This window comes from Anthonomus grandis, chromosome 20, assembly GCF_022605725.1.
Source record: "Anthonomus grandis grandis chromosome 20, icAntGran1.3, whole genome shotgun sequence".
NCBI lineage: Eukaryota > Metazoa > Arthropoda > Insecta > Coleoptera > Curculionidae > Anthonomus > Anthonomus grandis.
The window spans coordinates 7,007,232-7,076,529 of NC_065565.1; the positions used below are offsets into that span (position 1 = coordinate 7,007,232).

At 34.7% G+C, this 69,298-nt stretch overlaps 3 protein-coding genes across 7 annotated transcripts; all 3 read left to right on the forward strand.

Moving 5' to 3' along the window:
- Window positions 1–1,091: 1,091 nt before the first annotated feature.
- On the forward strand, window positions 1,092–59,143 carry LOC126747859 (uncharacterized). 3 transcript variants are annotated; one of them, XM_050456763.1, is made up of 18 exons: window positions 1,092–1,243; window positions 22,220–22,291; window positions 22,669–22,840; window positions 22,894–23,166; window positions 26,882–27,147; window positions 32,802–32,948; window positions 33,008–33,214; window positions 33,274–33,421; window positions 38,120–38,250; window positions 49,171–49,422; window positions 49,760–50,012; window positions 50,064–50,270; window positions 54,076–54,214; window positions 54,269–54,403; window positions 54,458–54,605; window positions 57,923–58,124; window positions 58,180–58,434; window positions 58,490–59,143. In XM_050456763.1, exons 3-18 carry the CDS (start codon window positions 22,762–22,764, stop codon window positions 58,705–58,707), a joined length of 3,060 nt encoding a protein of 1,019 aa, XP_050312720.1. In that variant the 5' UTR covers window positions 1,092–1,243; window positions 22,220–22,291; window positions 22,669–22,761; the 3' UTR covers window positions 58,708–59,143. The 3 variants fall into 3 exon arrangements, with proteins under 3 accessions (XP_050312720.1, XP_050312722.1, XP_050312721.1); XM_050456765.1 differs by having other exon boundaries at window positions 54,458–54,536; XM_050456764.1 differs by having other exon boundaries at window positions 26,882–27,144; window positions 32,799–32,948.
- Window positions 16,691–20,449, forward strand: LOC126747870 (uncharacterized). 2 transcript variants are annotated; one of them, XM_050456788.1, is made up of 3 exons: window positions 16,691–16,868; window positions 19,899–20,168; window positions 20,220–20,449. In XM_050456788.1, the coding sequence occupies exons 1-3, from the start codon at window positions 16,727–16,729 to the stop codon at window positions 20,384–20,386; spliced, it is 579 nt and encodes a 192-aa protein (XP_050312745.1). In that variant the 5' UTR covers window positions 16,691–16,726; the 3' UTR covers window positions 20,387–20,449. The 2 variants fall into 2 exon arrangements, with proteins under 2 accessions (XP_050312745.1, XP_050312743.1); XM_050456786.1 differs by having other exon boundaries at window positions 19,899–20,449.
- LOC126747861 (cilia- and flagella-associated protein 157) lies at window positions 38,329–45,588 on the forward strand. 2 transcript variants are annotated; one of them, XM_050456768.1, is made up of 3 exons: window positions 38,329–38,791; window positions 38,847–39,703; window positions 45,052–45,588. In XM_050456768.1, the coding sequence occupies exons 1-3, from the start codon at window positions 38,380–38,382 to the stop codon at window positions 45,550–45,552; spliced, it is 1,770 nt and encodes a 589-aa protein (XP_050312725.1). In that variant the 5' UTR covers window positions 38,329–38,379; the 3' UTR covers window positions 45,553–45,588. The 2 variants fall into 2 exon arrangements, with proteins under 2 accessions (XP_050312725.1, XP_050312724.1); XM_050456767.1 differs by lacking the exon at window positions 45,052–45,588 and having other exon boundaries at window positions 38,847–40,243.
- Window positions 59,144–69,298: the final 10,155 nt, after the last annotated feature.

The window sequence follows — 69,298 nt, forward strand, 5'->3', positions numbered from 1 at the left end:
TATCAAAAAATAGAACAAATTATAAAGAATGACATTTAACCGTAAATCTCAAAATAAAGAAGTTATAGAAGATTTTTGAAAAATTGAAAAATTTTGGGTGAAAATTTGAAAAAAAAATTTTTTTGAAAAAATTTAATTTTTTTTTTTTATAAATCGATAAAGCACTTAAAACTCTTTAAAAAAGTCTTACAAAACTTTTTTAAAAAATGTACTAAAAAAAAGTTATAAGCAATTCTCCCAAAAAAATCTGGCTCAAAAAATCCAAAGGGGTACCCATGGGAAAATGTTCATAATTTTGGTTTTTATTTTTTTTCTGGAAAACTATTGGTTGGAGAAGAAAATTGTTTTAACAAAAGTTGTTTGGAATTTTAATGCGCATTAGATGCAGTCAAAAAATAATTTTTAGGTTAAACAGTTTTCCAGAAAATTGAGGAAAACCTCTTAACAGTTTTTACGAATTTTCTCAAAAACTATTGGGAATATTAAAAATTTTCTTTCAGCATCAAAATTCTATTAAAAATTAGAACAAATCATGTAGAACTACATTTAGTCGTAAATTGCACAATAAGGGAGCTATAGAGGATTTTTGAAAAAATTGGGAAAAAACTACTCAACTGCCTGGAATAAATAAAATAATCATTATTTTCTCCCAGGCAGTTAATAGTCGGTACCATTAGAGAAAAAAATATAAGAAAACCAGTCAGTTAATCCTGACGATGCTCACACCTTGAAGGGAAACTAGTACCTCCCCCCCCCCCTCCCAAAAACTTAGAATGTCCTAAACTCTATTAAAAAATAGTTATACCTGGCATAGCCTAAGCTCCCTGGATACTTATTATCCAGTTGGATTCTCTAGAAATAAATCAAAGTATGTTTTTGGACTTGACATAAGCGTATGACAATGTCTCTTACTTAGAACGTCCCAAAACACTATTAAAAAATAGTCGTTACTTACACATTCATTAAATAGAAAAATTAAATGAGGGGTTGAAAGGGACGCCGCCACTGACTAGGGGTGCACGACTAGACGGACGCGGACGCTCCTCAACGTCCAGAGAGAGAGGGTGAGCGTCGCCCCCAGTGTACGTCGAACCCCCTAAAAGTGACGGTGGTGGCGTCGTTTCTTGGGCTGCTCAAATTCGGAAGCTCCGACAAACGTGTGAATTCGGAAACTTTAACTGAATCGGGTGAAACTTTGTGTGGTTTTGACCATAAAGGGAGGATATTTTTGCCTGAAACCTTGGTGAGTAGTTTATGTTTGAATGGGGATGATTTTGGACGTGTGTCAAGTGAAGTTGGGTGCGTTTTTATTGGCATTAAAAAAGGGCTTTCTTATGGTGAAGATCGGTTGGAAAATAAGGCCCAATTTTGCGAAAACTATTGGGTATATGAAATTTTTTGTAGAAATATTTTTTGTTTTAAATTAAAAATGCTTTTCTCTAATGTAAATTTCATGAAAATCGGTGCAAAAATAAGGAAATTATGGTAAATTTTGTTTTTTTCCTATACATTTTTGCATTTTTGTTCCACTAATTAAAAACCTTTTTATATCTCAAAATCTAGTCAATCATTTTTTGAGAATTTTTGATGTTTCTTATAGAGAACCCTTGAGCGTAAGCACCTGTCTTAGTTTTAAGAGTTTCGTGATAAAAGTTTCCTCAGGAAATCAGGTGAAACTTTGAAGTCACAAAAAGAGTCGACTTTTACAAAATGTATTTTACTCAAGAAATATTGAGCTAATGAAAATTTTTGTAAATACATTTCTTATTTTGAATTAAAAATGCTTTTCTACAAGGTTTATTTGGTAAAGATCGGTTGGAAAATAAGGGAGTTACAGGCAATTTTCAATATACAAAAAAATAAATTATCTAAAAACTGTTGGGTTTATAAAAATTTTTGTAGACACATTTTTTATTTTAAATTAAAAATGCTTTTCTCTAATGTAAATTTCATGAAAATCGGTGAAAAAATAAGGAAATTATGGCATATTTTCATTTTTATATAAATTAATTTGACAAAAAAAAATGTTAAGCAAAAACTATTGGGTTTATGAAAATTTCTATAGAAAGATTTTTTGTTTGGAATTAAAATTGCTTTCTTCTAAGGTACATTTTATAAAAATCGGTAAGAAAATAGGGAAACTATGGCAAATTTTGTTTTTGAACTAAAAAATCTTGCAAAATAATTTTCCACCAATTAAAAACCTTTTTATATCTCAAAATCTAGTCAATAATTTTTTGAAAAGTTTTGATGTTTTTTATAGAGGACCCTTGAGCGCAAGCACCTGTCTTAGTTTTAAGGGTTTCGTGATAAAAGTTTCCTCAGGAAATCAGGTGAAACTTTAAAGTCTCCAAATAAGTCGGTTTTAACAAAATGTATTTTTACTCAGAAAATATTGAGTTAACAAAAATTTCTGTTTATACATTTTTTATTTAGAATTAAAAATCCTTTAATATAAAGCTTATTGCATAAAAATCGGTCGAAAAATAAGGAAATTATGGCAAATTTTCTTTTTTTATCAACGAATTTTCCAAGCGTCTATAAAAACTTTTTATTAATTCATTTTTTCTTCGGAGAATTTTTTTTCAAATAATCCCATTTTCCATAACGAAAACTCCGGTATAGGTAACTTATTTAAATCCATACATTCGTGCCAGGAAACTTCAGAAACAGGAACGCCAACAAGACGGAAAGTCACTTTAACGTTCCTTTTTGGCTTACATTCCAACTTTTAATGTATTGAATATAAATTTAGTTTAAGCCATATAGAGCCAGGAATTACTAAAATATTTCCGTCTCATCATTCAAGCATTCGAGAGAAAAGGAGAGAGGCAAAAAATGGTGTTTTTAAGTATCACAAAAGCAGTTTTTTTAATTAACTTTAAAAGCGAGCGTGCATATACGCGAGATAAGTGGGGATATATTGAGGTTCAAATATGCCAGTTTTTCCACTTAAAATGGGGAAAAATGTCCATCCAGATAAATACACATAAAAAAAAAATGACGTAATTTGAATCGATCATAAAATTGAAAAACTGACGCTTTAATTTGCTCGTTTCACGTTTCCATTACCGTTGTGCCATTTCGCGTGTTTTTAAACGGGAACATTTTACTTTCCAAAAAAAGGTTCATTACGGCACGCTTGTTTTCTGTTTTTATTAAACACACTTTATTAGGAGGGTCAACAAACCAAATAAATTACCCGCCACTGGTGTTTATTCTTTATCGCCCCATCCCCCATACAAAGGACTCTCTCTCACCCCCGTTTCTATACCGGTGAAGTTAACCCCAATAAATCCTTGGATGTTATACTTTATTATGTATTTAAAATACATTTTCTGCACTGTATTTGAAGGATTTTATTGCTATGTTTTATTATAAATAAAATAGGAAAAGAGCTAATTAATCGATAAGACTTGACTGGAAAATATATGGATTTCCTTATGTTATTATATTTTCCCAGTTTTTTGCTTCAAATGCCTGCCAAATTTGATAAGGTAAAAAATCAACTTTTTGGTTTTCTACCTCGTTTCTTACTGTCCTGTAATTGCCTTAAAAGTGCTTCCTAAGGCAAGCAATTGATTTGATTAAAAAATCCCTAATTAAACCCACCCTCAAGCAACCCCTAATTTTTTTTATTACTGAATAAATCCTTAAGCCAGCAGGCAATAAAGTAATAAGAGTCTGTCCTAATAATCTTCAAATTAATGAACGATAACGCGTTTGTGGTCGACGTTTCGATTTTTTAGGGTCATCTCAATCGACACTCTCAAGAAATTTGTTTTTTAAAGATGAATTTTTTTTTTATGGAAAACCCGTATATATAAAAATGAAAATTTGTCATAATTTTCTTATTTTCCAACCGATTTTTATGCAGCAAACTTTATATGAAAGGAGTTTTAATTCTAAATAAAAAATGTATCTACAAAAATGTTCATTAACTCAATATTTTTTGAGTAAAAATACATTTTGTTAAAACCGACTTATTTGGAGACTTCAAAGTTTCACCTGATTTCCTGAGGAAACTTTTATCACGAAACTCTTAAAACTAAGACAGGTGCTTGCGCTCAAGGGTCCTCTATAAGAAACATAAAAATTTTCAAAAAATTATTGACTAGATTTCGAGATATACCAAGGTTTATATTAAGTGGAAATTTTTTTGCAGTATTTTTTAGTTGAAATACAAAATTTGCCATAGTTTCCCTATTTTCTAACCGATTTTTATAAAATATACCTTAGAAGAAAGCATTTTTAATTTCAAACAAAAAATCATTCTATAGAAATTTTCATAAACCCAATAGTTTTTGCTTAACATTTTTTTTTGTCAAATTAATTTATATAAAAATGAAAATATGCCATAATTTCCTTAGTTTTTAACCGATTTTTATGCAATAAGCTTTATATGAAAGGATTATTAATTCTAAATAAAAATGTATCTTTAAAAATGTTCATTAACTCAATATTTTTTGAGTAAATTTACTTTCTGTTAAAATCGCCTTATTTGGAGACTTCAAAGTTTCACCCGATTTCCTGAGGAAACTTTTATCACGAAACTTTTAAAACTAAGACAGGTGCTTGCGCTCAAGGGTCCTCTATAAAAAACATAAAAATTTTCAAAAAATTATTGACCAGATTTTGAGATATAAGAAGGTTTTTATTTAGTGGAAAATAAATTTGCAAACATTTTTTCATATTAGGGGTGTAAGGGTAGTTTTGTTAAAAAATGGTTTTTCTTTTTTACAAAAAAAAAACATTTTTAAAAAACGATACCCTTGCCCCCCCACCCACCGCACACAGTTTACCAGTAAGAAATTCTTCTGAAAAATCACTGTTTTTTGTCCGTAATCTTTAATTAATTAACAGTGTTATTGTATTTAATATTTATATATAAAATGATTATTAAATTTAAATAATATATATTGGATCATAGTTCTTGATCTTCTGAGTCATTTTGTTTAAATTATATATATAAACATTTAATACAAAAACACTGTTATTAGATTGAATATTATAAACGAAAAACAGTGATTTTTTGGAGAATTTCTTACTGGTATACTGTGTGGGGTGGGTGGGGGGTTTACGGGTGGTGTTAATAAAAAACGAGAATTTCTAGGAAATAATTGTCTTAGAGAGAAATAATTTTAATGACAAATTGTAGACGATAAAAAATCTACAATTTTTGTAGCTACACTTTTTTACGTAACCTCAAAGTTTTCGAGTTAGACTCGAAAAACCCTGTTTCTTGTTTTCCATTTTATTTATGTTAAATATATCATTAGTATACTATATATAATAAATAAATTTGTTATAATTTTATATATAAATATTTAGTACAAAAACTGTGTTAATAAATTAAGAATTATAGACGAAAAAGGTGATTTTTTAAAAGAATTTCTTACTGGTAAACTGTGTGGGGTGGGTGGGGGGTGTAAAGGTAATTTTGTTAAAAAATTATTTTTATTTTATACAAAAATACCGTTTTTACAAAAGACTACCCTTAGCCCCCCACCCACCCCACACAGTTTTCCAGTAAGAAATTCTTCTGCAAAATCACTGTATATCAAAAGATTCAATCAAATAGGTCAGTCCAGAATGTTGAATAACTTCTCATGCAAAAACTCCACTTCTGTTGGGTGAATTTTAAAGGGATTTCTTTCAGCCCTTACACCCATATAGGGCTTCAATCTGTGTAAGTTTCAGGATAATCGGTCCAGTCAGTTTTTCCGGAACCGCTTCTACATACAGCTCAGTGTGCCTCGGATAGAAAGTTATTAAAAGAAAGTGGATGCCTTTCGATGTAGCTCACCCTGTAGATTACCAATTTTTATGAGTTATATCTCATTTTAAAGACAAATGAACAGCCTTTCGAACAGTATAACTCAGTTGTTTGTAGTGTGTTTTTTATGCCACAAAAAAATTACAAACTTGTACATTCAGTACAAAAAAAAAATTATTGTAGATCGGATACTATAGATGAAAAGCAGTGACTTTTTAGAAGAATTTCTTACTGAGTACATGTTTGGGGTGGGTGGGGGGTGTAAGGGTAGTTTTGTTAAAAAATGGTTTTTGTTTTTTACAAAAAAAACATTTTTAAAAAACGATACCTTTACCCCCCCACCCGCCCCACACAGTTTACCAGTAAGAAATTCTTCTGAAAAATTACTGTTTTTTTTTCATATCATCCAATCAAAAAACGTTGTTTTTTTACTAAATAATTAAATTTAAAATTTAAATAAACGAAATAATCCAAAAGATCAAAGACTACGACTCAATACATATTATTTAAATTTAATAATAATTTTATATATAAATATTTAATACAAAAACAGTGTTAATTAATTAAGGATTACGAATGAAAAACAGTGATTTTTCAGAAGAATTTTTAACTGGTAAACTGTGTGGGGTGGGTGGGGGGCTTAAGGGTATTTTTGTTAAAAAACGATTTTTGTTTTTTACAAAAAAAACCATGTTAAAAAACAATACCCTTGCATCCATGCAAAAATGCAAAAATGTGAATAAGAAGATTTACCATAATTTCCCTATTTTTTCACCGATTTTCATAAAATTTACATTAGAAACAAGCATTTTTAATTTCAAAAAAAAATATAGTTACAAAAATTTTCATTAGCTCAATATTTTTTGAGTAAATTTACATTTGGTTAAAACCGACTTATTTGGAGACTTCAAAGTTTCACCCGATTTCCTGAGGAAACTTTTATCACGAAACTCTTAAAACTAAGACGGGTGCTTGCGCTCAAGGGTCCTCTATAAGAAACATCAAAAATTTTCAAAAAATGATTGACTAGATTTTGAGATATACCAAGGTTTATATTAGGTGGAAAATTATTTTGCAAAATTTTTTAGTTCAAACATAAAATTTGCCATAGTTTCCCTATTTTTTTACCGATTTTTAAAATTTATACCTTAAAAGAAAGGATTTTTAATTGCAAACAAAAAATCATTCTATAGAAAATTTTATAAACCCAATAGTTTTTGCCTAAATTTTTTTTTTTAATATTTGTTCCTATAAAAAAAAATAAATTTTTTTTACATACGTTTTAATAAATTTACATTTCTACCTCAAACGCCTGGAATAAATTAAACATTTGATAAGTTTGTATTTTTTCCAGGCACCTGGAACCTGGATCAAACAGGATTTCCCTTTAAAAAAAATCGTATATTTTACAAACTTCTACCCCAAAAAAAAATAATTAAACCCCTCGAATTCTTGGGAAATTTTAAACAAGAACGATTTCTTTTCCAGGCATTTTGACCTGAAACCAGTGGAGCGACATCTTTTTAGTGTATAACTACGAAGGAAATATACATTTTATGGAGATTTTCAGGCACTTGACTCCAATTTATTGACGAAATCAATAGATTAATTCGCAGGGTTCAAACAATGTCAATCAGAGCTTCCAAAGGCGCAAACCGATTTTAATTTTAAGCCTAAATTTTCTTTATTTAGCATTTTGCCCTGCGACAATCTCTGGTGACTTACCCAAGGCCTTTGACCGCTTAAGAGTCACTTAAAACCACTATGAAACCCCTCTGTTATAATTTAACACAATAATTAGGTAAAAGTATACAGGTTTGGCAAAAAATGATAAATTTTAAGGCACTGAGTAACAAATAAACGAGATTTTTCCACTCAGCGGCCAGTACTAAGCAAGGAATCCGCATCGTTCTCTTTTAAAGCTTGTATGATCTTGAGTAATTGACCATACGTGTATATGGTGCAAATCAATTAAATTTGTAATTAACGGGAGAATGGGTTTTTAAGCAACTATCCCAAATTATATTTCGGTGTGCGATTTAATTTAAATTTCGCGCCGCTTTGTACGTACCTTAACAACGTCATAATATAAGAACAAAATTATATTTGGCTTCCGTAGGTCGACGTTTTGTCCCTAATTTGTTACGCCTTCAGGGTGCGATACAAGCGAGTTTTCCGGCTTACCCTAAACTTAATTACGCCCTTGTTCGCTTACACAATTACGAACTAATGCAAGTTCGGTATAATAGGTAAACGAGCACAAACTTGTAATATAGAATTGATTGGTCATTAAGCGGCAAATAACTAGGGGTTTATATTATTCGTATTTTAACTCTGTTTAAGGTTATTTTGCTTACTATTGATCGAATTCTGTCGGGAAAGTGGAAAATGGAGGGAGTCACGCAAAGGTGGCCTTTTAAATATTCATATGCAGGTTCTTTAACCTTAAAACCTGTTTTTATTGTTATTTTTATTTACCCCTATACGACACTTTTATCGCAATTCTAAGTACAAAAAAGTCATTTATTTTAACTGCACACACCTGAAATGGAAAATAAATTGAATTTGAATTTATCGATGCTGTTTGGAAAATAAAGTACTTTATACGCAATAAATAGGAAATGTACGTACTACTGGCAACTGCGTCTTATTAAATGGGCAAAATTAGACTTAATTATATATTGGGTTGCTTATTAAAAAAAAAAACACTATTTCCATCCTTTTTTAACTTGTAATTGCCCCTTTCAAGGTGATCCATTGATTGCCGCACCTAAGGCCTGGGTTGGTCGGACCTGTATACATCCGACCAATTAACTCATAATAATAATAAATGAAAAAAACTGTCTGACCATGGTGCAGTCAAAGGCCTTTAATAAGTCACCAAAGGTCGGTGCCTCAGTGCAGGTTGATGAACGTTTATGAGTTTTTTTGCCATGTTATCGAGGCCTAAATGATGCTAAAAAAAAGGATAATTTCCATAGTTTTTCCAGGTTAAAAATTCCCTAGTTTTTCCTTTTTTCCGGGCATTTAAGGTGGGAATTTAAACAAGAAAATGATGACTTTTTTGAGCCTCTTGACATTCCGTACGTTATTTGGGCACTTGCTGTTCTCGGCACATTGAGTTATTGACTACGGATGCTTTTATATATTATACTGTTGGAAGTTCTAATTGTTTGTTTCTTACAGGCACTCCTGGATTAAGAATTTCATTATCTTGACTTCTAGTCAACGGATTATAGCGATTTTTTCAAAAAGGACTAGAAAAGACTTCAGACTAGTCCACAAATTAAAAATTTCTAAGCTTGGAGTATTAGAACCCGAGATATTCACTTTCCAATAAAAGACAAATTATTTTCCTCCTTACAGGCACTCCTGGACTAAGAATTCCATTATTTTGACTTCTAGTGCACGGATTTTAGTGATTTTTTCAAAAGTGACTAGAAAAGACTTTAGGCTAGTCCACAAATTAATAATTTTGAAATTTAGACTACCAGAACTCGAGATATTCACTTGCCAATGAGAGACAAATTATTTTCTTCCTTACAGGCACTCCTGGACTAAGAATTCCATTATCTGGGCTTCTAGTCAACGGATTTTAGTGATTTTTTCAAAAAAGACTAAAAGAGACTTCAGACTAGTCCACAAATCAATAATTTCTAAATTTAAACTACCAGAACTCGAGATATTCACTTGCCAATGAGAGACAAATTATTTTGTTCAATACAGGCACTCCTGGAGTAAGAATTTCATTATCTTGACTTCTAGTAGACGGATTTTAGTGATTTTTTCAAAAAAGACTAAAAAAGACTTCAGACAAGTCTATAAATCAAGAATTTTTAAATTTGGACTACCAGAACTCGAGATATTCACTTGCCAATGAGAGACAAATTATTTTTTTCCTTACAGGCACTCCTGGACTAAGAATTCTATTATCTGGACTTCTAGTCAACGGATTTTAGTGATTTTTTCAAAAAAGACTAAAAGAGACTTCAGACTAGTTCACAAATCAATAATTTCTAAATTTAGACTACCAGAACTCGAGATATTCACTTGCCAATGAGAGACAAATTATTTTGTTCAATACAGGCACTCCTGGAGTAAGAATTTCATTATCTTGACTTCTAGTAGACGGATTTTAGCGATTTTTTCAAGAGAGACTAAAAAAGACTTTAGACTAGTCCACAAATTAATAAATTCTAAATTTGGACTACTTGAACTCGAGATATTCACTTGCCAATAAGAGACAAATTATTTTCCTCCTTACAGGCACCCCTAGACTAAGAATTCCATTATCTTGACTTCTAGTTAACGGATTTTAGCGATTTTTTCAAAAGAAACTACAAAAGACTTCAGACTAGTCAACAAATTAATAACTTCCAAAATTGGACTAACAGAACCGGAGATATTCAATTGCCAATAAGAGACAAATTATTTTGTTCCTTACGGGCACTCTTGGACTAACAATTCCATTATCTTGACTTCTAGTTAACGGATTTTAGAGATTTTTTTAAAAGGGACTATAAAAGCTTTAGACTAGTCAAAAAATCAATAATTGCCAAAATTGGACTAATAGAACCGGAGATATTCGCTTGCCAATAAGAGACAAATTATTTTCTTCCTTACAGGCACTCCTGGACTAAGAATTCCATTATATTGATTTCTAGTGCATGGATTTTAGTAATTTTTTCAAAAAGGACTACAAAGGACTTCAGACTAGTCAACAAATTAATAACTTCCAAAATTGGACTAACAGAACCGGAGATATTCAATTGCCAATAAGAGACAAATTATTTTGTTCCTTACGGGCACTCTTGGACTAACAATTCCATTATCTTGACTTCTAGTCAACGGATTTTAGTGATTTTTTCAAAAAAGACTAAAAAAGACTTCAGACTAGTCCACAAATCAATCATTTTTAAATTTGGACTACCAGAACTCGAGATATTCACTTGCCAATAAGAGACAAATTATTTTCTTCCTTATAGGCACTCCTGGACTAAGATTTCCATTATCTTAACTTCTAGTCAACGGATTTTAGCCATTTTTTCAAAAGGGACTATAAAAGACTTCAGACTAGTGAACAAATCAATAATTTCTAAAATTCGACTAACAGAACCGGAGAAATTCACTTGCCAATGAGAGACAAATTATTTTCTTCCTTACAGGCACTCCTGGACTAAGAATTCCATTATTTTGACTTCTAGTAAACGGATTTTAGTGATTTTTCCAAAAAAGACTAAAAAAGACTTCAGACTAGTCTACAAATTAATAATTTCCAAATTTGGACTAATAGAACTGGAGAAATTCACTTGCCAATAAGAGACAAATTATTTTTTTCTTTACAGGCACTCTTGGACTAAGAATTCCATTATCTTGACTTCTAGTGCATCGATTTTAGTAATTTTTTGTAAAAGGACTAAAAAGACTTCAGACTAGTCTACAAATTAATATTTCATAAGATTTCATAAATTTGACTTAATAAAACCGGAGATATTTACTTGCCAATAAGAGACAAATTATTTTCTTCCTTACAGGCACTCCTGGACTAAGCATTCAAATATCTTGACTTTTAGTGAACGGATTTTAGCGATTTTTTAAAAAAGACTATAAAAAGCTTCAGACTAGTCAACAAATCAATAATTTGCAAAATTGGACTAATAGAACCGGAGTTATTCACTTGCCAATAAGAGACAAATTATTTTCTTCCTTATAGGCACTCCTAGACTATGAATTTCATTATCTTGACTTCTAGTCAACGGATTTTAGCGATTTTTTAAAAAAGACTATAAAAGACTTCAGACTAGTCCACAAATCAACAATTCCCAAAATTGGACTAATAGAACCGGATATTTTTACTTGCCAATGAGAGACAAATTATTTTCTTCCTTACAGGCACTCCTGGACTAAGAATTCCATTATCTTGACTTCTAGTGCATCGATTTTAGTCATTTTTTCAAGAAAGACTAAAAAAGGCTTCAGACTAGTCAACAAATCAACAATTGCCAAAATTGGACCACTACAACTCGAAATATTCACTTGCCAATAACAGACAAATCTTTTGCTACTCACAGGCACTCCTGTAATAAGCGTTTTATTATTTTTACTTAAAAATGTACGTGTACCTTCGAGAATCTAAACTGGCATTCCGTACATTGTTTGGGTCCTGCACATTAATTTATTGCATCAGTAAATTAGTAAATAAAAAAATCAACTGGATTCCAAGGCCCTGGAAAAGCAGGATATTTATTAATTAATTTTTTAGGCATTTAGAGTTCCAATTAAATTTTCCCTCATTAGTCTAATTTGGAAATTTTATCATGGTCAAATTTATATTCTAAATTTAATTCGTTAACTGTTTTCTAATTAATTAGTCCCTAATTAATTAATTTTCCCTTCGGGTCTCTTCACCATCAGTGGGTAACCTTCTTTACTCTCTTACTCACTCACATAATAAGGAGGTTCTACAGTAGAGACTCTTTTGTCCTTTATTTTCTCAACCTTTAATACTAATTTGTATTTAAATAAATGGACAATTAAAATATTCATCATACCCGCTAAAACGTGGATCAAACATAAAAATGGAAATGACATTTCGATTAAATCGGCTTATTGTTGGAAATAATAACGTGCCACGTTATATCCCGGCTGTACGGCGTATGAATATTAAATTTCGATTTAAAATGAAATAGTAATTAAATTTCATGGAATTTAGGTAGGGAGTGTATGTATTCGTTATTTCATAGTGTTCCCGAAGGACGACATACAGGAAGAATTTTGTTTATTATGAAATATGTATTAGTACGTCACGTCCAATTAAGTTATGCCATAACTAAAAAATAGGGAGCTAAGTATAATGACTTGCATAGCGTTTTTGTTTTTTGTTTTTAGTCTAATTGCTTTCAACGATTTTTTCATTAGTTGCCCCTAATGGTCCCGCGGACACGCCCTAGAATGAAATTATTGCGGTGAAGTTGATTACCTGTTTGTCCTTGTTCTTCACATCGGTTTTATGCCATGGCCTTGTTTAGCCTGAAAAAAAATGGAAAATTTTTATGAGATTTTTAATACATGTGTCTTACTTGGTTAATTTGATCATGTAGTTTATAGTCTACGTCATCTTTTTAGCTAAGTTTACATCTGGAGCCACCCCTCAGTAAAATCACTGTTTTTCGTATATAACCTTTAATTTATTAAAATTGTTTTTGTATTAAATATTTATATATAAAATTATTGTCAAATTTAAATAATAAATATTGGGTCATATTCAATGTTCTTCTGGGTTATTTTGTTTATTTAAATTTTTTATATAAATATTTAACACAAAAACAATGTTAATAAATTAAAGATTATCAACGAAAAAGAGTGATTTTTCAAAAGAATTTCTTACTGGTAAAGTGTGTGGGGTGGGTGGGGGGTGTAAGGGTGATGTTTTTGAAAAATGTTTTTTTTTATAGAAAATAAAAACCGTTTTTTAACAAAACTACCCTTAGCCCCCCACCCACCCCACAGAGTTTACCAGTAAGGAATTCTTCCGCAAAATCACTGATTTTCCTCCATAACCCTTAATTTATTAGTGCGGTTTTTGTACGAAATATTTATATATTAATTAATATAAAATTTAAATAATATATACTAAATCATAGTTTTTGTTCTTCTGAGTTATCTCGTTTATTTAAATTTTACATATAAATATTTAATACAGAAACATTATTAATTAATTAAGGATTATGGACGAAAAAGGGTGATTTTTCAAAAGAATTTCTCACTGGTAAACTGTATGGGGTGGGTGGGGGGCTAAAGATGTTATTGTTAAAAAAAGGGGTTTGTTTGTTGACACTGTTTTTGCACTTGAGTTATTTTAAATGACTGCTTCCTTAATTCGATAAATTAATTTTTTTTAACAAACAATTCAAAAAAACGCCATTCAAGAAGATTAATTTGATAAAAAGTATACAAAACTTTCCATGCAGTGTACAGAAATGAAGAGTTATATAGAATAATACAAATTATTGTTAATTTTCTGTATAAAACCTGAATTATTTAAGAATTTATATATAAATATTAAATACAAAACAGTATTGATAAATTAAGAATTATGGACGAAAAAAGGTGATTTTTTAAAATAATTTCGTACTGGAAAACTATGTGGGGTGGGTGGGGGGTGTAAGGGTAGTGTTTATGAAAAACGGTTTTTTTTGTAAAAGACAAAACCCATTTTTTAAAAAAATACCCTTAGCCCCCCACCCACCCCACACAAGTTACCAGTAAGAAATTCTTCTGCAAAATCACTGTTTTTCTTCCATAATTCTTAATTTATTAACATTGTTTTTTTATTAAATATTTATATACAAATTCTTAAATAATTGAAATTACATACAAAAAATTAACAATAATTTATATTATTCTATATAATCATTCATTTCTGTACGTTACATAGAAAGTTTTGTATACTTTATATCAAATTTAATCTTCTTGAATTGAATTTACTTAAATAGGTTAATAAAAAAAAATAATTTGTCGAATTAAAGAAGCAGTAATTTAGGTTATTTTTTTAAAATAACTGAAGCAAACAAACCCTGTTTTTAATAATACTACCCTTAGCCCCCCACCCACCCCACACATTTTACCATTAAAAAATTTTTCTGCAAAATCACTGTTTTCGTCTATAATTCTTAATTTATTAACACTGTTTGTGTATGAAATATTTATATATAAAATTTAAATAAACGAAATAACCCAGAAGAACATAGACTATGATCCAATTTATAATATTTAAATTTATTAATAATTTTATATATAAATATTTAATACAAAACTAGTGTTAATAAATTCAGGATTATGAATGAAAAAGGGTGATTTTTTAAAAGAATTTCTTACTGGTAAATTGTTGGGGGTGGGTGGGGGGCTAAAGGTAGTTTTGTTAAAAAATTGTTTTTATATTAAAAAAAAAAACAGTTTTTCGAAAACCCTACCCTTACACCCTCCGCCCACCCCACACAGTTTACCAGTAAGAAATTTTTTTTAAAAATCACCATTTTTCGTCTATAATCTTTAATTAATTAACATTGTTTCTGTATTAAATATTTATATATAATTTCTTAAATAATTCAGGTTATATACAGAAAATTAACAATAATTTATACTATTCTATATAATTCTTTGTTTATATATAAATATTTCATAAAAAAACGGTGTTAATAAATTAAGGATTACAAAAGAAAAACAGTAATTTTGCAAAAGAATTTCTTACTGGTTAAGTGTGTGGGGTGGGTGGGGGGGGTAAGGGTAGTTTTGATAAAAAATGGTTTTGGTCTTTAACATAAATCCCGTTTTTTAAAAACACTACCCTTACACCCCCCAACCCACCCCACATAGTTTTCCAGTAAGAAATTCTTTTAAAAAATCACACTTTTACGTCCATAATCCTTAATTTATTAAAATTGTTTTTGTAATAAATATTTACATATAAATTCTTACCTAATTCAGATTACATACAGACAATTAAAAATTATTTATATTATTCTATATAATTCTTTATTTCTGTACACTGCATGGAAAGTTTTGTATACTTTTTATCAAATTAAACTTCTTGAAGGGTGTTATTTTGAATTTACTTTAATAATTAATTAAAAAAAAATTTATTTGTCGAATTAAGAAAGCAGTAAATTAAGTTATTTTTTTAAAATAACTCATGCAAAAAAACCTTTTTTTTAACGATAATACCCTTAGCCCCCCACCCACCCCACACAGTTTTTCAGTAAGTAATTCTTCTGAAAAATCACTATTTTTCTTCCATAATGCATAATTTATTAGCACTGTTTTTGTATTAAATATTTATATATAAAATTATTATCAAAATTAAATATTATATATTGGGTGATAGTCTATGTTCTTCTAAATTATTTCGTTTATTTAAATTTTATATATAAATATTTCATACAAAAACAGGGTTAATAAATTATGCATTGTGATAGAAAAATAGTGATTTTTTCAGGAGATTTTTTTATTGGTAAATTGTGTGGGGTGGGTGGGGGGCTAAGGGTATTATTGTTAAAAAAAAGAGTTGCTTGAGTTGTTTTTAAAAAATAACTTAAATTACTGCTTCCTTAATTCAACAAATTAATGTTTTTTTAATAAACTATTTGAATAAATTCAATTCAAGAAGATTTATTTGATAAAAAGTATACAAAACTTTCCACGTAACGTATATAAACAAATAATTATATATAATAATATAAATTATTGTTAATGTTCTGTATGTAACTTGAAAAAGTGAATTATTTCATAAATTAATTTTTTTCCTCTAAGGCAATTATTTACTGCAAAAAAAAAACGTTTTTTATTAATATCACCCTTGCCCCCCCACCCACCCCATATATTTATCCAGTAAGAAATTGCTCTGGAAAATCACTGTTTTTCAAAATAGCACGTATGAACAATTTTCTGTATAATATCCAACCTAATAACACGATTTGATTATTGACATTATTAATTGCATCACGAGTGAATATCAAGAATTAAGGTGGAGGTGGTTTATTAGATTAGTTCGTTCGTATTTTTTCATAAAATCATTTTTCATTAATCATCTTTTACAACCATCAAGTGACTTTGAAGTCGTATAACTTCTAAAGTTCCGCCTAAATAATTCTACACTATTTACAATAGTTCGAGAGCACATTTCGGTAAAACCCTCACGTACTTTAGGTCAGGTTCGTATGTTTTTATCGACTTTACGTGACCTTGTCCTTGTCATTGAATATTAACAGTAAACACAAATAACCAGAGATTCGCAAACCGAGATACGACATTTCCAAAGGAAACTGATTAACGAAAATCTGCACGTCACGTGTGACCCTCAATTAGTCTAATAAAAAGTCATAAAATCCCACATATTTACTATAGAATAGCGAAGAATCTTCTTGGGTGATTAACGTGTTGGGCGCCACAATTATGCACTTAACAAAAGTCGTTTTATTATTAATTGGATCGGTTCCGATTGCGCTATCGCTTCCACCCTTACACTCGACCGTTCAATATCAAACTCGTCAAAATTCCAATAAATTGGAATTGGAGGAGACGAGCAGAGAAGAAGGTAATTTTTTTTTTATATATTAATTAATTTAATTGGAAAAGTGTGAGCCAGAAAATCCGTGAAAACTTTGATTGTATGATAGCTGGAAGGTTGAAATTTCATAGGAATATTGCTAGTACATGTGGGCACCCCTTGCCCTTGGTACTTCTCCGATTTCCCTTAAAGTCTTATAGTTATGAGGTGCCGGAAAAAAAAACGACTAATGAAGGATCTGCTTACGATATCTCTGGAAAGGAGTGAGCAATCAAGGTGAAGTTCACAGGAATAGTTGGTTCTGAGGCTCGGAAGGTCTGATAGAGTTTTGGGTACCATCCGAGTGCAAAAAGTACCCTTTTCTACCCCTTGAAGTGATTTTTCCAGCCCAGGGGTGAGTAATTAGGCAAACGTTCCTGACGAGCCTAATTTGCTTAATAGCGCACCCTAAAGCCGGATTGCCCTATTAATTTTATAATTGCTTTACTTTAATAAGGTGTGCGTTTAAGGCGTCATTTGCTCATTTAGAGCATTATTCAGGTCAGTTCACACAAAAATTCCCGTAAGGTAAAGAGTTTTGGCGAATAGTGAGTGACGTTATGCCTCATATATTGGAAAGTTTTTGAGATATTTTAAAATAGTTTTTAGCGTTCGCTAGACCGATGTTCCACCTTTAATTTAAGGTATAAAACGTTTTTGTAGGTGAAGAATTAGTGGAGTTATCCGAAGTTATCGAGACACACTTCTGTCTGATGTCTCTTAACTGATAGGGGCAGACATTTTGCCTCATAAGTCCAAAAGTTTATGAGATATTTTAAAATGGTTTTCAGCATTCGCTAGCCCAATGTTTCACCTTTAATCTGAGATATAAAACGTTTTTGTAAGTTAAGAATTCTTGAAGTTATCCGAAGTCATCGAGACACACCTCTGTCTGATGTCTCTTAACTGATAGGGGCAGACATTTTGCCTCATAAGTCCAAAAGTTTATGAGATATTTTAAAATGGTTTTCAGCATTCGCTAGCCCAATGTTCCACCTTTAATCTGAGATATAAAACGTTTTTGTAGGTTAAGAATTCTTGAAGTTATCCGAAGTCATCGAGACACACCTCTGTCTGATGTCTCTTAACTGATAGGGGCAGACATTTTGCCTCATAAGTCCAAAAGTTTTTGGGATATTTTAAAATGGTTTTCAGCATTCGCTAGATCGATGTTCCACCTTTAATCTGAGATATAAAATGTTTTTGTAGGTTAGGAATTCTTGAAGTAATCCGAAGTCATCTAGACACACCTCTATCTAACGTCTCTTAACTGATAGGGGCAAACATTTTGCCTCATAAGTCCGGAAATTTTTAAGATATTTTAAATTGGTTTTCAGCGTTCGCTAGTCCAGTATTATACCTTTAATCTGACATATAAAATGTTTTTGTAGGTTAGGAATTTTTGAAGTTATCCGAAGTCATCGAGACACACTTTCATCTAACGTCGCTTAACTGATAGGGGCACATATTTTGCCTCATAACTTCGGAAATTTTTAAGATATTTTAAACTGGTTTTCAGCATTCGCTTGTTCAGTACTATACCTTTAATCCAAGATATAAAACGTTTCTGTAAGTTAAGAATTCTTGAAGTTATCCGAAGTCATCGAGACACACCTCTGTGTGATGTCTCTTAACTGATAGGGGCAGACATTTTGCCTCATAAGTCCGAAAGTTTTAAAGATATTTTAAATTGGTTTTCAGCATTCGCTAGCCCCGTATTATACCTTTAATTTAACATATAAAATGTTTTTGTAGGTTAAGAATTCTTGAAGTTATCCGAAGTCATCGAGACACACTTCCATCTAACCTCTCTTAACTGATAGGGGCAAACATTTTGCCTCATAAGTCCGAAAATTTTTGAGATATTTTAAAATGGTTTTCAGCATTCGCTAGCCCAATTTTCTACCTTTAATCTGAGATATAAAACGTTTTTCTAGGTTAAGAATTCTTGAAGTTATCCGAAGTCATCCAGACACACTTTCATCTAACGTCGCTTAACTGATAGGGGCACATATTTTGCCTCATAAGTCCGAAAGTTTTTGAGATATTTAAAAGTGGTTTTCAGCATTCGCTAGCACAATATTCCACCTTTAATTTAAGGTATAAAACGTTTTTGTAAGTTAAGAATTCTTGAAGTTATCCGAAGTTATCGAGACACACCTCTATCTGATGTCTCTTAACTGATAAGGGCAAACATTTTGCCTCATAAGTCCAAAAGTTTTTAAGATAATTTAAAATGGTTTTTAGTATTCGCTAACCCAATATTTTTCCTTTATTTTAACACAAAAATCGTCTTTGTAGGTTAAAAATTCTTGAAGTTATCCGAAGTCATCGAGACACACTTTCATCTAACGTCGCTTAACTGATAGGGGCAAACATTTTGCCTCATAAGTCCAAAACTTTTTAAGATAATTTAAAATGGTTTTCAGCATTCGCTAACTCAATGTTTTTCCTTTATTTTAGCACATAAAGCGTCTTTGTAGGTTAAAAATTCTTGAAGTTATCCGAAGTCATCGAGACACACTTTTATCTAACGTCGCTTAACTGATAGGGGCACATATTTTGCCTCATAAGTCCAAAAGTTTTTGAGATATTTTAAATTGGTTTTCAGCATTCGCTAGTCCAGTATTATACCTTTAATCTGACATATAAAATGTTTTTGTAGGTTAAGAATTCTTGAAGTTATCCGAAGTCATCGAGACACACTTCCATCTAACCTCTCTTAACTGATAGGGGCAAAGATTTTGCCTCATAAGTCCGAAAGTTTTTGAGATATTTTAAATTGGTTTTCAGCATTCGCCAGTCCAGTATTATACCTTTAATCTGACATACAAAATGTTTTTGTAGGTTAAGAATTCTTGAAGTTATCCGAAGTCATCGAGACACACCTCTGTCTGATGTCTCTTAACTGATAGGGGCACCTATTTTGCCTCATAACTCCGAAAGTTTTTGGGATATTTTAAAACGATTTTCAGCATTCGCTAGCCCAATGTATACATAACAAACTTCCTCACTTAGTTACAGAAAAATCCCTTCACTCACCGACACCCGGCGAGTTATTGGAACTCACCACCGAAAAAGACTCGGAACAGATCAACTTCGCTCGGTTCGTACATGCCAAACAAGCAGATAAATTGAGGTTAGAGTGCGGTGGTACCACAACCGAGTACGAAAACAGCGGTACCACAACAGAAGTACCCGCAGAAAACTTTGAAGATCCTTCTGCACTCATTGGAAATATCGAAAACTTCGACACCTCCATAGAAGCGGACGACTTAAACGAGCAAGGTAATGAGTACTCAAACGCGCTCCTGAGTGACTTCGACTCATCGTTTCCAGGGTTTTACTACGTCATTCATCCCAGTGGACTTTTCCAGAAGGTCGTGTTCAAAACGATCGGTGAGTTATCGGAGGATGTTCGGCCAATAGTTGAGTCGTTTCGCACATACGATCCGCAGACTTTTGTCCTTCAGAGGGTCACCCTGAAGTTACCCGCTTATGTTTGATCGGTTTAGGGTTAAGTTATTTATTGTTTGTAATGTGTAAGTAATAAAAATTGTCTAAGCCTTGAGGAACCTTTGTTATCCGACTTCAAAGTCACTTGATAGTCCTAAAGGATGATTCGCTTTAATGGATCTACTGCCACTTAAAGTCAAATAACTTGAAAGCTGCTTGGGGGAAATTCATGAAACTAGGAGCGTTGGATTAGGAAAACTATGCTCTTAAAATATTGTTAAGAGTGTAAAACGATTCAGGTAAAACTTTCTAAGTTATCCGACTTCAAAGTCAGTTGATAGTTCTAAAGAGCAATTGTCCCTAATGGACTTACTACCACTAAAAGTCAAATAACTTGGAAACTACTTAAGGTAAATTTATGAAACTAGGAGCGTTGGATTAAGAAAACTATGCTCTTGAGATATTGTTTAAGGTGTAAAACGATCCAGGTGAAACTTTCGAAGTTATCCGATTTCAAAGTCAGTCGACAGTCCTGAGGAACGATTGTCCTCAAGGGACCTACTGCCACTAAAAATCAAATAACTTGAAAACTACTTAAGGTAAATTCATGAAACTAAGAGCGTTGGATTAAAAAAACTATGCTCTTAAAATATTGTTAAAAGTGTAAAACGATCCAGGTAAAACTTTCGAAGTTATCGGATTTCAAAGTCAGTCGACAGTCCTAAGGAACGATTGTCCTCAAGGCACCTACTGCCACTAAAAGTCAAATAACTTGAAAACTACTTGAGGTAAATTAATAAAATTAAGAGCGTTGGATTAAGAAAACTATGCTCTTAAAATATTGTTAAGAGTGTAAAACGATCCAGGTAAAACTTTCGAAGTTATCGGATTTCAAAGTCAGTCGACAGTCCTGAGGAACGATTGTCCTTAAGGGACCTACTGCCACTAAAAGTCAAATAACTTGAAAACTACTTGAGGTAAATTAATGAAACTAGGAGCGTTGGATTAAGAAAACTACGCTCTTGAAATATTATTAAGATTGTAAAACGATCCAGGTGAAACTTTCGAAGTTATCGGATTTCAAAGTCAGTCGACAGTCCTGAGAAACAATTGTCCTTAAGGGACCTACTGCCACTAAAAGTCAAATAACTTGAAAACTATTTGAGGTAAATTAATGAAACTAGGAGCGTTGGATTAAGAAAACTATGCTCTTAAAATATTGTTAAGAGTGTAAAACGATCCAGGTAAAACTTTCGAAGTTATCGGATTTCAAAGTCAGTCGACAGTCCTGAGGAACGATTGTCCTTAAGGGACCTGCTGCCACTAAAAGTCAAATAACTTAAAAACTACTTGAGGTAAATTAATGAAACTAAGAGCGTTGGATTAAGAAAACTATGCTCTTGACATATTGTTAAAGGTAAAAAAAGATTCAAGTGAAACTTTGGAAGTTACGCGGTCCCAAAGTCACTCGAAGGTCCATAACGGACCCACCGCCACTAAAAGTCAAATATCTCGAAAACCGCTCGAGCTAAAACTACGAAACCAACAGCCTCGCGTTAGGAAAACTAAGGCGCACTTGACGCCGTAGTTTGCCATACGTGTATACAATTACACTTTCTAATCTCGAACAAACGATCCTACGGGAGCGAAGTCGAAATAACGAAATTTCCCGGACCCGCTTCGTCGGTGTCGTAATAGGAGCGTCGAGGGTAAATTGCTGATTTTATGGTTTCCCTTTAACCCTCCCCCCCCCCCCCTCTCCGGACATGGAGGTGAGAGACCTTTGTTGCCTTATATTATAACCCTCTTCCCCCTCCCAATCCATTGGCGTGCAAAGGAAAATAATTGTGTAACAAACTCTCACCTCATTATTTCTCTTACAGGTTAACCTGAGAGAGAAGCAACAAAGGGATGCATCCCCTTAAGGCAACCTAATCCCTGACCCTGCTTACGCGGTAAGTAAGTCGCTCTATCCTTTATGCACTGATGTAAAGCAACAAAGACCCACTAGTATACACCGCTGGCAAAGCGAGGCCTTGCGTGCGGGTCGAACGAACTTTGTCCTACGTGTATACGGTTCCAAGAGGTAATTCGATCCCCATAAGCTTGTGAAACGGATACGTAGGTTAAGGGTCAACGTTTGCCCTTTTGAAGCCTTAAAAGGGCCATTAGGGTTCATTTTATCGGGAAAAATGCATGAGGCCGGAAGTGTGCTTGGAAGCGATAAGGGAGGTTCGGGGGGGGCGTTTCGTGTCGCGCAACATCGCAAGTGACGTCAGCCCTAACTAACGCCCCTCTTTTATGGCGCGAATTTTGAATAATTAACTTTCAGGCTCTTCGGAAATGACCTTGAGGCGCCACGGGAGCACGGGAATCCCGATACAACGGTATCGAAGATGTCGCGGGAACTAATAATTGGGAAAACATGCGGACGACAGTCGCCCTACTGAGATTCCCGATATTTTTGTTGCTGTTTCAACTGCAACATGCCCGATCCAACACGGGTGAGCCGACGTTAATTTTTTCACTCCTCAGACTTGAATCGGGGCGTTTCCAGGTGGACGGATCCCAGGTATGGAGGCGATAATGCCTCGGACGCACGTCGCCTTAAGCGGAGACCTCCAGATCAACATCGTGTCCGAATCGTTCCTCCCGCTGGTCGTCCAGCTGTCCAGATTGGAAGGAACGGTCGTGCAGCCGCTCACCGCGTTCCCGGTTTATCCAGAGGCGAGTGCGTTGCGTAGGAACCTCACTCTGGTCCAGCTGGAGTGCGGCTACTTCTCCAAAGGAGGACAGTACTACGTGCAAATTAGGAAGCAACCCATCGTAGGTGAGTATGTGCATAGAGTCAAGTAGAAGGCCTCACTCAAATCTCAGAAGACGTCAATCGGGTGACTTCGCTTGACTAAGGTCTTGGGGAAGCCACGCCGCTATAAAGTTCAATAAAAGCCTCCCTAAGACGTTATTTTGAAAAAAAAACTAGGGGTGTCTACTCGTTCCGGTTACAATACAGACTGATGTGGCACAAGAGTTCTCTAGATCCCATATAGTGCGTTCATTGGAAATTGGGAGGGTCTAGAGGTCAGGAAATTGGGCAAGGTAAGAGCTACAATTAAGCTTCAGCAGGTAAGCAGGGTTGCAATTACCAGCTGCTTACCTGAGGGCTACCCGAGCAAATTCTCTGTCTGAATCAAGTGAAACCATTGAACACCGGCTGCCTTGACTGATGATATTACTTGAAAACTACTTGAGGTAAATTAATGAAACTAGCAGCGTTGTATTAGGAAAACTGTATTCTTCAAATATTGCTTAAGGTAAAAAAAGATTCAAGTAAAACTTTCGAAGTTATCGGACTTCAAAGTCAGTTAACACTCCTAAGGAACGATTGTCCTTAGGGGACCTACTGCCACTAAAAGTCAAATAACTTGAAAACTCCTTGAGGTAAATTAATGAAACTAGGAGCGTTGGATTAGGAAAACCGTACTCTTGAAATATTGTTTAAGGTAAAAAAAGATTCAAGTAAAACTTTCGAAGTTATCGGACTTCAAAGTCAGTTGATGCTCCTAAGGAACGATTGTCCTTGAGGGACCTACTGCCACTAAAAGTCCAATACCTTGAAAACTACTTGAGGTAAATTTATGAAACTAGAAGCGTTAGATTAAGAAAACTGTACTCTTAAAATGTTATTAAGAGTGTAAAAAGATCCAGATAATACTTTCGAAGTTATCAGATCTCAAAGTCAGTTGACAGTCCTAAGGAACGATCGTCCTTAGGGAACCCACTGCCACTAAAAGTCCAATAACTTGAAAACTACTTGAGGTAAATTAATGAAACTAGGAGCGTTGGATTAAGAAGACTATACTCTTAAAATATTGTTTAAGGTAAAAAAAGATTCAAGTGAAACTTTCGAAGTTATCGGACTTCAAAGTCAGTTGATAGTCCTAAGGAACGATTGTTCTTAAGGGAACTACTGCCACTAAAAGTCCAATAACTTGAAAACTACTTGAAGTAAATTAATGAAACTAGGAGCGTTGGATTAGGAAAACTATGCTCTTAAAATATTGCTTAAGGTAAAAAAAGATTCAAGTAAAACTTTTGAAGTTATCGGACTTCAAAGTCAGTTAACACTTTTAAAGAACGATTGTCCTTAAGGGACCTACTGCCACTAAAAGTCCAATAACTTGAAAACTACTTGAGCTAAATTAATGAAACTAGGAGCGTTGGATTAGGAAAACTGCACTCTTGGAATATTGTTTAAGGTAAAAAAAGATTCAAGTAAAACTTTCGAAGTTATCCGATCTCAAAATCAGTTGACACTCCTGAGGAACGATTGTCCTTGAGGGACCTACTGCCACTAAAAGTCCAATACCTTGAAAACTACTTGAGGTAAATTTATGAAACTAGAAGCGTTAGATTAAGAAAACTGTACTCTTAAAACGTTATTAAGAGTATAAAAAGATCCAGATAAAACTTTCGAAGTTATCAGATCTCAAAGTCAGTTGACAGTCCTAAGGAACGATCGTCCTTAGGGGACCCACTGCCACTAAAAGTCCAATAACTTGAAAACTACTTGAGGTAAATTAATGAAACTAGGAGCGTTGGATTAAGAAGACTATACTCTTAAAATATTGTTTAAGGTAAAAAAAGATTCAAGTGAAACTTTCGAAGTTATCGGACTTCAAAGTCAGTTGATAGTCCTAAGGAACGATTGTTCTTAAAGGACCCACTACCACTAAAAGTCAAATAACTTGAAAACTACTTGAGGTAAATTAATGAAACTAGGAGCGTTGGATTAAGAAAACTATACTCTTAAAATATTTTTTAAGGTAAAAAAAGATCCAGGTGAAACTTTCAAAGTTATCAGATCTCAAAGTCAGTTGACAGTCCTAAGGAACGATCGTCCTTAGGGGACCCACTGCCACTAAAAGTCCAATAACTTGAAAACTACTTGAGGTAAATTAATGAAACTAAGAGCGTTGGATTAAGAAAACTATACTCTTAAAATATTGTTTAATGTAAAAAAAGATTTAAGTAAAACTTTCGAAGTTATCAGATCTCAAAGTCAGTTGACACTCCTAAAGAACGACTGTCCTTAAGGGACCTACTGCCACTAAAAGTCCAATAACTTGAAAACTACTTGAGGAAAATTAATGAAACTATGAGCGTTGGATTAAGAAGACTATACTCTTAAAATATTGTTTAAGGTAAAAAAAGATTCAAGTGAAACTTTCGAAGTTATCGGACTTCAAAGTCAGTTAACACTCTTAAGGAACGATTGTTCTTAAGGGACCTACTGCTACTAAAAGTCAAATAACTTGAAAACTACTTGAGGTAAATTAATGAAACTAGGAGCGTTGGATTAAGAAAACTATACTCTTGAAATATTGCTTAAGGTAAAAAAAGATTCAAGTAAAACTTTCGAAGTTATCAGATCTCAAAATCAGTTGACACTCCTAAAGAACGATTGTCCTTAAGGGACCTACTGCCACTAAAAGTCCAATAACTTGAAAACTACTTGAGATAAATTAATGAAACTAGGAGCGTTGGATTAAGAAAACTATTCTCTTAAAATATTGTTTTAAGTAAAAAAAGATTCAAGTCAAACTTTCGAAGTTATCAGATCTCAAAGTCAGTTGACAGTCCTAAGGAACGATTATCCTTAAGGGACCTACTGCCACTAAAAGTCCAATAACTTGAAAACTACTTGAGATAAATTAATGAAACTAGGAGCGTTGGATTAAGAAAACTATTCTCTTAAAATATTGTTTTAAGTAAAAAAAGATTCAAGTCAAACTTTCGAAGTTATCAGATCTCAAAGTCAGTTAACAGTCCTAAGGAACGATTGTCCTTAGGGAAGCTACTGCTACTAAAAGTCCAATAACTTGAAAAATACTTGAGATAAATTTATGAAACTAGAAGCGTTGGATTAAGAAAACTATACTCTTAAAATGTTATTAAAGTGTAAAAAGATCCAGGTGAAACTTTCGAAGTTATCGGATCTCAAAGTCAGTTAACAGTCCTAAGGAACGATTGTCATTGAGGGACCTACTGCCACTAAAAGTCCAATAACTTAAAAACTACTTAAGGTAAATTAATGAAACTAGGAGCGTTGGATTAAGAAAACTATACTCTTAAAATATTGTTTAAGGTAAAAAACATCCAGGTGAAACTTTCGAAGTTATCAGATCTCAAAGTCAGTTAACAGTCCTAAGGAACGATCGTCCTTAAGGGACCTACTGCCACTAAAAGTCAAATAACTTGAAAACTACTTGAGGTAAATTTATGAAACTAGCAGCGTTGTATTAGGAAAACGACCCTCTTAAAATATTGCTCAAAGTAAAAAAAGATTCAAGTAAAACTTTTGAAGTTATCAGATCTCAAAGTCAGTTAGCACTCCTAAGGAACGATCGTCCTTAAGGGACCCACTGCCACTAAAAGTCAAATTACTTGAAAACTACTTGAGGTAAACTTATCTTATGTCTGAATCAATTAAAACCATTGAACACCGACCGCCTTGACTCATATAAAACTCAATTCCTCCTCAGGAGTAAACGCGAGCGACTCAGAAACCCTCACGAGAGTGATCGACGTGCGATGGCCCACGCCTCAACTCACCGTCACTCCGGAGAACGTCAAGACTTACCCAGAGGGTCCTGTCACAACGATCCTGACCTTCCCGGAGGTGAAATGTCCTCCCAAGGACGCACTGCTTTCGGAGTTCAGCTTGCAATTGTTCTACTGCGGTCACTCACTCTTGAATTGCGACGAGGGACTTTCAGGAGAAGAGCAGAACCGCTCTAGTTATCAGGTGAGTGAGGCTAGTGAGGGATTTCAGATCTAGCCGGGAGGTTTGGGGAGTGAGGAGACTTGGGTTTGGGGATCTCGAGGGTGCTGAGCGAGAGAGAGAGTGATGGCAGAAGGTTTGATCGATTGTTCAGTAGCGTCTTTTAGCTTGGAAATCACTTTTTTTTTAGGTGTTTGGAGAACGTTTGTGAGGAACCTAGTGGAGCGATTTTTTTGAAACTTATGCATGTTGATGTACTGTATAGGGGTAAGGTCTGAAAGAATTTTTTTTTAATTGAGTGAATAGAAGTGGAGCTTTCGCACGATAATGTTTTGAAAAATAGTGATTTTGCAAAAGAATTTTTTACTGGTAAACAGTGTGGGGTGGGTGGGGGGCTAAGGGTAGTCTTTTATAAAAACGGTTTTTTTGTATAAAATAATAACCGTTTTTTAAAAACACTACCCGTACACCCCCCACCCACCCCACACAATTTACCAGTAAGAAATTTTTTTACAAAATCGCTATTTTTCAACATAGTATCGTGCAAAAACTCCACTTCTATTAAGCTGATTTAAAAAAAAAATTTTTCAGACCTCACCCCTATACAAGAGATCAACTTCCAGAAGTTTGAAAAAAATCGCTCTACTAGGTTCCTCACAAACGTTCTCCAAATACCTAAAAAAACCCTTTAATTTAAAAATTCATTTGCCACATCACTCTGTATTGCAACTATACATGTCACACTCCAATATCGCTTTACGAGACAGAGATAGACCAATATTGGAAGACTCGTTGACGTTCTTACTTGGCTAACAAATGACGTCACTGTCTTATCGCTACATAAGACTTAATATTGGAAGCATGGTTTATATGTTCTTGAATATTGGCAAGTGAATTTTCAAATTAAAGGGTTTTTTAGGTACTTGGAGAACGTTTGCGAGAAACGTATTGGAGCGATTTATTTGAAACTTATGGAGAGTGATGTCTTGAATAGGAGTGAGGTCTGAAAGAATTTTTTTTTTATTCCGTTCAATGGAAGTGGAGTTTTCGCACAATACTATTTTGAAAAATAGTAATTTCGCGAAAAAAATTCTTACTGGTAAACTGTGTGGGGTGGGTGGGGGGTGTACGGGTAGTGTTTTTAAAAAACGGCTTTTATTTTATACAAAAAAACCGTTTTATAAAAAAATACCCTTACACCCCCCACCCACCCCACAGACTTTACCAGTAAGAAATTCTTCTAAAAAATCACTGTTTTTCATCAGTAATATCCGATCTACTATATTTTTATTTTTTGTACTAAATGCACAAGTTTGATATTTTTTTATGGAATAAAAAAACGCGCTACAAATAACTGAGTTATACCGTTGGAAAGGTCGTTCTTTTGTCTTTAAAACGAGATATCACTCATAAAAATCGATAATCTACAGGGTGAGCTACATCTAAAAGCATCCACCCTCTTTTAATAACGTTCTATTTAAGGCACCTAGAGCTGTATGTAGAAGCGGTTCCGGAAAAACTGACTGGACCGATTTTTCTGAAACTTGCACAAATTAAAGCCCCATATGGCCGTAAGGGCTCAAAGAAATCCCTTTTAAATTGATCCAACAGAATTGGAGTTTTTGCATAATAAGTCTTTCAACATTTTGGCGGACCTATTTGATTGGATATTTTAAAAAACAGTGATTTTGCAGAAGAATTTCTTACTGGTAAACTGTGTGGGGTGGGTGGGGGGCTAAGGGTAGTCTTTTATAAAAACGGTTTTTTTGTATGAAATAAAAACCTTTTTTTAAACACACTACCCGTACACCCCCCACCCACCCAACACAGTTTACCCGTAAGAAATTCTTTTGCAAAATCACTATTTTTCAAAATAGTAACGTGCGAAAACTCCACTTTAATTGAGTCAATTAAAAAAAAAATTCTTTCAGACCTTACCCCTATACAGGACGTTAACTTCCATAAGTTTCAAAAAAATTGCTCACTGTTTTATCGTTCCATAACAGTTAATATTGGAAGCATGGTTTATATGTTCTTGAATATTGGCAAGTGAATTTTCAAATTAAAGGGGTTTTTAGCTATTTGGAGAACGTTTGCCAAGAACCTAGTGGAGCGATTTTTTTGAAACTTATGGAAGTTGATGTCTTGTATAGGGGTTAGGTCTGAAAGAATTTTTTTTTAAATTGACTTAATGAAAGTGGAGTTTTTGCACGTTACTATTTAGAAAAATAGTGATTTTGCAAAAGAATTTCTTACTGGTAAACAGTGTGGGGTGGGTGGGGGGCTAAGGGTAGTCTTTTATAAAAACGGTTTTTTTGTATGAAATAAAAACCGTTTTTTAAAAACACTGCCCGTACACCCCCCGCCCACCCCACACAGTTTACCAGTAAGATTTTTTTTTGCAAAATCACTATTTTTCAACATAGTATCGTGCAAAAACTCCACTTCCATTAAGCGGATTTAAAAAAAAAATTCTTTCAGACCTCACTCCTATACAAGACATCAATCTCCATAAGTTTCAGAAAAATCGCTTTAGTAGGTTCCTCGCAAACGATCTCCCAATACCTAAAAAACAATTTAATTTGAAAATTCACTTTCCACATCACTCTGTATTGCAACTATAGTCGGATTACCGAACAGATGGAGTAAATGGCCCACCCATCGATGCAACCCCGGCAGACTTAGACGAGGAGAATTATGTCTACTTATTTTAATTTTTTTTACCGTACAGCGTTGCTTTGTCAGTGAACAGTTTTTATTCATATAGTTAATTGTGTTACGCCACTGTTCCGTTTGATCGTCAACTATCGTAGAGAGACATTGACATTTCGTAGCTTACTACCGCTTGGTACTCCAAGGGAGAAGAGATCGTCGTCACGTCAACAATCTCCCCACGTGTCTCTCTATGTGCAAGAGTGAAAGAAAAAATTATGTTGCGTTTTTCACGCTGTTCGGCTCAACGGAGCCGTCGCCATTTGGAGGGGTTTCAACTGTTCGATACTCTCTGTTACAGTCCACTATAGCATAACCTTAACCATCACATTAAAGTTGTAAAATTGAATTTTTTGTGTTTTAGTCCACCCGAAATCATGCCTAAAAGGGATAGGTAATCGTGCCAGGTCAAACATTTAGGGTGTAATTGGCCAGGAGCGCTACCTGAGCGCTGGAAGATTTGCCTTTAATAATAGTAAGGACCAATAAAAATTGTCATACCGGAGCAACAATCGAGCGCTCAGGGAGCGCTTTTTTCTGATGAACCCGGCCATTAAGTAGCTTTTATCTTTTTTTAAATATGTGCTTTAAAATGAGAGAAGGAATAACAAGTTAGGGGCTGCGCTGGTAGGCCTGTGAGATTTAAATTTATAGATTGAATATAAGTGTATATTTGTTCAACCAAAACGATCCAAAGCCGCTCGACTAGTAAAATTAAATAAAACCCCAAGTCATGAACGCTATCGAGGCTCTAGGTCACAGCTCACGTGACAACTCCATCTGTTCGGTAGCCCAAGTATATACACGCAACTGGTACATTTTGATTCAATCACATATCACAACGTACATTTCATCATCAACACTAAGTGTTTAATGAAAATGTACCAGTGCATGTATAGTCGCAATACAGAGTGATTTGGCAAGTGAATTTTCAAATTAAAGGGTTTTTTAGGTTTTGGAGATCGCTTGCGAGGAACCTAGTGAAGTGATTTTCTTGAAACTTATGGAAGTTAATGTCCTGTATATGGGTAAGGTCTGAAAGAATTTTTTTTTTAATTTGACTCAATAAAAGTAAAGTTTTCGCACGATCCTATTCTGAAAACTAGTGATTTGAAAAAAAATTTCTTACGGGTAAGCTGTGTGGGGTGGGTGGGGGGTGTATGGGTAGTGTTTTTGAAAAACGGTTTTTATTTCGTACAAAAAAACCGTTTTTATAAAAGACTACCCTTAGCCCCCCACCCACCCCACACTGTTTACCAGTAAGAAATTCTTCTGCAAAATCAGTGTATTTCAAAATATCCAATCAAATAGGTCCGCCAAAATGTTGAAAGACTTATTATGCTAAAACTCCACTTCCGTTGGATGAATTTCAAAGGGATTTCTTTCAGCCCTTACGCCCATATAAGGCTTTAATTTGTATAAGTTTTGGAAAAATCGGTGCAGTCAATTTTTCGGGAAGCGCTTCTACATCTAGATGGAACGTTATTAAAAGAGGGTGGATGCTTTTAGATGTAGCTCACTATGTAGATTATCGATTTTTATGAGTGATATCTCGTTTTAAAGACAAAAGAACGGCCTTTCCAATGGTGTAACTCAGTTGTTTGTAGTACGTTTTTTTATTCCATAAAAAAATATCAAACTTGTGCATTTAGTACAAAAATTGAATTTTCAAATTAAAGGGTTTTTTAGGCATTTGGAAAGCGTTTGCGAGGAACCTAGTAAAGCGATTTTTTTGAAACTTATGAAGAGTGATGTCTTATATAGGAGTGAGGTCTGAAAGGATTTTCTTTTTATTCCGTTCAATGGAAGTGGAGTTTTCGCACTATACTATTTTGGAAAATACTGATTTTGCAAAAAAATTTGTTACTGGTGAAGTGTGTGGGGTGGGTGGCGGGATGTACGGGTATTATTATTAAAAAGCAGTTTTTATTTTATACAAAAAAAGCGTTTTTCAAAAAAACTACCCTTACACCCCCCACCCACCCCACACACTTTACCAGTAAGAAATTCCTTCGCAAAATCACTATTTTTCAGAATAGTATCGTGCAAAAACTCCACTTTCATTAGGCCGATTTAAAAAAAAAATCTTTCAGACCTCACCCGTATACAGGACATCAACTTCCATAAGTTTCAAGTAAATCGCTCCATCACGTTTCTCGCAAACGTTCTCCAAATACCTAAAAAACCTTTTAATTTGAAAATTCACTTGCCAATATTCAAGAACATATAAACCATGCTTCCAATATTAAGTCTTATGTAGCGATAAGACAGTGACGTCATTTGTTAGCCAAGTAAGAACGTCAACGAGTCATGATCTGTCTCTGTCTCTCTCTCTCTCGTAAAGCGATATTGGGATGTGACATGTATAGTTGCAATACAGAGTGATGTGGCAAGCGAATTTTCAAATTAAAAGGTTTTTTAGGTATTTGGAGATCGTTTGCAAGGAACCTAATAGAGCGATTGTTTTGAAACTTATAGAGAGTGATCTCTTATATAGGAGTGAGGTCTGAAAGAATTTTTTTTTTAATTAGCCTAATGGAAGTGGAGGTTTTGCACGATACTATTTACAAAAATACTGATTTTGCAAAAAAATTTGTTACTGGTAAAGTGTGTGGGGTGGGTGGGGGGTGTACGGGTAGTATTATTTAAAAACAGTTTTATTTTATACAAAAAAAGCGTTTTTCAAAAAAACTACACTTACACCCCCCACCCACCCCACACACCTTACCAGTAAGAAACTCTTATGCAAAATCACTATTCTTCACAATATTATTGCAAAAACTCCACTTCTTCTATTGCGACGACTTAAAAAAAAAAATTCTCTCAGATCTCACCCCTATCTGTGAATTTTGAGCAAGAGAGATCGATAGCATAAGGTTCGATCGACTATTAGAGCTCTTCAGTAGCCTCTTCCTTTAGCTCGGAAATCACCCTTGCCCTTGCCATTAACCTTCTTTCTCTCTCAGGCACTTTACTACGAGCAAGTGAGAGGCCTGCCCGGTCGTAAGGTGGTCGAGTTCAGGTGCGAGCTCTTCGGCCTGTCCGGACACTACGCCATATTCTTACGACCCAGCACTGCTGACCCCTTGATGCCCCGCGGGTCCGCTTACGTGAAGGTAAGAAGTTCGTTCGACTGCTGCACGTCATCTTCCGCTAATTTTTCCATTTATTGAAGGTCGATTGGAGTGATCAGTTCGTGTTCAACGTGCACGCGCGCTCGATTTTCCCCTGTGACACCCACAGCGGGGGTGTGACTGTGCTGTTCCAATATCCCTCGTGTATCCTAGCGACGGGGGATAGGGTCAGACTGTTCGCTAGGTTGAGGGCGAACGTTGCTTCTCTAGCACCGCCCACTACCTTGGAGTATGTGGCCGAACAAAAGGTGAGAGTCCCTCGACCCCTTGGGAGTGAGAGGGATGAAAGGTTTACGGTTTGTTGCAGGTGGAACGTGGACATCACAGTTTGCACTTCGGTTGCGACTTGTTTTCCGAACGCTACGTGGAGTACTGTTTCGTCTACGTCAGCCAGAGCATCTCTGGGGCGGTGGCTGACGTGCGGGAGGACTGCGTGCCCACTCTACCAGTGTCAGGTAAGTGTGACAAGTACTGCAAAGCAAGTGCTCACTGTTCTTTATATATATTGATCGGGAGACTGAGTATTCCAATAAGAGTGAAAGTCAATTCAAGCCATTTTCCACGTTATTTCCATGCAGTTTGTCACTGGCCCTCAGTCAATTCGTCCAGTAGGTCCAATATTCAGCAACACATCAATCATGCTTCCATTATTAACTCTTATGGAGCGATACGAGGGTGACGTCATTCGACGAGTTTTAGTGGTGGTCATGGATTCTTAATAGCTGTCTCTCTCTCTCTCTCGTAAAGCGATATGGGGGTGTGACGTCACTTGTTAGTTGATGTATGAATGCCAACATTGGAATTCCAATATTGGTGGTCATGATCTACCTCTTTCTCTCTCTCGTAAAACAATAGAGGGGTGTGACATGTATAGTTGCAATACAGTGTGATGTGGCAAGTGAATTTTCAAATTAAAGGGTTTTTTAGTTACTTGGAGAACGTTTGCGAGGAAGCTAGTGGACCGATTATTTTGACACTTATGGAAGTTAATGTCCTGTATAGGGGTGAGGTCTGAAAGATTTTTTTTTTAAATTAACTTAATGAAAATAGAGTTTTCGCACGATACTATGTTGAGAAATAGTGAATTTGCAAAAGAATTTCTTACTGGAAAACTGGGTGGGGTGGGTGGGGGGCTATGGGTAGTCTTTTATAAAAACGGTATATTTTGTATAAAATAAAACCCGTTTTTTAATAACACTACCCTTACACCCCCCACCCGCCCCACACACTTTACCAGTAAAAAATTCTTTTGCAAAATCACTATTTTCCAACAAAGTATCGTGCGAAAACTCCACTTCTATTGAGCCGATTTAAAAAAAAAATTCTTTCAGACTTCACCTGTATTTAGGACATTACTCTTCATAAGTTTCAAAAAAATCGCATGATTAGGTTTATCGCAAACGTTCTCCAAGTACCTAAAAAAATCCTTTAATTTGAAAATTCGTTTGCCACATCACTCTGTATTGCAACAATACATGTAACACCTCTATTCGTTTTACGAGAGAGAGAGAGAGAGAGAGAGAGAAAGATCATGACCACCAATATTGGAAAACTCGTTGGCATTCGTACTTCAACTAACAAGTGACGTCACGCCCCTATATCGCTTTACAAAAGCGAGAGAGAGAGAGACAAAGTATTGGAAGACTCGTTGACGTATTCAAATTAAAGGGTTTTCTTGGTACTTGGAGAACGTTCGCGAGAAACCTAGTGGAGCGATTTTCTTGAAACTTATGGAAGTTGATGTCCAATATAAGGGTGAGGTCTGAAAGAATTTTTTTTAAAATCGGCTTAATGGAAGTGGAGTTTTCGCACGATACTATGTTGAAAAAAAGTGATTTTGCAAAAGAATTTCTTACTGGAAACTGTGTGGGGTGGGTGGGGGGCCAAGGGTAGTCTTTTGTAAAAACAATTTTATTTTGCATAAATTAAAAACTGTTTTTTAAAAACACTACCCTTGCCCCCCCCACCCACCCCACACAGTTTCCAGTAAGAAATTCTATGGCAAAATCACTATTTTTCAATATAGTATCGTGCGAAAACTCCATTTCCATTAAACCGATTTAAAAAAAAATTCTCTCAGACTTCACCCCTATACAGGACATCACTCTGCATAAGTTTTAAAAAAATCGCTTCACTAGGTTTCTCGCAAACGTTCTCCAAATACCTAAAAAGCCCTTTAATTTGAAAATTCAGCGTAGAACTCTTCTGTGAATATTTTCTTCCGAAACCGTTGCTTGAATTGATCTGTACATGATACAATTTTTTCAAGGCACTCTTTAATAAATATTTTGCTTTTTGTTTTATAAAAATATTCCCGGTAGTTTTCCAGATATTGGACTTTGAATCGGGTCATCACTTTAAGGCGCAAACTCGATTTTTTTGGAGCACTACATAAAAAGTCTATTATTTCCGAAATTATTGCCCAAACTGATTTATACCATTTACAACATTTGCAAGGAATTCTTCTCTGAATATTATGCTTTTTGTTTGACGAGAATATTTCCAGCGGTTTTCCAGATATTGAACTTTAAAGGTCCGAACCTCGTTATTCGCAAGAAGACATGATCCGTTAGTTCCAGACAACCCGCATGAACACGTACAATTTATTTGCCTCTCACTCGTTTCGCCTTATTTCTTTAAACACGTCAGGTGTAAAAAGTGACAAAACTAAATGTCACCACCATAAGTTTGCTCTTATTTTTTTTCAACTGTTTTTTGTGGAAGTGCTAAAATGACATTGAGGGGTCAGATGAGAAGAGACAAAGCACTAACAAGTGATGTCACATCTTCCATAGCGCTTTACGAAAGGGAGAGAGAGAGAGAGAGAGAGGAAGAGACCGAGAAAATATTGGAAGACGTGTTGACGTTCTTATTTAGCTAACAAATGACGTCACTGTCTTATCGCTTCATAAGAGTTAATATTGGAAGCATGTTCTTGAATATTGACAAGTGAATTTTCAAATTAAAGGGTTTTTTAGGAATTTGGAGAACGTTTGCGAAAAACGTATTGGAGTGATTTTTTTGAAACTTATGGACGTTGATGTCCGATATAAGAGTGAGGTCTGAAAGAATTTTTTTTTTAAATTGACTTAATGGAAGTGGAGTTTTCGCACGATACAATATTGAAAAATACTGATTTTGCAAAAGAATTTCTTACTGGTAAACTGTGTGGGGTGGGTGGGGGGTCAAGGGTAATTTCGTTAAAAAACGGTTTTTATTTTATACAAAAAAAACGTTTTTACAAAAGACTACCCTTACACCCTCCACCCACCCCACACAATTTCCAGTAAAAAATTCTTTTGCAAAATAACTATTTTTCAACATAGAATCGTGCGAAAACTCCACTTTCATTAAGCCAATTTAAAAATAAATTCGTTCAGACTTCACCCCTATACAGGACATAAACATCCATAAGTTTCAAAGAAATCGCTCCGCTAGGTTTCTTGCAAACGTTCTCCAAGTACCAAAAAAAACCTTTAATTTGAAAATTCACTTTCCACATCACTCTGTATTGCAACCATTAATGCAACTTCTACATTTTGATTGAACACTGATTTTTCGGAAGAATTTTTTACTGGATAAATGTGTGGGGTGGGCGGGGGGGGTAAAGAGGGTGTATATGAAAAATGGGATTTTTGCAGAAAATAATTATTTTAGAGGAAAAATTCATTTTTTATTTCATATTTGTTAATTATGTCATCAGTACAGTATTTATTACTTAGATTTAAAAGAATTTAGACCGCCAATATTTGACAACTCTTTGCCGTTCGTACGTCAACTAACAAGTGACGTCAGACCCCTATATCGCTTTACGAAAGAGAGAGAGAGAGAGAGAGAGAGAAAGAGACAGAGAAAGCATTGGAAGACTCGTTGACGTTTTCAAATTAAAGGGTTTTTTTGGTACTTGAAGAACGTTCGCGAGAAACCTAGTGGAGCGATTTTTTTGAAACTTATGGAAATTGATGTCCTATATAAGGATAAAGTCTAAAAGAATTTTTTTTTAAATCGACTTAATGGAAGTAGAGTTTTCGCACGATAAAATTTTGAAAAATAGTGATTTTGCAAAATAGTTTCTTACTGGTAAACTGTGTGGGGTGGGTGGGGGGTTGTAAAGGTAGGCTTTTGTAAAAACGGTATATTTTGTATAAAATAAAAACCGTTTTTTAATAATACTACCCGTACACCCCCCACCCGCCCCACACAGTTTACCAGTGAAAAATTCTTTGCAAAATCACTATTTTTCAACATAGTATCGTGCAAAAAGTCCACTTCCATAAAGCGGATTTAAAAAAAAAATCTTTCAGATTTTAGCCCTATACAAGACATCAACTTCCATAAGTTTCACATAAATCGCTCCAATACGTTTCTCGCAAACGTTCTCCAAGTACCTAAAACACCCCTGAGGTATTTGGAGAACGTTTGCGAGGAACCTAGTGAAGTGATTTTTTTGAAACTTATGGAAGTTGATGTCTTGTATAGGGGTAAGATCTGAAAGAATTTTTTTTTAAAATCGGTTTAATAGAAGTAGAGTTTTCGCACGTTACTATGTTGAAAAATAGTGATTTTGTAAAAGAATTTCTTACTGGTAAACTGTGTGGGGTGGGTGGGGGGTCAAGGGTAATTTTGTTAAAAAACGCTTTTTATTTTATACAAAAAAAACCGTTTTTGCAAAAGACTACCGTTACACCCCCCACCCACCCCACACAGTTTCCAGTAAAAAATTCTTTTGCAAAATCACTATTTTTCAACATAGTGTCGTGCAAAAACTCCACTTCCATTGAGCCGATTTAAAAAAAAAATCTCTCAGACTTCACACCTATGTAAGACATCACTCTCCATAAGTTTCAAAAAAATCGCTCCACTAGGTTTCTCGCGCACGCTCTCCAAAGACCTAAAAAACCTTATAATTTTAAAATTCCATTGCCACATGCCAAACTTTGAACCTCAGTTTCTCAGCCCCTATGGGCCCGATCCTTAAAATTCAAACGGCCCTTTCATCCTCAGATCCCTCCGAATCCAACGAGATCATTTGCAAGACCGTATCTATTATATCAACCGAGATACATCGATTTTTACCGGAACTGTCCATGTTTGAAAACTCCCTCGCCACATCACTTTATATCTAAACTAGTTTATTGGAAAATTTGTTTCAGATCAAGAGCGCGGCGGATGGAGCGCCTGGAGCCGATGGACCCCGTGCTCCAGCACCTGCGCGGGAGGCATCCGGAGCCGTTACCGACTCTGCGACTCTCCACCCCCCAAGTACGGGGCGAAATTCTGCGAGGTAAGACGAACGCACCCCCCCTTCCTCTTTTACTTGAGCAATCGATAGGGCTCGTTTCCATAGAAACCAGACAATCAATTGTCCAGTTTGACAAAGTGTGTGTTTGTGTTTGTGTGTGTGTGAAAAAAAATGGCGAAGGGAGGCAAGAAGGGCAAGAAAGGGAAGAAGGGCAAGAAGGGGCACGAGGAGAACCCCGACGCCCTCACGGAGGTCGACAAGACCTTCTACGAGCTGACCATAGCGGACCTGAACAGGAAATTGGCCCGTCTGAGGTCCCTGACGCAGGAACTCGAGGAAAAGAACGAGGAACTGACGCAGAGCAACGAGAAAAACGACGAGGACAAGTCGGATATCATCACTTACCTCAAGAGGCTGCTGCAAGAGAAAACGAGCGAGATAAACGAGCTCGAGGAACGGATCGCCGGATTGCAAGAGACTCGTCAGAATGAGACCGAACAGTTCGAGACGAAGATCAGCGAGTTGGAGCAGGAGTTTGCGCAGATGCACGAGCAGCTCACCTCGGAGAATAAACTCCTGGAAGGTTTGTAGTGTGAGAGAGAGACAAAACACAAAAAATTCTCCTCAAAAATTTCCAGGTAAACTGAACTCGCTGGAGGAGTTCAGGTCGCAACGCGACGACTTGATGAAGAAGTACGAGGAGCAGGAGAAGAAGATGGAGACCCAAGAGAAGAGACACGCGAGGGAGATCTACGAGATCGAACGCAAGTTCATCATAAGCAAGGACAAACTGAAGAAGGACATGGAGACGAGACTGTTGCAACTCTCGACGGAGTTCCATGACGCGTCCGAGCTGCGCATCGCCGCCACCACCCATCGGGTCATAAGGGAGAACATCTCGGTCAATAACGAACTGGACACGATGCTCCACACGCACCAGAAGCTCTTTAAGGACTACAACAGCCTCAAGAGCAAAACGGTGAACATGCGACAAGACGCGGAGCTACACGAGGAGGAGAAGAAAAAGGCTTTGGCGAAGGCGCGGGTGCAAGCGAGGGTCATCGAGAAGGTCACCGCGAGGAACGAGTACCTTCAGAACGAGCTTCTGAGGCACAAGGAGTACGAGTCTGAGGCGCGCGAGGCACGTAACCGATTAAAACACGAACAAGAGTGCCTCAGAAAACAAGAGTTCAAGATCAAACTCTTGGAGCAGAACCTGCATCGCCTCAAGTGCCTCAACTCCAGTTTGGAGACGGACGTGCTCTATCTGAAGACGGAGAACGACCGTCTGGAGGACATCTTGATGGAGGGAGTGAGCTGCATCAAGGAGGCCTTGACCATCAAGTCGGAGAGTGACACCTCGGTGAAGTCGAGCAAGAGAGAGAACCTCCTCAACACCCTCTTCTCCTTACTAAATCAGGGCCACGAGAGGCGAATCAAGAAGCCTTCTCTGGAAACGATCGCCTCGGCAGACGCCACTTATGCCCTCGGGGACCTCGGGTTTGTACCCAGACCAGTTGACCCGCGGCCGACCGCCAGGACTCAAAGGAACATTTGCTCCCAAGTGGGTGAGAGCTTCGAGGACTTTGTCCTCTATGGGGAGGCGAGCAAATACTCCGCCAAGAAGAGCTACGTGGATAGAAGGGATAGTGCCCTGGACGAGTCCTCCGAGGAGGAATGTAAGAGCGAGTTAGAAGAGGAGATGAGCGAGGAGCAGAAAGAGAGCGTGCTGTTCTTTGACGAGGAGGAACAGGTTGAGGAGGAGGACGAGGACGAGAGTGTCGAGTTTGATCCGTTTGCCGCCGAGCACTCGGCCGAGTCGGTGGAGGCGGAGGTGTCGACGCATAAGTTGAATCAGGTTAGGGAGGAGGAGGAGGAGGAGGAGGGGGAAGTTGCCCCTGAAGAGGTTATTGGTCCTGAAGATGGAGAGGCTAAGGAGGAAACACCCGAGGAAGAAGGGCCTAGGGAGGAAGGAGAAGAAGTGAAGAGTGAGGAGTGAATTGTTGTCGAATATAATAAAGGATGATGGCGTGAAGAGCGTTTTTATTTGATGAATTTAATTGAGGTGATTTTGGAGAGGAATTTCTCGCTGGATAGGTGTGTGGGGTGGGTGGGAGGTGTAAGGGTAGTTTTATTAAAAAATATTTTTTTTCTTTATAAAAAAAAACGTTTTTTAACTAAACTACCCTTGGCCCCCCACCCACCCCACATACTTTACCAGTGAGAGATTCTTTTGTAAAATCATTGTTTTTCATTTATAATATCCAATCTGATAACACCGTTTTTGTACTAAATAATTATATATAAAATTTAAATAAATGAAATAACCTAGAAGAATAAAGAGTATGACTCCATATATATTATTTAATTTTGATAATAATTTTATATATAAACATTTAATACAAAAACCGAGTTAATAAATTAAGAAATACGAACTAAAAACATTGATTTTGCACAGGAATTTCTCACTGGTAAAGTGTGTGGGGTGGGTGGGGGGGCAAGGGTATTATTTTTGAAAAATGTTTTTTTTTTGTAAAAGATAAAAATATTTTTTTATTAAAACTACCCTTGCCCCCCCACCCTCCCCACACATTTATCCAGTGAGAAATTCCTGTGCAAAATCAATATTTTTAGTTCGTATTTCTTAATTTATTAACTCGGTTTTTTTATTAATTAATCATTAATAAACATATATATAAATATATTAAATTTAAATAAACAAACTGTGTTATTTATGCTTATTATTTTTTTTTTTCATAAAACGTCCATAACTTCTTTATTTTTTGATTTACGGTTAAATGTTATTCTTTATGATTTATTCCATATTCAATGAGGAATATAGTGCTAATAAAAAATTTTTAATATTTTCATTAGTTTTAGAGAAAATTAGGAAAAACTGTTTTAGAGTTTTCTTCAATTTTCTGGAAAACTATTATACCTAAAATTTATTTTCCTACTGTCTCTGATGCGCCTTAAAATTCCAAACAACTTTTATGAAAACAATTTTTTTCTTGAACCAATAGTTTTCCAGAAAAAAAATAAAAACCGAAATTACGAACATTTTCCCATGGGTACCCCTTTGGATTTTTTGAAGCAGACTTTTTGGGTATAACTTTTTTCAGGGACATTTACGAAAAAAGTGTTATAAGACTTTTTTGAAGCATTTTAAGCGGTTTAACAATTTACCAAAAAAAAATTTAATTTTTTGAAAAAAAAAACGCCGAATTTTTCAAAAATTCAAAAATTTCAAAAATTTTTCAATTTTTTAAAAGTCGTCCATAACTTCTTTATTTTTTGATTTACGGTTAAATGTTATTCTTTATGATTTGTTCCATATTCAATGAGGAATATAGTGCTAAAAGAAAATTTTTAATATTTTTATTAGTTTTGGAGAAAATGAGGAAAAACTGTTTTAGAGTTTTCCTTAATTTTTTGGAAAACTATTGGACCTAAAAATTATTTTCCTATTGAATCTGATGCGCCTTAAAATTCCAAACAACTTTTGTAAAAACAATTTTTTTCTTGAACCAATAGTTTTCCAGAAAAAAAATAAAAACCGAAATTCTGGACATTTTTCCATGGGTACCCCTTTGGATTTTTTGAAGAAGACTTTTTGAGTATAACTTTTTTCAGGGACATTTACGAAAAAAGTGTTATAAGACTTTTTTGAAGCATTTTGAGCAGTTTAACGATTTACCAAAAAAAAATTTAATTTTTTGAAAAAAAAAAAATTTCCGAATTTTTGGTCCAAAAATTTTTCAATTTTTTAAAAATCGTCCATAACTTCTTTATTTTTTGATTTACGGTTAAATGTTATTCTTTATGATTTGTTCCATATTCAATGAGGAATATAGTGCTAAAAGAAAAATTTTAATATTTTCATTAGTTTTAGAGAAAATTAGGAAAAACTGTTTTAGAGTTTTCTTCAATTTTCTGGAGAACTATTGCACCTAAAATTTATTTTCCTACTGTCTCTGATGCGCCTTAGAATTCCAAACAACTTTTATAAAAACAATTTTTTTCTTGAACCAATAGTTTTCCAGAAAAAAAATAAAAACCGAAATTACGAACATTTTCCCATGGGTACCCCTTTGGATTTTTTGAAGCAGACTTTTTGGGTATAACTTGTTTCAGGGACATTTTTCAAAAAAGTGTTATAAGACTTTTTTGAAGCATTTTGAGCGGTTTACCAATTTACCAAAAAAAAATTTAATTTTTTGAAAAAAAAAAATTCCGAATTTTTGGTTCAAAAATTTTTCAACTTTTCAAAAAATCTTCTATAACTTCTTTCCTTTTAGATTCATGACTAAATGTCATTCTATATGATTTGGTCTATTTTTAATTGGGAATCTAATGCTAAAAGAAAATTTTCCATATTTGCAATAGTTTTCCAGAAAATGAGGAAAAACCGATTGATATTTTATACGAAAAACAGTGATTTTGCAAACAAATTTTTACTGGTAAAACGTGTGGGGTGGGTGGGGGGTGTAAGGGTAGCGTTTTTGAAAAAAGTTTTTTTTTTATAAAAGAACAAAATTGTTTTTTAATCAAACTACCCTTGGCCCCCCACCCACCCCATCCACTTTACCAGTGAGAAATTCTTTTGTAAAATCATTATTTTTTTTTATAATATCCAATCTAATAACACTATTTTTGCAGGGAATAACCCAGAAAATCAAAGATCAATATATGTTATTTAACTTTGATAATAATTTTTTATATAAATATTTAATACAAAAACCGAGTTAATAAATTAAGGGATACGAACTAAAAACATAAATTTTGCAGAGGAATTTCTCACTGGTAAAGTGTGTGGGGTGGGTGGGGGGGCAAGGGTATTATTTTTGAAAAATGTTTTTTTTTTGTAAAAGATAAAAATATTTTTTTATTAAAACTACCCTTAGCCCCCCCACCCACCCCACACACTTTACCAGTGAGAAATTCCTCTGCAAAATTAATGTTTTTAGTTCGTATCCCTTAATTTATTAACTCGGTTTTTTTATTAAATAATTATATATAAAATTTAAATAAACGAAATAACCTAGAAGATCAAGGACCATATTCCAATATATGTTATTTCACTTTGATAATAATTTTATATATAAATATTTAATACAAAAACAGTGATAGTCAATTAAGGATTACGAACGAAAAACAGTGATTTTTAGAAGAATTTATAACTGGTAAAAATGTGGGGTGGGTGGGGGGCTAAGGTAAATTTAATTATTTTTGGAAAAAAATTATTTTTTTTTTGTAAATTGATAAATCATTTAAAAGCCTTCAAAAAAGTCTTATAAAACTTTTTTCAAAAATGTACCATAAAAAAGTTATAGCCTATTTTCCAAAAAAAACTTCCTTGAAAAATCCAAAGGGGTACCCCTGGAAAAATGTCCATAATTTTCGTTTTAATTTTTTTTCTGAAAAACTATTGGTTGGAGAAAAAATTTGTTGAAATAAAAGTTATTTAAATTATCAATGCGCATCATATGCGCTAGAAAAATCTTTTTTATATTCAACAGTTTTGCAGAAAATTGGGAAAAACCTCTAAACAGATTTTGCTAATTTTCTTAAAAACTAGAGGGAAAATGGAAATTTTTTTTTTAGCATTGTATTCTTGATTAAAAATAGAACAAATCGGAAAGAATAACATTTAGCCGTAAATCGAAAAATAAAGAAGTTATAGAGGATTTTTGAGAAATTGGAAAGTTTTTTGGTGAAAAATTGAAAAAATTTTTTTTTTTTATTTTTTAAATTTATTTTTGACACATCGATAAACCACCCAAAACACTTCAAAAAAGTGTTATAACACTTTTTTTAAAAACTTATCAGAACAAAGTTATAGCCAATTTTCATGAAAATCAACAGTTTTCGAGAGAACAAAATAAAGACCTTTTCGGAAAAATGCAGTCTTGTAGGTTTAGTAATGAAAAACTCCTCAAATGGATTTAATCATTATTTTAAAAGTTAAACAAACATTTTTCACACAATTCAGTACTCGGGTGAAGGAGCCTTCTATTTGACACACTTAACCACTAAATTTCATTGATTTTATGTGATTTAATCAGATGTAAGTGATGTACTCATTGGGGTTTATTTAGCATGTTTTAATTGGTAAATACCATTTTTTTTTTACATAAGCCTTTAGGAACTTAAAGAATTATTCCAGGCACACCAAATGATGCAAAATGCCTGGAAGAAAGTTAATAATTACTTTCAATTTTTTGAAAAAGACACTACAGATGATTCATGTGTCTGGAATAGAGTTCCAAAATTACTTGTGCCTCAAAGGCTTTTCCAGAGAATTTTAATTAGTAGTAAATTGTAAATGATTAATAAATTATTATTTAAGTTAAGTAAAATTTATTATTATCTTGTTGTGAGAAATTCCAGTTCACAAATTAGTTATTTAATTTGTTGGGTACTATCGAGAAGGTCACCGCGAGGAACGAGCTTCTGAGGCACAAGGAGTACAAGTCTGAGGCGCGCGAGGCACGTAACCGATTAAAACACGAGCGAGAGTGCCTCAGAAAACAAGAGTTCAAGATCAAACTGTTGGAGCAGAACCTGCATCGCCTCAAGTGCCTCAACTCCAGCCTGGAGACGGACGTGCTCTATCTGAAGACGGAGAACGACCGTCTGGAGGACATCTTGATGGAGGGAGTGAGCTGCATCAAGGAGGCCTTGACCATCAAGTCGGAGAGTGACACCTCGGTGAAGTCGAGCAAGAGAGAGAACCTCCTCAACACCCTCTTTTCCTTACTAAATCAGGGCCACGAGAGGCGAATCAAGAAGCCTTCTCTGGAAACGATTGTCTCGGCAGACGCCACTTATGCCCTCGGGGACCTCGGGTTTGTACCCAGACCAGTTGACCCGCGGCCGACCGCCAGGACTCAAAGGAACATTTGCTCCCAAGTGGGTGAGAGCTTCGAGGACTTTGTCCTCTATGGGGAGGCGAGCAAATACTCCAACAAGAAGAGTTACGTGGATAGAAGGGACAGTGCCCTGGACGAGTCCTCCGAGGAGGAATGTAAGAGCGAGTTAGAAGAGGAGATGAGCGAGGAGCAGAAAGAGAGCGTGCTGTTCTTTGACGAGGAGGAACAGGTTGAGGAGGAGGACGAGGACGAGAGTGCGGAGTTTGATCCGTTCGCTGCTGAGCACTCGGCCGAGTCGGTGGAGGCGGAGGTGTCGGCGCATAAGTTGATTCAGGTTAGGGAGGAGGAGGAGGAGGAGGGGGAAGTTGCTCCTGAAGAGGTTATTGGTCCTGAAGATGGAGAGGCTAAGGAGGAAACACCTGAGGAAGAAGGGTCTAAGGAGGAAGGAGAAGAAGTCAAGAGTGAGGAGTGAATTGTTGTTGATTATAATAAAGGATGATGGCGTGAAGAGAGTTTTTATTAGATGAATTTAATTGAGGTGATTTTGCAGAGGAATTTTTTGCTGGTAAGGTGTGTGGGGTGGGTGGGGGGTGTAAGGGTAGGGTTTTTGAAAAAAGTTTTTTTTTTATAAAAGATAAAAATTGTTTTTTAATCAAACTACCCTTGGCCCCCCACCCACCCCACACACCTTACCAGTGAGAGATTCTTTTGTAAAATCATTGTTTTTCGTTTATAATATCCAATCTGATAACACCGTTTTTGTACTAAATAATTATATATAAAATTTAAATAAATGAAATAACCTAGAAGAATAAAGAGTATGACTCCATATATATTATTTAATTTTGATAATAATTTTATATATAAACATTTAATACAAAAATATAACGAGTTAATAAATTAAGGGATACGAACTAAAAACATTGATTTTGCACAGGAATTTCTCACTGGTAAAATGTGTGGGGTGGGTGGGGGGGCAAGGGTATTGTTTTTGAAAAATGTGTTTTTTTTTGTAAAAGATAAAAATATTTTTTAATTAAACTACCCTTAGCCCCCCACCCACTTCACACACTTTACCAGTGAAAAATTCCTGTGCAAAATCAATGTTTTTAGTTCGTATTCCTTAATTTATTAACTCGGTTTTTGAATTAAATAATCATTAATAAACATATATATAAATATATTAAATTTAAATAAACAAACTGTGTTATTTATGCTTATTATTTTTTTTCAAAAAACGTCCATAACTTCTTTATTTTATGATTTACGGTTAAATATTATTCTTTATGATTTGTTCCATATTTAACGAGGAATATAGAGCTAAAAGAAATTTTTTAATATTCTCATTAGTTTTGGAGAAAATGTGGAAAAACTGTTTTAGAGTTTTCCTAAATTTTTTGGAAAACTATTGGACCTAAAAATTATTTTCCTGTTGAATCTGATGCGCCTTAAAATTCCAAACAACTTTTATTAAAACAATTTTTTTCTTGAACCAATAGTTTTCCAGAAAAAAAATAAAAACCGAAATTCTGGACATTTTTCCATGGGTACCCCTTTGGATTTTTTGAAGAAGACTTTTTGAGTATAACTTTTTTCAGGTACATTTACGAAAAAAGTGTTATAGGACTTTTTTGAAGCATTTTGAGCAGTTTAACGATTTACCAAAAAAAAATTTAATTTTTTGAAAAAAAAAAATTTTCCGAATTTTTGGTCGAAAAATTTTTCAATTTTTTAAAAATCGTCCATAACTTCTTTATTTTTTGATTTACGGTTAAATGTTATTCTTTATGATTTGTTCTATATTCAATGAGGAATATAGTGCTAAAAGAAAATTTTTAATATTTTCATTAGTTTTAGAGAAAATTAGGAAAAACTGTTTTAGAGTTTTCTTCAATTTTCTGGAGAACTATTGCACCTAAAATTTATTTTCCTACTGTCTCTGATGCGCCTTAGAATTCCAAACAACTTTTATAAAAACAATTTTTTTTTTGAACCAATAGTTTTCCAGAAAAAAAATAAAAACCGAAATTACGAACATTTTCCCATGGGTAACCCTTTGGATTTTTTGAAGCAGACTTTTTGGGTATACCTTTTTCCAGGTACATTTACAAAAAAAGTGTTAGAAGACTTTTTTGAAGCATTTTGAGCGGTTTAACGATTTAGAAAAAAAAATTAATTTTTTGAAAAAAAAAAACTCCGAATTTTTGGTTCAAAAATTTTTCAACTTTTCAAAAAATCTTCTATAACTTCTTTCCTTTTAGATTCATGACTAAATGTCATTCTGTATGATTTGGTCTTTTTTTGATTGAGAATCTAATGCTAAAAGAAAATTTTTCATATTTGCAATAGTTTTCGAGAAAATGAGGAAAAACCAATTGATATTTTATACGAAAAACAGTGATTTTGCAAACAAATTTTTACTGATAAACTGTGTGGGGTGGGTGGGGGGTTAAGGGTAATTTTATTAAAAAAGGGTTTTTGTCTTTTAAAATAAAAAACCATTTTTCAAAAATTCTACCCTCAGCCCCCCACCCACCCCACACATTTACCCAGTGAGAAATTCCTGTGCAAAATCACTGTTTTTAGTCTGTATCCCTTAATTTATTAAGTCGGTTTTTTTATTAAATAATTATTAATATACATACATATGAATATATCAAATTTAAATAAATAAACAGTGTTATTCATGGGTATTATTTTGGAAAACGATGATTTTTAAAAATAACTTTTAACTGGTTAAAAATGTGGGGTGGGTGGGGGGGCAAGGGTAATTTTATTAAAAAATAGTATTTTTTTGCACGCAATAATTGCTTTAAATAATTAACATTCGTTTTCCACTTTTACTCATTTTACTTATTTTTGTTTTTTTTTTATTAGAATATTGAAAGTACATTTTATAAAATTGTAATTTATATGTGCTATTGTATATCTATTTAAATGCGAAATAAATAAATACCATTATCATTTTCGAGAAAATAAATGAAAAATGACTGATGATGTGATTTTTCGCATTTTACTAGTAAAATTTAAGGTTACGTAAGAAGAGTATCGATACAACAGTTAAATGTTTTTTTATTAGCAATAATTCTATTATTAAATTTTTTCCTTTAAAAAATGTTTCTTGCAAAGAATTAATTTTTTATTAAAACCACCCTTAGCCCCCCACCCACCCCACACACTTTACCAGTAAGAAATTTTTCTGAAAAATTACTGTTTTTTATTTAGAATATCCAAACTAATAACACTGTTTTTGTAATAAATAATTGTATATATAATTTAAATAAACAAAATAACCCAGAAGATCAAAAACTATGATCTAATATATATTATTTAAATTTAATAAAAATTTTATATAAATATTTAATACAAAAACAATGTTAATAAATTAAGAATTATGGAAGAAAAACAGTGATTTTTCAAAGCAATTTCTTACTGGTAAGGTGTGTGGGGTGGGTGGGGGGTGCAAGGGTAATTTAATTAAAAAACGGTTTTTTTTGTAAAATATAAAAATTATTTTTTCACAAAATTACTTTGCCCCCCCACCCACCCCACATTTTTAACCAGTGAGAAATTCTTCTGCAAAATCACTGTTTTTCGTATATAATCCTTAACTTATTAACGCTGTTTTTGTATTGAATATTTATATTAAAAAATATATCAAATTTCATTAAATTATATAGTAATCACATATTTAACAAATAAAAATAACAAAACAAGAAACAGGGTTATTCGCGTTTTACTCGAAAACTGTGAGGTTACGTGAGAAAAGTGCAAATACAAAAATTGTGAATTCTTTTATCGGCTACAATTCGTCATTAAAATTATCCCTGTAAGACAATTATTTTCTACAAAATACTCATTTTTGATTAATACCACCCGTACACCCCCCACCCACCCCACACACCTTACCAGTAAGGAACCATAAAAAAAAATCATTATTACGAAAAAAAATCCGAAATTTCCTCACACCTCAATCCACTCAACAAAAACTTCCTCATAAACCCTCCGGGAACCTTTTGCTCCTCCAATAGAACCCTCATAATGCGCAGCTCCAACATCCTCCCTCTCACTCGCGCCTTCTTCATTGCAGGGCTCGGCAGTGGAGACAGAGAGATGCGGCATCGGTTTGGGGATCACCTGGGAATGCCTCTACAATGGCGGACTATCAAACAACAACAACAACGACAACAGCTTAATCCCGGCCAATATACCGGAAGTAAAAGAGGAAGTGGGACCGTACTGCCGGTGCGGCTGCGTCGTGCACCTGGGCGTGGCCAAACCGAACCGGAAACTCGCCACGTCCAGTCAAAGTTGCCCCGGAAGGATCTTCTGGCTCATCCAGGTACGTATCGTCTGCAAAACTTCCCTCTCTCATTAATTAATTAATTAATTGATTGTTTCTTATACGATCATCTGCAAAACATCTCTCTCGTTAATTAATTAATTGATTGTTTCTTATATGATCATCTGCAAAACATGTCTCTCGTTAATTAATTAATTGATTGATTGTTTCTTATATATCATCCGCAAAACATCTCTCGTTAATTAATTAATTGATTGATTGTTTCTTATACGATCATCTGCAAACTTCTTTGATTCATTCGTTAGTCTTTTGTTTCTTATACGATCATCTGCAAAACTTCTCTCTCTCATTAATTAACTAATTCACTGTTTTTTAGGCGGACGATGAGTGCATCATCCACTTCATCGTCAAACAGTTCAACCTCCCGTGCGGCAACCAGTGGCTTAAAGTGAGAGACGGGAGCTCCTTGTCTTCGAGGTTACTAGCGGATCTGGAGGGGGAACCGGGATCGATGCCGGCCACAGTAAACTCCACCGGACCTAACCTGCTTTTGGAGTTTTATTCGGACGACATCTCCGTAGGGAACCTGGTGTGCGACGGGGGGTTCGTTGCCGAAGCCTCTCAGCTGAGTAAGTCGTTGGTTACGAGGTCAGCGGATGCTAAAAAGGTGAAACTTGCAGAAGTGGGTAAATCCAACGTGACGGCCCTGCAGGTGGTCCATGCCAAAGTGATTCCGATGGCCGTACTGAAGATGACGGCCGTGCACTTTGCCGCCTTGTTTTTCCTTGCGGGGTTGGTGTTGGCCACCCTGTTGCTCGGCGTGCAGTATGTCTTCAGGTACAGGAAGTACCAAGTGGCGGAGTTTGAGGACAAGGACTCTTTGGCGGGTAATGAAAGAGCTGCATATGGTCTGATCCTTAAGGTGGTCACCCGCTTCGGTCTCAAGAAATAACTGGAGTATTTTCATGGTGGATTATTTTTTTTAAAAACAGGTTTTGTCATTTACAAATAGCCACATTAAAAAAAAATACCTCTGCCCCCCCCACCCACCCCACATTTTTAACCAGTAAGAAATTCTCCTGAAAAATCACTATTTTTTGTTCATAATATCCAATCTGACAACACTGTTTTTGTATTAAAAATTTATATATAAAATTATTATTAATCTCAAATAGTATATATATTGGGTCAGAGTTTTTGATTTTTTGAATTATTTCATTTATTTAAATTTTATATATAAATTTTTAATACAAAAACAGTGTTGTCAGATTGGATATTATGAACAAAAACAGTGATTTTTCAGGAAATTTTTTTACTGGTAAAAATGTGGGGTGGGTGGGGGGGCAAGGGTAATTTTTTTTAAAAACAGGTTTTGTTATTTACAAATAACCACATTTAAAAAAAACACCCCTGCCCCCCCCCACCCACCCCACACACTTTACCAGTAAGAAATTTCTTCTGGAAAAATCACTATTTTTTGTTCATAATATCTAATCTGACAACACTGTTTTTATATAAAAAATTTACATATAAAATTTAAATAAATGAAATAATTAAAGACTATGACCTAATATACGGGGTATCCCAAAAGTATGGACACACCCAAAAATCATGGAAAACATGGGCGCTAGAAAAAATCTAGAGAAATTATTTCAATTTAAAAATAATTTTTTATATAAATTTTTAAAACAAAAACAGTGTTCTCAGATTGGATATTATGAACAAAAAACAGTGACTTTTCAGGAGAATTTCTTATTGGTAAAAAATGCGGGGTGGGCGGGGGGGCATGGGTAATTTTATTAAAAAACGGTATTTGTCATTTAAAAATAAACACATTTTAAAAAAAAATACCCTTGCACCCCCCACCCACCTCACATTTTTTACTAGTAAGAAATTTTCATGAAAAATCACTGTTTTTGTTCATAATATCCAATCTGACAACACTGTTTTTGTTTTAAAAATTTATATAAAAAATTATTATCGATCTCAAATAATATATATATTGGGTCAGAGTCTTTGATTTTTTTAATTATTTCGTTTATTTAAATTTAATATATAAATTTTTAATACAAAAACAGTGTTGTCCGATTGGATATTATGAACAAAAAACAGTGATTTTTTATGAAAATTTCTAACTGGTTAAAAATGTGGGGTGGGTGGGGGGTCAAGGATAATTTTGTTTAAAAACGGTTTTTGTCATTTATAAATAAATGCATATTTAAAAAAAAAATACCCTTGACCCCCCACCCACCCCACATTTTTAACCAGTAAGAAATTTTTGTAAAAAATCACTGTTTTCCATTCGTTATCCTTAATTTATTATTAACACTGTTTTGTATTAAATATTTGTATATAAAATTATTATCAAGTTTAAATAATATATATTGGTTTATAGTTTTTGATCTTATGGGTTATTTTGTTTATTTAAATTATACAAATAATTATTTAGTAAAAAAACAGTGTTGTTAGATTGGATATTATGGACGAAAAACAGTGATTTTCTATAGAAATTTCTTACTGGAAAAAAGTGTGGGGTGGGCGGGGGGTGTAAGGGTATTGTTTTTAAAAACAGATTTTTCCTTGTAAAACTCAAAAACCGTTTTTTACCAATACTACCCTTAGCCCCCCACCCACCCCACACTGTTTACCAGTAAGAAATTCTTTAGCAAAATCACTGTATTTCAAAATATCCAATCAAATAGATCCGCCAAAATGTTGAATAACTTATCATGCAAAAACTCCACTTCCGTTGAGTGAATTTCCAAGGCATTTCTTTCAGCCCTTACGCCTATATAGGGCTTCAATCTGTGCAAGTTTCAGGATAATCGCTCCAGTCAGTTTTTCCGGAACCGCTTCTACATACAGCTCATTGTGCCTTAGATAGAAAGTGATTCAAAGAGGGTGGATGCTTTTAGATGTAGCTTAACCTATAGATTATCGATTTTTATGAGTTATATCTCGTTTCAAAGACAAAAGAATGGCCTTTCCAACGGTATAACTCAGTCGTTTGTAGCACGTTTTTTTATGCCATAAAAAAATTCCAAACTTGTACATATAGTACAAAAAAAAATTATTGTAGATCAGATTCTATAAATGAAAAACAGTGATTTTTTAGAAGAACTTCTTACTGGTAAAGTGTGTGGGGTGGGTGGGGGGTGTAAGGGTAGTCTTTTGTGAAAACGGTATTTTTGTATAAAATTGAAACCATTTTTTAACAAAATTACCCTTACACCCCCCGCCCACCCCACAAACTTAACCAAGAAGAACTTTCTCTGCAAAGTCACTGGTTGTGCTATGAAACCACTGCATAAAAAAAAAATCATATTTCTGTAAATATTGCTTAAATTAATTTAGACTTTTAATAAGATTTATACTTCATTCTTTTCTTAATAAAACACTTTTACTTTCATAGAAATCCCTCCATTAATTTCTGAGATATGAGACTTTAAAGTAAGTCATCACCTTTAAAATCAAACCTGTCCCTAATATTATTGAAGGAATATATTAGCAGTTGATATTGTGCCATCAGTATACTATACATAAATTAATTATAATTTTATATATAGATATTTAATATAAAAAACAGTGTTAATTAATTAAAAATTATAGACAAAAAACATTGATTTTGCAGAGGAATTTCTCACTGGATAAATGTGTGGGGTGGGTGGGGGGGGCAAAGGTATTATTTTTAAAAAATGTTTTTTTTTGTAAAAGAAAAAAATATTTTTTTTATTAAAACTACCCTTACCCCCCCCACCCACCCCACACATTTATCCAGTGAGAAATTCCTCTGCAAAATCAATGTTTTTAGTTCGCATCCCTTAATTAATTAACTCGGTTTTTGTATTAAATATTTATATATAAAATTATTATCAAATTTAAATAATATATATTGAGTTATAGTTTTTGATCTTCCGGGTTATTTCGTTTACTCAAATTATATAAATAATTATTTAATAAAAAAACTGTTTTGTTAGATGGGATAATATGAACAAAAACAGTGATTTTTTAAAAAATTTCTTACTGGCTACATGTTTGGGGTGGGTGGGGGGTGTAAGGGTAGTCTTTTGTAAAAACGGTTTTTTTGTATAAAATAAAAACCGTTTTTTAACAACACTACCCTTACACCCCCCACCCACCCCACATACTTCACCAGTAAAAAATTCTTTTGCAAAACCTCTATTTTTCACAAAAGCATCGTGCGAAAACTCCACTTCCATTGACCTAATTAAAAAAAAAATTCTTTCAGACCTCACCCCTATAGAGGACATCAACCTCCATAAGTTTCAAAAAAATCACTCCACTAGGTTCCTCGCAAACGTTCCCCAAACACCCAAAAACCCCTCTAATTTGAAAATTCACCTACCACATCACTCTGTATGGCAACTATACAAGCACAAAAAAATCATTGTAGATCGGATATTATTAGGGATGAAAAACGGTGATTTTTTAATAATAATAATAATAATAACAACACTGCATTCATACTAAATATTTATATAAAAAATTACGTCAAATTTAATTATTATACAGCAGACTTCTAATGTAGCAAAGTCCAAAAACATGGCTCGAACCTCAGGGCGACCACCCACTTCAACGCAAAATAACTCAAGAAACAATCGGAATATTTTCATGAAACAAGAAGCTTCGTACCGAAAAAACCACTCACTAAACCCCCAAACCCTTTTCTAGCCTCCAAAGCCCCATCCAGCACCACCCTGCTATCAGACGTGATCTCCCTGACCAAAATGCGACCCTCGCGCAAAAACAAGCACGTGCGCCTAAGGGAGTCGATGGATTGCGAGCAAAGTGAGGAGGCAGTCGCTCTAGCGTAAGTTCTCTCTCTCTCTCTTCCAATCAAATGCTTTAACTCACTATCCTTTAGGGGCGAGGAGGAAACCTCCCAGTGCGGAAGCACCACAACCCTCAAGGCCCTGGCCACCCTGGCCAACCCTGAGGAGGACATCACTCCCACCAGCAGTTCTCCCACGTCCCCAAGAGCGAGTCAACCGATCAGACGGTAAGACCTTGAAGGTTTTGAAGGTCATTTGATGAAAGATCGGTCATTTTGTAGGTCATCGAGGTCAAGTGAAAAAGACGGATCAAACGAGAAGGACGACTGTTTGAGCGGCAGCAAGGCCGCCTTGACGAATGTGAGCGATGATGATGACGAGGAGGAGGAAGAGGAGGAGGAGGGGGTGGTTTGCTCTAAAAGTGATCCGGTGCGGTAATTCTTTGATTTTGAGCACCTGTTTGCACACACACAAGGTGCCAAAGCATCACCTGTTATAGCACCAAGCACCTTAGTACTGACGTGGTTGAAAATAAGGGATTTCAGAGTAAGCTGCCTGTTTTGAGGCCGGATAACTCGGAAGGTTTTGGTGGCGGCCTGTTGGTCTCAAAGAACCGTTTGTAGGAAATTCGATTCTGAATGCAACGCGGTTTGTTTCGTTAAAATCGCTCGAGTGGTTGTTGAGAAAATTGATTTTGAACGGTACGAGGTCGGTCTGCAAGAAATTATTGATTTCTTACAGGCAGTTGAGTCCCAAGTTTCTTATCTTCTTCTACTTCCTCTTTCTCTAATTATACACCTCCGGCGCGGATAAACTGCACGCAAAGCCACTTGTCACTTGCAACCCTCAGAAGCTGTCATTAATTTAAGATATCTCCTGAAGTTCTTAACTTACAAAGACGTTTTATACCTCTGAAGAATCCCTGAATATTGGGGCAGGCTACGCTGAAAACCGCTTTTAAATATCTGAAGTAGTTTTGGAGTTATCATCAAAAATGTCTGATCATGTCCGTTAAGAGCAAATTGATCCTCTGGAGGTGGCACCCAATAACTTCAGATAACTACTGCAATTCTAGACTTACAAAGACGCTTTATACCTCTAAAGATTCCTTGAACATTGGGGCAGGCTACGCTGAAAACCGCTTTTAAATATCTGAAGTAGTTTTGGAGTTATCATCAAAAATGTCTGATCATGTCCGTTAAGAGCAAATTGATCCTCTGGAGGTGGCACCCAATAACTTCAGATAACTACTGCAATTCTAGACTTACAAAGACGCTTTATACCTCTAAAGATTCCTTGAACATTGGGGCAGGCTACGCTGAAAACCGCTTTTAAATATATGAAGTAGTTTTGGAGTTATCATCAAAAATGTCTGATCATGTCCGTTAAGAGCAAATTGATCCTCTGGAGGTGGCACCCAATGACTTAAGATTACTACTGCAGTTCTTAACTTACAAAAACGTTTTATACCTCTAAAGATTCCTTGAACATTGGGGCAAGCAACACTGGAAACTACTTTTTAATATCTCAAGTACTTCTAGACTTATCCACGAAAATGTCTGACCATATCCGTTAAGAGCAAATTGATCCTCTGGAGGTGGCACCCAATGACTTAAAATAACTACTGCAATTCTTAACTTACAAAAACGTTTTATACCTCTAAAGATTCCTTAAATATTGGGGCAGGCTGCACTGAAAACCCCTTTTAAATATCCTAAACAGTTTCAGACTTATCAATGAAAATATCTACCCATCACCGTTAAGAGCAAATTGATCCTCTGGAGGTGGCACCCAATAATTTAAGATAACTCCTGCAATTCTTAACTTACAAAGACGTTTTATACCTCTAAAGAATTCTTGAACATTGGGGCAAGCAACACTGAAAACCGCTTTTTAATATCCAAGGTACTTCTAGACTTATCCACGAAAATGTCTGACCATATCCGTTTAGGGCAACTCGATCCTCTGGAGGTGGCACCCAACTACTTATAATAACTCCTGCAATTCTTAACTTACAAAAACGTTTTGTACCTCTAAAGAATCCTTGAACATTGGGGCAGGCTGCACTGAAAATCCCCTTTAAATATCCCAAACAGTTTCATACTTATCAACGAAAATATTTACCCATCACCGTTAAGAGCAAATTGATCCTCTGGAGGTGGCACCCAATGACTTGAGATAACTACTGCAGTTCTTAACATACAAAAACGTTTTATACCTCTAAAGATTTCTTGAACATTGGGGCAAGCAACACTGAAAACCACTTTTCAATATCTCAAGTACTTCTAGACTTATCCACGAAAATGTCTGACCATATCCGTTAAGAGCAAATTGATCCTCTGGAGGTGGCACCCAACTACTTATAATAACTCCTGCAATTCTTAACTTACAAAGACGTTTTGTACCTCTAAAGAATCCTTGAACATTGGGGCAGGCTGCACTGAAAACCGCCTTTGAATATCCTAAACAGTTTTAGACTTATCAATGAAAATGTCTGATCATGTCCGTTAAGAGCAAATTGATCCTCTGGAGGTGGCACCCAATGACTTAAGATAACTCCTGCAGTTCTTAACTTACAAAGACGTTTTATACTTCTAAAGAATCTTTGAACATTGGGGCAGGCTGCACTGAAAACCCCTTTAAATATCCCAAACAGTTTCATACTTATTAACGAAAATATTTACCCATCACCGTTAAGAGCAAATTGATCCTCTGGAGGTGGCACCCAATGACTTGAGATAACTACTGCAGTTCTTAACATACAAAAACGTTTTATACCTCTAAAGATTTCTTGAACATTGGGGCAAGCAACACTGAAAACCACTTTTCAATATCTCAAGTACTTCTAGACTTATCCACGAAAATGTCTGACCATATCCGTTAAGAGCAAATTGATCCTCTGGAGGTGGCACCCAACTACTTATAATAACTCCTGCAATTCTTAACTTACAAAGACGTTTTGTACCTCTAAAGAATCCTTGAACATTGGGGCAGGCTGCACTGAAAATCCCCTTTAAATATCCCAAACAGTTTCATACTTATCAACGAAAATATTTACCCATCACCGTTAAGAGCAAATTGATCCTCTGGAGGTGGCACCCAACTACTTATAATAACTCCTGCAATTCTTAACTTACAAAGACGTTTTGTACCTCTAAAGAATCCTTGAACATTGGGGCAGGCTGCACTGAAAATCCCCTTTAAATATCCCAAACAGTTTCATACTTATCAACGAAAATATTTACCCATCACCGTTAAGAGCAAATTGATCCTCTGGAGGTGGCACCCAACTACTTATAATAACTCCTGCAATTCTTAACTTACAAAAACGTTTTGTACCTCTAAAGAATCCTTGAACATTGGGGCAGGCTGCACTGAAAACCCCCTTTAAATATCCCAAACAGTTTCATACTTATCAACGAAAATATTTACCCATCACCGTTAAGAGCAAATTGATCCTCTGGAGGTGGCACCCAACTACTTATAATAACTCCTGCAATTCTTAACTTACAAAAACGTTTTAAACCTCTAAAGATTCCTTGAACATTGGGGCAGGCTGTACTGAAAACCCCATTTAAAAACCTCAAACAGTTTTAGACTTATCAACGAAAATGCCTACCCATCACCGCTAAGAGCAACTCGACCTTCTCAACACTTCAACTCAACTCACCGGGGCACTTTTAAAGCACCTTAACCCACTCCTCACCTAACCGACATTCAACTAATCCAGAAAAAAACAATTCCAGGGCTGTTACTCCTCGGTGGCCAGCATGGTGAGCACCGCGACCATCCGTAGCACCAACGCGAAAGCCACCAAAGACAAAAAGAACCGGGAGAAACTGTTGGCGGGTCCGACAGGTTCCGAGTTCTCCTTGGTGAACGACCTGGAGATCGATTACTACGACTACAACGTCATCAATGCTGGCGCTGCACCTGGATCCTACTTAGGTGAAGATCCTTTTGGGACCTTATCGAGCTCTATTGCTGATCGAACTCTTTGCAGGCATGGATCCGGCTTTTCTAGTCTGGATTCCACCTCTGGACGAGTCGGGGGAGATCTTGCCGGAAGCAGAGGAGTCTTTGGAGATGACCGACATACGCCCCAAGGTCTTCATCGATCCGGGAAGCAACAAGGAGTCTCCGGAAGAAGAGACTTTGCTGCCGCAGTCAAAACTGCGCAGGAGATCAGTGAGTGAGAGCACAACCTCGCCTCTGAGCAAGAAGAGAGTGAGGAAGGTGGTGCATCCTTTGGTTCACGGTGAGTTCATGTCGTTTCTCGTGAGTGGGAGGAAACACTCACTGAACAGTTGTAGGGCCCACGTTAGACAACAGGTACAAGACGGACCACCCGCCCCCTCGGATGGAGACCAAGAAATCGATCAAGTTGGCCAAGGAGACCCGCCGCTCCCTCTCCCCCGACGTGGAAAAGGAGACCAAAGTGGAGAAGTCTCGGGGCGTGGACGAGATCCGGTTTGCAGACGATGACGAGGAGTTGGACTTTAACGAGATGCAACCGGTCGACGCTAATTAATCGTTGTCAATTTTTAACGGTCATGCGCATATCGAACTTATATCATACGAAACGTGCCCGTCATTATCAAATTGAGTGCAATATAACATGTAAATAAGTATTTATTTTAACGTTTAGGGCCGGTAGTGTTAGATCCAACGTGTATATTCACCTGACTTGGCCCGACCGGTATAGTCGCGCGCCTCTCGATCAATGACGCGCATGCGCTTTGATGCTATACCGGTGGGGCCAGCGCGTGCGCGTAAGCGGAAGTTCGAACAACCTGTATAGTAATTTTTTTAATAATAATAATAATAATAATAATAATAATAATAAATAATGTCTTGCTTTCGTTTTTTTACTGTTCGTGTGAAAATTGTTTTGTACATAATGTATTCGCATATAAATAAAGGGCATTAAATTAATTGGCAAAAAAAATATATCGTAGTTATATAAATTTTGTTTTTCATTTCACTCCCTCTGGACGCGGCTGTCTTTAATTTAAGATAAGTCATGGAGCTCTTAAGTTATAAAAATGTTTTATGCCTTCAAAGAGTCCTTGGACATGTGGTCAAAAAATGCTGAAAACCGCTTTAAAATATCTCGAGTGGTTATAGAGTTATGAGGTAAAATGTCTGCCCATGTCCGTTAAAAGCAAATTGATCTACTGGAGGTGGGTCTCGATAACTTGAGATAACTCCTGGAGTTCTTAACTTACAAGGACGTTTTATGCCTTTAATGAATCCTTGAACATTGGGACAGGCTATATTGTAAACCTCTTTTAAATATCTGAAGTAGTTTCAGAGTTATCGACAAAAATGTCCACCCATATCCGTTAAGAGCAAATTGATCCCCTGGAGGTTGCACTCAATGACTTAAAATAACTCCTGGAGTTCTTAACTTACAAAGACGTTTTATACCTCTAAGGAATCCTTGAACATTGGGGCAGGCTACACTAAAAACCATTTTAAAATATCTTCAGTAGTTCTAAACTTATCAACGGAAATGTCTGCCTATGTCCGTTAGGAGCAAATTGATCCACTGAGGTGGCTCTCAATAACTTACGATAACTTCTAGAGTTCTTAACTTACAAAAACATTTTGTACCTCTAAATGATCCCTAAATATTAGGGCAGGCTACACTGAAAACCGCTTTAAAATATCTTAAGTATTTTTAGACTTATAAGCCAAATTGTCCACCCATATCCGTTAAGAGCAAATTGATCCCCTGGAGGTTGCACTCAATGACTTAAGATAACTCCTGGAGTTCTTAACTTACAAATACGTTTTATACCTCGTAGGAATCCCTAAACATCGGGGCAGGCAACACTGAAAACCATCTTTAAAAATCCCCAACAGTTTTAGACTTATCAACGAAAATGTCTACACATCACCGTTAAGAGCAAATTGATCCTCTGGAGGTGGTACCCAATAACTTAAGATAACTTCTAAAGTTCTTAACTTACAAACACGTTTTCTACCTCTAAAGGATCCTTGAACATTGGGGCAGGCTACAGTGAAAACCGTTTTAAAATATCTTCAGCAGTTCCGGATTTATCAACAAAAATGTCCACCCATATCCGTTAAGAGCAAATTGATCCTTGGAGGTTGCACTCAATGACTTAAGATAACTCCTGGAGTTCTTAACTTACAAATACGTTTTATACCTCGTAGGAATCCCTAAACATCAGGGCAGGCAACACTGAAAACCATCTTTAAAAATCCCCAACAGTTTTAGACTTATCAACGAAAATGTCCACCCATATCCGTTAAAAGCAAATTGATCCTTGGAGGTTGCACTCAATGACTTCCTATAACTCCAGAAGTTCTTAACATACAAAGACGTTTTATACCTTAAAAGAATCCTTGAACAATGTGTCAGGCTACACTGAAAACCGTTTTAAAATATCTTCAGCAGTTCCGAACTTATCAATGAAAATGTCCACCCATATCCGTTAAGAGCAAATTGATCCTTGGAGGTTGCAGTCAATGACTTCCGATAACTCCTGGAGTTCTTAACTTACAAAAACGTTTTATACCATTAAAGAATCCTTGAACATTGGGGCAGACCACAGTAAAAACCGCCTTTAAATATCTTAAGTAGTTCCAGACTTATCAACGAAAATGTCCACCCATATCCATTAAGAACACATTGATCCTTGGAGGTTGCAGTCAATGACTTCCGATAACTCCTGGAGTTCTTAACTTACAAAAACGTTTTATACCTTTAAAGAATCCTTAAACTTTGGGGCAAGCCACACTAAAAACCAATTTTAAATATCTTAAGTAGCTTCAGACTTATCGACGAAAAACCTCTGCTAATGTTCGTTACAGCACTCTCTGCTGGTTTGTATCAGAGTTACTGGTAAAAATCAATAGTCAAACGTTCTTAAGCCATTGAGATCAATGTATTTCGGAAATAGAGTGCTTAAAAAAAATATATTCAATAGAATTTCTTGGTCTAACCACCCTCCGGCAGATGGAGCCAAGGAATCTATGAAGGAGACAAATAAAAATTATATATCTTTGGCCCTATGGATAGTGGAACGTTGAAACTTCACATAACGGTCCCCAATATGTGGGGAATAATAAATTTATTAAAAAAATATATTTTAGTTAAATACATTTTGTTTTTTATTTGTTTTTTTACACTAAACCACTTTGCACTTAGAATTCGCCTGAATATGGCTGTCTTTAATTTAAGATAAGTCATGGAGTTTTTAACTTATGATAATGTTTTATGCCTTCAAGGAGTGCTTGGATATGTGGTCAGTAGAAATTGAAAACCGCTTTAAAATATCTTGAGTGGTTATAGAGTTATGATGCAAAATGTCTGCCCATGTCCGTTAAAAGCAAATTGATCCTCTGGAGGTTGCACTCAATGACTTCCGATAACTCCTGAAGTTGTTAACTTACAAAGACGTTTTATACCTCTAAGGAGTCGTTGAACATTGGGGCAGGCCACATTGAAAACCGCTTTAAAATATCTTAAGTATTTTCAGAGTTATCGATGAAAATGTCCACCCATATCCGTTAAGAGCAAATTGATCCTTGGAGGTTGCAGTCAATGACTTCCGATAACTTCTGGAGTTCTTAACTTACAAAAACGTTTTATACCTTTAAACAATCCCTGAACATTAGGGCAGGCTACAGTGGAAACCGTTTTAAAATATCTTAAGTAGTTTCACAGTTATTGACAAAAATGTCCACCCATATCCGTTAAGAGCAAATTGATCCTTGGAGGTTGCACTCAATGACTTCCGATAACTTCTGGAGTTCTTAACTTACAAAGACGTTTTATACCTTTAAAGAATCTTTGAACACTGGGGCAGGCTACAATAAAAACCGCTTTAAAATATCTTAAGTAGTTCTAGACTTATCGACGAAAATGTCCACCCATATCCGTTAAGAGCAAATTGATCCTTGGAGGTTGCACTCAATGACTTCAGATAACTTCTGAAGTTCTTACCTTAGAAAGACCATTTATACCTTAAAAGAATCCTTGAACATTGGGGCAGGCTACAATGAAAACCCTTTTAAAATATCTTGAGTAGTTCAAGACTTATCGACAAAAATGTCTTTCATATGTCCGTTACAGCACCCTCGGCTGGTACACATCGGAGTTACTTGTAAAAAATCAATAACGAGACGTTTAACATTCACTAAATTATTATTTTTAAAAATATCTTTTGCACATAGGGTGGAAAACACCCTTTAAAAAATATATTCAATAGCATCCAGTGGTCTAAACGCCCTCCGGCAGATGGAGCTAATCACCCTCTATGACGAAAATTCATATCTCTGGTTCTATTGATGGTAAAATGCTGAAACTTGGCACGTAGCTCCCCAAGACAAGAAGGATATTGAATTTGTTAAAAAAATGTTGGTTCAAGCTCTCCTAGGGGGGCGGTACCGCCCCAAAGGGGTCCAAAAGGGCTCCTATAAATTATCTAATATAATTTTTCTTTTGTTAGTTTCCCGCCCCATGCACGCACGCCGGCTAATGAGCAAAAACTCCACTCGTGAAACTTCACTTGCAGACTTTCGTTCTTGGGGCGGGCACGTGCCCACGTGCGGCTCTTCCCGAATTTATCGAACAATTAGCAACTTCTACACCCCCCTCTGGAATACAAAACGTTCGTTACATTGTCCTAATTTCTAGTTGGGACTTTTAGGAAAGTTTTCGCCGATTTGAAACATCAGCTGTCCTTTTTTACATTACATTAAAAACAGGAAAGAGAGTGAGGAAGAAGGGGGTGTACTTTGCACCGGAACTCATCCCCCCCACGAATAAATTCGATTTAAATTAAACCGTGACCAAATTCAAATGTGTCCAGTCACACATAGAAACGCGTGTTCGTTTTATTGACAGAACGTTCAATTGTCAATTAACCGATTCGAAATTATTACATCCTGCACGTGACTTGCGGAAAACTACGTAAGTAAAAACGAACGACAACCCTCTTCTCCCCTCTCTCACCCCTCGACATTTATTTGTTGAGAAATGCACATGTCAAACAATTGACAGGGTTTCACTCCCGTCAGCGACCCCTGGTGGTGGAAAATTGAACGTTTCAGACCTTCTTCAGGACCCCACCGATGGGTCCAAGGGTCCCCCGGGGTCCTGAGGTGAGCGGGGTCTTTAGTAGCGTTCGCAGAACAAGAGGGTGTAAGGGCTCGAGGAAAGGTCTGCGAATGGTGGGTGAGGGGGGTCGGGGGGAAGGGGGGATTTGAGAAAAAAATTGTTTTTACGTGAAAATTTTTGGATTTTTTGTTTGGAAATGGAGCTGCGATAATACGAGGGAAATTTAAAGGAAATCGGTGGGAGAATGAAAGAGTTATGGTAAATTTTCGTTTTTTTTGTAAAGGATTTTTCAAAAAAAAATTACGATAAAAGTGTTGGGTTTACGAAAATTTTTGTAGAAACATTTCTCGTTTAGAATTAAATTTCGTTTGTTATGAGCGTTATTTTGTGAAAATCGGTGCAAAAATAAGGAAGTTATGGCGGATTTTGTTTTTTGCCTATATTGACTTTTGCGAAAATTCCCCTTACTCAAAAACCTTATTATATCTCGAAAATTAGTCAATACTTTTTTGAAAATTCTTGACACATCTTATAGGGAACACTTCAGCGCACACACTTGTGAAGTTTTTAAACATTTTCCAATAAGAGTTTTCTTGAAAAATTAGGTGAAACTTTAAGGTCTCTAAGAGAGTCTAATTTTTCTAGGTGTCTCTTTTACTCCAAGAATATTGAGTTTATGAAAATTTTTATAGATACATTTTTTGTTTGGTATTAAAGTCGTTGTACTATGAGTTTTATTGCATGGAAATCGGTGCAAAAATAAGAAAGTTAGGGCAATTTTTCATTTTTTTAGACAGATTTTCCAAAAAAATTAATTACGTAAAAACTACTAAATTAAAAAAAATTTCTATAGATACCTTTTTTGTTTGGAATTAAAATCGCAATAATATAAGCTTTATTCCATGGAAATCGGTGCAAAAATAAGGAAGTTACGGTAATTTTTCACTTTTTTTAGACACATTTTCCAAAAAAAATAATTACGCAAAAACTACTAAATTAACAAAAATTTCTATAGATACCTTTTTTGTTTGGAATTAAATTCGCAATAATATAAGCTTTATTCCATCGAAATCGGTGCAAAAATAAGAAAGTTAGCGTAATTTTTCATTTTTTTTAGACAGATTTTCCAAAAAAATTAATTACGCAAAAACTACTGAATTAACAAAAATTTCTATAGATACCTTTATTGTTTGGAATTAAAATCGTTGTAATATGAGCTTTATTCCATGGAAATCGGTGCAAAAATCAAGAAGTTACGGCAATTTTTCATTTTTTTTAGACAGATTTTCTAAAAAAATTAATTACGTAAAAACTACTAAATTAACAAAAATTTCTATAGATACATTTTTTGTTTGGAATTAAAATCGCAATAACATAAGTTTTACTTCATGGAAATCGGTGAAGAAATAAGGAAGTTAGGGCAATTTTTAATTTTTTTTAGACACATTTTCCAAAAAAATTAATTACGCAAAAACTACTAAATTAACAAAAATTTCTATTAAAATATTTTTTGTTTGGAATTAAAATCGCAATAATATAAGCTTCATTCCATAAAAATCGGTGCAAAAATAAGGAAGTTACGGCAATTTTTTATTTTTTTTAGACACATTTTCCAAAAAAATTAATTACGCAAAAACTACTGAATTAACAAAAATTTCTGTAGATACCTTTTTTGTTTGGAATTAAAATCGCAATAATATAGGCTTTATTTCATGGAAATCGGTGCAATAATAAGGAAGTTACGGCAATTTTTCTTTTTTTTTAAACACATTTTCCAAAAAAATTAATTACGCAAAAACTACTGAATTAACAAAAATTTTTATAGTTACCTTTTTTGTTTGGAATTAAAATCGCAATAATATAAGTTTTATTCCATGGAAATCGGTGCAAAAATAAGGAAGTTACGGTAGTTTTTCATTTTTTTTAGACACATTTTCCAAAAAAATTAATTACGCAAAAACTACTAAATCAACAAAAATTTCTATAGATACATTTTTTGTTTGGAATTAAAATTGCAATAACATAAGCTTTACTTCATGGAAATCGGTGCAAAAATAAGGAAGTTACGGCAATTTTTAATTTTTTTTGGACAGATTTTCCAAAAAAATTAATTACGCAAAAACTACTTAATAAACAAAAATTCCTATAGATACCTTTTTTGTTTGGAATTAAAATCGCAATAATATAAGCTTTATTCCATGAATATCGGTGCAAAAATTAGGAAGTTACGGCAATTTTTAATTTTTTTTAGACAGATTTTCCAAAAAAATTAATTACGCAAAAACTACTTAATAAACAAAAATTTCTATAGATACATTTTTTGTTTGGAATTAAAATCGTTGTAATATAAGCTTTATTTCATGGAAATCGGTGCAAAAATAAGGAAGTTACGGCAATTTTTAATTTTTTAGACAGATTTTTCAAAAAAAATTTATTACGCAGAAACTAGTAAATTAACAAAAATTTCTATGGATATATTTTTTGTATGGTATTAAAAACCCTATAATATGAGCCATATTTCATAAAAATCTATAAAAAAATACGAAACTTATGGCGGGTTTTGTTTTTTGCCTATATTGACTTTTGCAAAAATTTCCTTTACTCAAAAACCTTTTTATATCTCAAAAACTAGTCAAAAACTTTAAAAAAATTCTTGATGTATCTTATAGTGGACACTTGAGCGCACACACCTGTTAAGTTTTTAATTATTTTCTAACAAGAGCTTTTTCAAAAAATCGGGTGAAACTTCAAAGTCTCTTAGAGAGCCCTCTTTTCAATAATGCCCTTTTACTCTGAAACTATTGGGTCTATAAAAATTCTTATAAGTATATTTTTTATTTGAAATTTAAAATGCTTTCTAACGAACTAAATTTCATTAAAATCGGTGCAAAAATAAGAAAGTTATGGCGGCTTTCGTCGATACAATAAGTCGTACAGAAAACTTTATTAAGGCAAACAATTAAATTTGTGCAATTTCCAGTTTCATACTCACTATTCCTTTTACCACAAAACAACGTCATAGATCCTCTATCGAACGAAATACGATACGAAAATTGAATTATTCCGTACATATTGTCGTCCCACAAGAGATAATAAACCCATCCCGCTCGGTTCCGATTTCATCAAAACATAAGTCAATAATAACAGGGTATAGACGTAAAACCAGGCTCACTACTAATCACATCCCATCATAACGAAAACTGGGAATTCGTTATAAATCTCCGAACAATATCGACTATACTGTGGGTAATCCGATCAAAAAAAGGCCAATATTGGCACTAATATTGAATACATTAACCCCCGGGGGGCTTTTGTTCCTTAATCCGGATTAGCGAATATCCCGAATTCTGTTTTTTCACAAAAAAATCAGAAAAATGCCACGTGTAAAACGTCAAACATGATCGAGATTAATGCCATTCGAAACGTGATTACAGCTGGTGCCTGTCATCCACCCGAAAAAAGGGGGAGTGAGAGGAAGGAAAATTCCCTTTTTAAGTAAGTTTCTTTAATTAGTTCCCTTATTGTACCTTTTCGTGCCGGTAAAGTTATTTAAATCCGGGCGGTTCGTTAAAACGAGTGGTTTAGCTGTATCCGGCCAAAAAGAGACAGAGAGAGAAATAGAATTTAATTAAGTTTATTCCGATTCGTGTACCGTATGTCGCTGACTTTCGTTTTATAGTTAATTCGTCAATTATCCCGATTGGCTATTTAGGTGTTTTGATAAAATAGGGTGGCCAGAGTGCAACGTCATCGATTCGTTAATGGTGGTGCGAATTTATTCATAACGAGGGATGATTGATTTATGGGATTTGGTGCAGAGTTGGGTCGGAGATTTTTTTGGAACGTCTGCAATTATTTGCTTATAAGGAAGAGTCTGTAAATCTAAACAAAAAATGCTTCTATAAGAATTTTCATAAACTCCATATTTTCAGAGTAAAAGGACATTTTTGAAAAGAGGGCTCTCTAGAAGTCTTTGAAGTTTCACCCGATTTTTTGAGGAAACTCTTATTGGAAAATGACTAAAAACTTCACAGGTGTGTGCGCTTAAGTGTCCACTATAAGATATATTGAGAATTTTTTTAAAGTTATTGACTAGTTTTTAAGATATAAAAAGGTTTTTGAGTAAAGGGAATTTTCGCAAAAGTCAATATAGGCCAAAAAACAAAAACCGCCATAAGTTTCGTATTTTTTTATAGATTTGTATGAAATATAGCTCATATTACAGGATTTTTAATACCAAACAAAAAATGTATCTATAGAAATTTTTGTTAATTTAGTAGTTTTTGCGTAATTAATTTTTTTGGAAAATATGTCTACAAAAAATTAAAAATTACCGTAACTTCCTTATTTTTGCACCGATTTCCATGAAGTAAAGCTTTTATTATTGTGATTTTAATTCCAAACAAAAAAGGTTTCTATAGAAATTTTCGTTAATCCAGTAGTTTTTGCGCAATAATTTTTTTTGAAAAATGTGTCTAAAAAAAATGAAAAATTGCCGTAACTTCCTTATTTTTGCACCGATTTCCATGGAATAAAACTTATATTATTGCGATTTTAATTCCAAACAAAAAAGGTATCTATATAAATTTTTGTTAGTTTAGTAGTTTTTGCGTAATTAATTTTTTTGCAAAATCTGTCTAAAAAAAAATAAGAATTGCCGTAACTTCCTTATTTTTGCACCGATTGCCATGGAATAAAGCTTATGTTATTGCGATTTTAATTCTAAATGAAAAATATATCTACAGAAATTTTTGTTAATCCAGTAGTTTTTGCGCAATAATTTTTTTTGGAAAATGTGTCTAAAAAAAATGAAAAATTGCCGTAACTTCCTTATTTTTGCACCGATTTCCATGAAATAAAGCTTATATTATTGAGATTTTAATTCCAAACAAAAAAGGTATTTATAGAAATTTTTGTTAATTCATTAGTTTTTACGTAATTAATTTTTTTGGAAAATCTTTTTAAAAAAAATGAAAAATTGCCCTAACTTCTTTATTTTTGCACCGATTTCCATGAAATAAAGTTCATATTACAACGATTTTAATACCAAACAAAAAATATATTTATAAAAATTTTCATAAACTCAATATTTTCGGAGTAAAAGAGACATATAGAAAAATTAGACTTTCTTAGAGACCCTAAAGTTTCACCCAATTTTTCAAGGAAACTCTCCTTAGAAAATGATTAAAAACTTGACAGGTGTGTGCGCTCAAGTGTCCCCTATAAGATACACTAAGAATTTTCAAAAAATTATTGACTAGTTTTTTAGATATAAAAAGTTTTTTGAGTAAAGGGAATTTTCGCAAAAGTCAATATAGACAAAAAACAAAATCGGCCATAACTCCCTTATTTTTCCACCGATTTTCATAAAATTTAGCCCATATTATAGTGTTTTCAATTCTTACTTTATTTAAATTTTCATTAACCCAAATTTACCAAATACATATGACAATTTCTATCGCAGGAGTGCCCAAAAAATTTACCGAATGTGCATTAGAACTTCCGAAGGTTATTATTACACATATTATATTTAATATAACAAAAAAGCATATTTAGTCAACCAATTAATGTGCATAGAAAAGCAAGTGCCCAAACAATGTACGGAATGTCCATCAGGACATTCAAAGACTAACTACATAAATTTTAAAGTCAAGATATTAGAATTCTTAATCCAGGAGTGCCTGTAAGGAACGAAATAATTTGTCTCTTATCTTGGGTTTTAATAGCCAAAATAACCAGGTATTATTATGATTAACCTAATCGTTTAAACCCCCAAAGAAAAGCCTCCTCTTTGACACAATATACGTTACCATAAAACCCTTATAATAAGCGTGAAATGTCTGCAAGAAAATAAATGACGCGACCATATTTACTATAAAAGAATGTACGTATTATAGTACTCTCGAGGACCTCATGATATTTATAACTAACGATATACACCCCGAGCACGCAATTCTTTTGTGTGCGACTACGTCCATTCATCGACAAAAGTGCTCACGGTAAAACGGTTCGTCACACGCGTTTGTAT

What these genes read in the sequence shown, in the direction of transcription:
- LOC126747870 (XM_050456786.1), top strand. Translation starts at nt 16,727, where the DNA reads ATGCACTTAACAAAAGTCGTTTTATTATTAATTGGATCGGTTCCGATT. An exon ending in GGAGACGAGCAGAGAAGAAG is followed by an intron (nt 16,869 to 19,898) that starts GTAATTTTTTTT and finishes TTCCTCACTTAG; the next exon opens with TTACAGAAAAATCCCTTCAC.
- LOC126747859 (XM_050456763.1), top strand. Translation starts at nt 22,762, where the DNA reads ATGCGGACGACAGTCGCCCTACTGAGATTCCCGATATTTTTGTTGCTG. An exon ending in ACATGCCCGATCCAACACGG is followed by an intron (nt 22,841 to 22,893) that starts GTGAGCCGACGT and finishes GGGCGTTTCCAG; the next exon opens with GTGGACGGATCCCAGGTATG. An exon ending in GGTGCATCCTTTGGTTCACG is followed by an intron (nt 58,435 to 58,489) that starts GTGAGTTCATGT and finishes GAACAGTTGTAG; the next exon opens with GGCCCACGTTAGACAACAGG.
- LOC126747861 (XM_050456767.1), top strand. Translation starts at nt 38,380, where the DNA reads ATGGCGAAGGGAGGCAAGAAGGGCAAGAAAGGGAAGAAGGGCAAGAAG. An exon ending in GGAGAATAAACTCCTGGAAG is followed by an intron (nt 38,792 to 38,846) that starts GTTTGTAGTGTG and finishes AAAAATTTCCAG; the next exon opens with GTAAACTGAACTCGCTGGAG.